At 45.2% G+C, this 72,089-nt stretch overlaps 1 protein-coding gene across 2 annotated transcripts; it reads right to left on the bottom strand.

Moving 5' to 3' along the window:
- Window positions 1-30,637: 30,637 nt before the first annotated feature.
- LOC134983281 (zinc finger protein 345-like) lies at window positions 30,638-70,453 on the bottom strand. 2 transcript variants are annotated; one of them, XM_063949000.1, is made up of 4 exons: window positions 70,377-70,453; window positions 70,161-70,258; window positions 69,294-70,029; window positions 30,638-34,011 (listed from the first exon to the last, which is right to left on the bottom strand). In XM_063949000.1, exons 1-4 carry the CDS (start codon window positions 70,408-70,410, stop codon window positions 32,357-32,359), a joined length of 2,523 nt encoding a protein of 840 aa, XP_063805070.1. In that variant the 5' UTR covers window positions 70,411-70,453; the 3' UTR covers window positions 30,638-32,356. The 2 variants fall into 2 exon arrangements, with proteins under 2 accessions (XP_063805070.1, XP_063805071.1); XM_063949001.1 differs by having other exon boundaries at window positions 30,638-34,008.
- Window positions 70,454-72,089: the final 1,636 nt, after the last annotated feature.

Raw genomic sequence — 72,089 nt, 5'->3', positions numbered from 1 at the left:
TTGCATGGTAATAGTTTTTAATATCTGGGAGTTGAAATCCACCTTTTTTGGGCGGGCGAGTCAGGACTGATCTACCAATTTTGGACCTCTTACGGAGCCAAATAAATTGTTGGATCAAGGATCTTACGGTCTGGAACCAGGAATCCGGGATTCGGATTGGTAAGGTCTGGAGGAGATAGAGCAATTTGGGTAATGTGGTCATCTTTACAACATTAATTCTGCCTAGCCATGAAAGATTATGGTGTTGCCATCTGCAGTAGTCATTTCTAATGGTTTGGAGAATAGGGTAGAAGTTCAGGGACAGCAGACGTGATAAATCGCTGGGAAGCTGAACTCCTAGGTACGTGATGTGACAAATGATGAAACAAAGAACAAAAATCAGGGGGGACAAGGGACAGCCTTGTCTCGTTCCATTACTTAGAGTAAAGTTGTCAGAAAGAATCCCATTAACCCGCACTCGAGCCAATGACCGTGTATAGAGGGATAATATCCTGTGGAGGGCTTGTGGACCCAACCCAATGTGCTCCAGTACCGCCCTCATAAAGTCCCAATTGACTCTGTCAAAGGCCTTTTCGGCATCTGTAGACAGCAACACAGTAGGTGTGCTGCTGTTAGAGGCCTGATGTATAAGGTTGAGGATCTTTGTCGTATTATCTTTCGCTTCACGGGCCGGGACAAAGCAGACCTAATCACTGTGAATAAGTGATGGGAGAAACTTGTTCAACCTAAGAGCCATCAATTTCGCAAAAAGTTTGAGATCCACATTAAGCAAAGAAATGGGCCTGTAACTGGAACACACTGAGGGGTCCGTCCCTTGTTTAGGAATCACATTAATTTGAGCCTCCAGGGACTGACGTGAGAAATGTGTATCAGCTGAGATGGAGTTAAAGGCCTGTAATAATCTGGGGGCGAGAGTCTCTTTAAACGTCTTATAATAAATGGCGGTAAAACCATCCGGGCCCGGACTTTTACGTAAGGGGGTGGAGGTTATAACTTGTTCAACCTCAGTTAAGGTAAAGGGTGCTTCCAGGGAGTCACAGTCAGAGAGTGACAACTGGAGCGCCACTTTAGCTAAGTATTTCCTGGATCTCAACATATTAGAAAGGGGATCGTGGGTCGGAGAGGGATCACCTAGATTATATAAGGTGTTATAATAATTTTTAAAGCACGCTGCTATCTCAGGTGTTTTTAAAGCATACAGAGCCCGCGCTATTTTTCATAGAGGGGATAAAAGAGGCCATTCTCTGGGATCTAAGTGCCTGTGCTAACAAGCGTCCTGGCTCATTTCCCCATTTATAGTATTTGCTGTTACATTTACGCAGAGAGGCCTGGGTTTTGTCATTGAGGATTTTCCGGAGGTGCTTCCGGGCTTCGGACAGATCCACCAAATCAGAGGGAGACAGGGAGAATTTATGGCGGGCTTCCAAAGAATGGATTTTATGCAACAATGCGGTGGTTAAGGCTAGTCTATTTTTCTTCACAAAAGAGCCTAATTGGATCAATTTACCCCGTATAACACATTTGTGGGCCTTCCAGACCGTAATTTTGGATAATTCCCCTGTATCGTTACAGATAATGCCTTATCTAGTTCAGATTTGCAATACTCATCATATAGGAGGGATTCATTAAGGCGCCAGGTCCAAGGGCCGGGGGATCGGGAGGGGACTGAGAGAGACAAGAATACCGGGGCATGGTCTGACCAAGTAATTGAGCCAATGGAGGCTTCCACTATTAAAGGGAGGTGTTTATGGCTCAGAAACAAGTAGTCTAGACGTGAGTAAACCTGATGTGGGTGCAAGAAGAATGAGAAGTTTCTGTCAGCGGGGTGTGTGACCCTCCAAGAGTCAGCAAGTTGAAATTTGTGGAAGACCTTCCTAACCTGTCTATGTTTTCATTTAGAATTTAGGGGCTGGTGGGGAGGTGTCAATGGAGGTATCCATGGATCAGTTTAAGTCGCCTCCCAAAACAACAATACCTGTCATGAGGGCTTCAAGCCGGGGAAGTTGGGAATGGAAAAAGGACAGTTGGCCCTGATTTGGAGCATAGAAGGCTATGAGAGTGTACGCCTGAGAAAATATATTGCATTGGACCACCAACAATCTCCCAGGAACTAATTTATGGACGGAGACATCAGTCACTTGTAGGGCTTTAGAAAAAAGTATAGCGACTCCCTTGGATTTACTTTCGGGGTTGTTGGAGTAGCAAACGAGGGGGAATCTATGATTTACTAAAGAGGGCCTGCGGGCAGAGATCTTAAAGTGTGTCTCCTGTATCAGAGCCACATCTACTCCGTCCGACCGCAGTGTCCGAAATAAATGGGACCTCTTCTCAGGGATGTTAAAACCTTTGGCATTGATAGAGGCAAATTTAAGTGTACCCGGGGCAGACATCAAATCGTATCACAGTACAGGATAGCAGGAGACTCGGACAGGTCACAAAAGAAAGTGAGAGACAATACAGAAGAGAAAGAAAGGAAAAAGAGCAGGTCACAGAGAATAGGAACATCAGGCGCAAAGAAATACCCGCAATGGGAGAGCTGGTAAGTATGTATACCAGCAACCCCATAGGGCACAACGGCCATGTGCGGGACTGGGCCAAGGGAGTCACCCCCTCAGGCACTATATCTACTATGATCATTTTAAGAAAAAGAACGAAGAAACAAAAGCAAAACATTAGCATTAACCGGAAGTAACAACTAACTGTCTACTAGTATAGTCTCAATACTAAGCTCCAGGTTTGAAGGTGAAGCCGGGGAGAACACGGTGAAACGGGGCAGAAGTGGCACGAGGCCGCATAGGATGTGTCTCACCCAGCATGCCACAGCCGGAACATTCAACCCTCCTGCAGAAAACAAGAAGGTCCAGTTTGCAGGGCAGTAAAGAACAATGTCGTCAGGTAGCGGAGGAGTCCTGGCACACGGGGAGGGTTTTTGAAGCTTTCTTCTGAGAGCTACATACAACTTGCCATGACGCTCCACTCCCCGCAGGTTGAGGTGGGTGCAAATTCGGGAGGATGAAGTCCCAATCCGGAATCTTCAGGGTTGGGAGACCGAGACCGGAGCAGAAAGTGGGGAGGTCGGAGGGAGTATGTAGGGTGTGTATCTTTCCCGAAGCGGAGACCTGTAGGCTGAAAGGGAAACCCCATCGGTATTTCAGTTGTGGTTTGCGGAGTTCCTCCGTAAAGGGACGGAGGGGTCTTTCTTTCTTGAAGCGTATGCCAGGAGAGGTCCTGGATGATGGAAATTGGGTTGCGATTAAAGTCCAGGCCATCCAGGCGGCGCACTCTGCTCATAATTTCCTCTTTCTGAGAGTAGTAATGCAATCGACATATGACGTCCCGAGGTCGGTCGGAGGAGAGCCCTCTCGGTTTGAGGGCACGGTGAGCTCTGTCAAAGATTATGGCGTTAGCCGGGTCCTTACCCAGAACTGCATTGAATATTTTCGTCAGGGCATCTACTAGGCCTATCTGGGGGACATCTTCGGGAATACCTCTCACCCGGACATTGTTTCTCCTACCTCTATTGTCCAAATCCAACACACGGGTCCACAGCGACCGGATTTCATCTGATTGAGCTTTTGATAACATCCGTTAGGGACCCCATAAAGACATCAGTGGAGTCATGATGGTCCTCCAGTGCTGTTACCCTATCCAAGAGCTGCGAGATATCATGTTTGATAGATGCCAACTCTCTATGCATGGTGTCTTGGAGGTCCTGCTTAGTTGGAAGCGTTTTCATAAACTTCAAGATGTCTTGAAGAGCAGTATCACTGTGAGCGTGGGGGGCGGGTTGCTCCATCGCTAAAGGGGAGGCAGGAGAGGCGGAATGACAGGAAGAGGGGCTTGAGGGAGAGAGATCTCCAGAAAGCGTTGCGGGAGTGGGTTGTAGGAATGATCTCATTCCCGGCTGGGTCACGGTCTCCCTAGATTGCGTAGTATTACTTTTCTTTTTCCAGATCTGACCATGCTGAGAGGAGGACAGATGATTAAACGATAGCATGTGATAGCGAGACTATATGCACGGTGCTGCTCAATACGCTGTGAAGTGCCTACAGCATGGTGACTACCAGTGGAATGGCACTAGCATGCCATTAATCAGATTTCAGCCATTATGATAACAAGCACACAGTGGGCATCGGTTTCCGCATCCCCGGAAAGGAGAGGGCGGGTGCTGGACATCCGTGTCACCGGCTCCCAGTAGGCGACCCGAGGCACTTTGCAAATTCTGTCAGACAGGTATAAGGGCAGTAGAGTCACAGATGTAAGTCCAAGTATATGGGAGAGCCACTAGGGGGAGCTCCAACCCAATACATACACCTCATAAGGCAAATCCACTGTGTAATAGGAGCAGGACCAGCAGTAAATATTAAATGCACAGAAACAGTTCCAGATTCACTGGTGCAAAATATGAGAAAGAAAAAAGCCCTCCAATAGCCCTTCCCCAAGCTGTGGAGCAAAAGGGAAAGGGGGCAGCAGCAGCAGTGGGGTCAGTGAAAAAGGCTCACCCAGTCAGCGGCTCGGCTCCAGGCTGCAACAGGGTCCTCCAACTGCAGAGGTAAGATGGCCGTCTGGAGTGGATTCTGAGGAGGGCGGCTGTAGCTGGCCGTGTCCCCCGCATCTCCGAACACCCCAGGAGCAGGCAGGCCCTGGGGACAGCTGGGGATGGCCCCAGGATCGAGCGCCGGGACCCTTTGCCGGGTGCCGTAGCGGCGTCACGTGCCGCGTCCAGAGATCGGGGCCGCCGCCGGGCGAGGCCGTGCAGACAGGACGAGGGGGCGGTGGACGGCAGCAGCCACTGCAGAAGACGGTCCCTCAGTGGCTATGGAAGCGATAAGCTGCAGAAAGAGGTACAGGGTGGGAGAGGCGCCCGAGCCCACCGCGGGCGTCTCCAGCTGTATAGATGGGGAAATTGAGTCCCCGGTCCCCAGGTAGAGAACAGGCCGCAACCCGCAGAGGGGTAGGAGTCCCCCCCCCCCCTGGCACCGCGAACCCAGCTCCTGGGGCAGACGAAGTATGCAGGCACCAAGTGGGGTGGATATGGGGGCAGGATGTTGGGCTGGAGCTACTTTAAAGGGGTCTGCAAGGCTGGTTTGGCGGGAGCTCACCCAAAGCCTGTGTGCTCTCGATGGCAGCCAAGCCACGCCCCCCACCCCCATTTTTTAATTAGTGGTAACTCCCTGTTACCTTCAGAAAATCAAAAAGAGGGGGACAATCAATATATAAAGAATATATAAGGAACAATAACTAAAATAAAGGAATAAGGGACAATAAATAAAAATATAAATAAATGGATAGGATAAGGATACATTTAGTACAAAGACGGACTCAACAATAAAATGCAGTAATGGACAAAGGAAGACAATCAGTTATACAACACAGTGGGAAAAGCTAATAGGGAAAGTTAATACTTATCTGCTCCACTGATCTGTGCACAAAAGTTGTTCTCCCCGGCTGCAGGCTCCCTTCCCCACCGGCTGCTGGCTCCCTCCGGCCGCTGCTTCCTCCTGGCCGCTGGCTCTCCCCGGCCGTTGGCTGCTGGCTTCCCCCTTGCTGCCGGTTTCTGGCTCCTTCGGCTTGCGGCTCTAGCACATTGCCGCTCCGTCCTTGTGTGCGCCCTTGTGTGTGCGCGCCCAATGTCACTTCCGGTTCCAGACGCTCGATGCTCTTTCTCAGTAATAGGTTTCTACTACATACTTGAAATGTATTTGTAGTTGATTATGTGCTCATATTGATTATTATACTAATGTATAAACTGTGACTGCTGAATTTACTATAAATCTGTCAGTTATTTCCTGTCTATTCTGATCTTCAATGCTTGTGCAAAGCAGGGTAGGGTCGGATTTTATGTCACTCTAACAAAATTTAAAGTGATTACAGTCACATATTGTGTAGTACACTGGGCAAGTGTCTGATTATTTATCATGTCTAAGAGTGGCAAGGGTGAGGAAAATACACTCACAGCAGCACCAATATTCATCATGTTTGCCAAAGCTGGGTTAACCTCTCAGGATCTGGTTCAAAAAAATGGTTTTAGCTTTCATCAAAGTCTCTTGAAAAATCCAAGGAGGACACAGGGGCAAGTTGAACCACCATGGGCTACCTTTGTACAGACATTATCCAGTATAGCTCAGTGGATAATTCCAACTTCTGTACCAGGGATAGGTTACACGATTAACCCTTACATGCAGCATTCCTCCTGAGGTTTATCAGCAGGGGAAGCAGCAGCCTCTCAACAAAAACAGGCTGAAAGGCCAGTGGTAAGTAAAGCACATAGACATGAAACAACATCTTCACAGTCTACACATGCTTCAGATGAGGATTCGTTGGAGAATGAAGACTCATTACACTCTGGTTCTGCATACGAAGATGAGAAAGGAAGGTCTCAGCTCAGTGGACATATCTGAGTAAATTAATGTGATGAAAGCCATTCTGTCCTTAGAATAATCAGCAGAGCCTGTGTTAAAATCCAAGACATCTGTGTTTAAATGTCCCAATACAGTCAGGACTGAGTTTCCTGGGTCAGAACAGCTGAAGGAAATTATGGAAGAGGCTTGGGCTACTCCCAGTAAGAAATTCAGAATTCCAAGGAAATGGAATTCCAATTATCCTCCTCCCCTACAACCACTTTCTGCAACATCACAATGGGATCCCAAAGGGCCTTCAGGCCTTTGGTATGAGACACTTTGAGACAAATATTCGAGGTGGGGATATAGATAGCAATCTCCTTAGGTTTGAGAGCCAAATGATATTCCTAATGGGATGTCAACATCCAAGAGGTCTGAATGAAAACAACAGTTACTTACCTTTTTAGTGAGATTGAACGTACATCAGGAGAAAACTTGATCCTGTTGTATACCATTATGAGATCCAGTGTGTATCCAGGAGTTTTCCCTTTTGAGTAAATGATTACCTGTCGGATACGTCCACCTACTCACAAGTTCAAGTGATGATCCCCTGGGATTTGAGAGATCAAATGTAAATGACAGCTACCTATCTTTTTTATAATTGGGGAACTATGATTCTGATATATAACATCATATGACTTATTGTTTTTTTTTGCCTTTCTAGGATTCTCTCTCTTGAGAAATTGATTACTTACTTGTTGTGTCCATATATATCCATGGACTCAGTTGAGGGTATTTTGAGGTCACATTCATTATTATATATTAATAGACATATGTCTATTTCATATATATTTAGGGGATGATTTGTACTTATAAATCCATTGTAGGGGCTAGATTCCTGTACATGTCCCACATTTTATGCATATTATCAATACCTGTATTGCTAACTTCAGATCTGATCCATATAGGAGGAGTATACAGTAACATAGTCATTATTAGATGTGGTGTTTTAGGGAAGAGCCCTGGATATACTTTAACATAGAATTTATTCACCTATGCAGGGAATACATGAGTATGTAACCTATTTGAGGCTAGCATTCAAATAAGTCCACACAGACCATTAGGCATTGGGTAGTAGACACTTTGAGATGAACATCCGAGGTGGGGACACAGATGGAGATCTTCTCAGGTTTGAAGGTCAATGGCATCCTTAATGGGATACCAGTATCCAAAAGGGCTAAAGGAAAATAATAGTCACTTACCTTATTTTTGAAGATTGAACATACATTAGGTAAAAATGTGATTTTGATGCATACCATCATGTGACCCACTGTGTACCCGGAATTCTCCCTTCTGAGAAACAGACTACTTACCTGTTACACTCATTTATTCACAAATCCAAGTGATGATACCCTGAGATTTAAGAGATAAAATATAACAATAGCCACTTACCTTTCAATGATGGGGAATTAAGATCTCGATGCACACCATGATACATTTTATTGATTGATAGCTCTCATGGGATTCCCTTATTTGAGAAATTGATCACTTACCCGATGTGCCCACACATTTATGGATTCAATTGAGGGTACTGTGGGACCAAATTTACTATATGTCGGCAGATATCTGTCTAATTCTATACATATCTAGTAGATGACATACGTTCATTAGATTTTTTTTCTTGCAGAGGTCAAAATCTTACTTGTATGTCTTATATGTTACAAATACTATTAATAACCATATTGATAAAGAAGGACTCAAATCTTTAGATGAGATCTATATAGAAGGAGCATACAGCAATATACAATTCACCAGACGTGGTAATTTAGAGAAGATTTTTGCATATACCTTATCATAAATTCATCCATTTTTGTAGGGAATTTATTGGAAAATGATTAATCTGAGAATACCATCATATTGAGTCCTCACAATCGGTTTAAATACTCTAATATAAATAAATATATATATATATATATATATATATACACACACACAATATTATTTTCACCTTCACGTTTCTGCACGTTTATTTTATATAGCTTTTACTTCATTAATTTCACATGATTTGTTTATTTATTTTATTTTTTCTCACATCTGCACATTCACATTCATTTTTATAATAATTCTCACCACTCAATTTTGATAATTAATTTAATTAACACGTAAAAATGTATACACTCTAAGGTCATTGACCAATATTTTGTTTTGCACCTATCACGGTCATAATTCTTAAATCACCATCACTCATACACATATAATATAAGCATTAAACCGCAGGACCATTAATATATTCATGCTCAGCATTAGCTAGTAAATCCCAACACCAGAATTACCAGTCTAGGATTTCTATCAATGTATGATCCCCCTTCCCTCTAAACTTATCTTATGATGGAGAGATATTATCCTAGAGATCATAATATGCAATTAAGCATTCAATAATATATGTAATTATACCCCAAAAAATCTGTTTATGTAGTACAAATTCTCTAAGATTCGATTATGTATAGATTCTCATCTGCTGAATGTGTTATTTAATTTCTCCTTTTATTTAACTTATGTTGATCCCCGGGTTCTATTATGATCTGGGAATCATCTACCAAGATTGGACGTTTTAGACACATGACATGTGTGAGACAATCAGCGCTGCAGAAGTAAATAGGCGCCTTGGAGAGGACGATGTGATGCGTGATCACATGCTCACACACCCGTCCGCGATTGGCTCCCCTTTCCTTTATAGTCATTCTAGGTAGGGCAATCGGGTTTGTCCTGACGAAGCTGGTGTGAAACATGCACGTTGGGTGGCGTTTCAAAGTGGCATTGATATGCCTGCTTAATTCACTGTGAATTTTTTTTACATTTAATCTAATGATATAAAGAATTGTGTAACAATACGACCAGAAATATCCAAATGAGTGACAACCAATCTAGTTTATCTATGGGATGTATAGTGAGACAATACTTGAAGATAGGTTAGCACATACGCACCTCAGGTTATCCGTTATATATAGTAAACTTCATGTGGTGCAATGCCTGAATGGAACTAGCACAGCATATCTGTGATTTAATGGCTCCTAGAGAACATTTCCTATGATAGGCTTTCTCAGAAATACGGAGTCTCACATATGAGTGTAATTGAATCAATGTAATACGTGATATCAGGGCCGTAGCTAGGTGTGTGCGGAGGGGGCACCACACATAGCGCTGCAGGGTAGGGGGTGCTGTTGGTGGCACTTGTCAATTATCTACTTTAATTACTTTCACTTGCAGCTTCCCCTCTTTTTGAAGTCCAGCATCTCCTGACTGCACCTGTCTCCTACCTTGTCGCCTTCTGTCGCTAATACCTAAACAACATTCATAAACTCAACTTCAGATTTCTTTGTTATTCAGTCACACTATCCTTTATTACATTTCAAAATGCTGACATACCCGGAATTCAAACCCACTGCCTGTGGCACTGCAGTCAGACAGTTTATTCATTGAGCTATCTGCCCTTGCATAGAAAGGTAGATAATTCTAAGCTAGAGAATTCTATTTGAAGCTTACCTTGTACTTTGTGAAAAAATGATCAGCATTGCGGCTGAGCAGATCTATGTAGTGTGTGGCTGCAAGAGATTGCATGTGTGGCTGCACACTACATAGAACTGCTCAATTGCAATGCTGATTATGTTTTTATAATCTTACAGTAGCTTCGTATAGTGTACATAGTTTTTATGCAGGATCAAATAGCTCAATGAGTAGGGTGTTTGATTCAAATTCAACAGGTTATAGGTTTGAATCCTGGGTATGGCAGTATGTTGAAACGTGTTAATTAATAAAGGGTATTGTAACTAAATAACAACAAGCTTTCTCTCTCTATTATATATATAATGTGGAAAGGATGTCATAGCATTGTCATGCCCCTTTCCAACGAGTCATGCGCCTTATGTCCCAATTGGAAAAATGTAAGGGGGGGGAAATACCCAAATAAAAACAGTACACACACACCGTGAAAGTAAAACTTAATTACAAACATGCCGACACACACATACTTACCTATGTTCACACGAGGCTCGGTCCACTTCTCCAAGTAGAATCCAAGGTGTACCTGAAAATAAAATTATACTCCCCAAAATCCAGTGTAGCATCTCTCCTCTTTTTTGTAATCCACGTACTTGGCAAAAAAACAAACCGCATTTACCCGGACCACGAATTTACCCAGACCACGCGCTGACCGCGAGTAACCTCACCGCTGACCGCAAAGATCCCACCATTGGAGGTAATGGAGCGGCTGTGCTATGTGCCGTCTGACAGCTTAGACGCGCACAGCCAATCAGGAGAGTGCCACGACGTGGCGCTCCCTGATTGGCTGAAGGGACCCTCTGTGACAGGAGTCACGGCGGTCTCAGACATGGGACCCCTTTCAGTGCTGGTCCGGGTAAATGCAGTTTGTTTTTTTGCCAAGTACGTGGATTACAAAAATGAAGAGGAGAGATGCTACACTGGATTTTGGTGAGTATAATTTAATTTTCAGGTACACCTTGGATTCTACTTGGAGAAGTGGAATGAGCCTCGTGTGAACATAGGTAAGTATGTGTGTGTCGGCATGTATGTAATAAAGTTTTACTTTCACGTTGTGAGTGTACTGTTTTTATTTGGGTATTTTTTTTGTAGTAGAACTACAGGTACCAGCGGGCCCGTTTCCCCCCCGCATGCTGGTACTTGTGGTTCTCCAAGTACCAGCTTGCGGGGGAGGCTTGCTGGGACTTGTAGTTCTGCTACAAAAAACAATATTCTTTCTTTGTGTCAGTTGGCTATCAGCCTCCCATCCACAGCCCATGGATGGGGGGGGGGACAGCCTCGGGCTTCACCCCTGGCCCTTGGGTGGCTGGAGGGGGGACCCCTTTATTTAAGGGGTCCCCACTCCTTCAGGGTACCTTGGCCAGGGGTGACTAGTTGGGGATTTAATGCCACGGCCGCAGGGACCTATATAAAAGTGTCCCCCAGCTGTGTCATTATCTCTCCAGCTAGTGGAGCCCGGTGCTGGTGTTAAAAATACGGGGGACCCCTACATCTTTTGTCCCCCGTATTTTTTGCACCAGGACCGGACGCAGAGCCCGGTGCTGTTTCTAAAAATATGGGGGATCCCCTGTCAATTTCCCCCCCGTATTTTTACAACCAGGACCGATTCAAAGAGCCCAAAGCTGGTTATGCTTAGGAGGGGGGACCCCACGCATTTTTTTCTTGATTTTAACCCATTCCCACCCCTTCTCACTGAAAACCATGTGCTCTCTCTATTTTAGTCAGTTAAAAAAATATTCTTTTAAACAATATATAAATAATACTTGTGGCTCCTAATAGACAAAGCAGGTACATAATCCCTTCTAATATAAATAGATATGCTATTAGCAATAAAAAAACACACAAAAAAAACATGTTTTTACATTTTTTATTAGATTCCGCCAGCAAAGTGAGGCGGAATGAAATTGACGAAATTACTGTCGAACAGCACTCTTGTCGAATCGACATTCTTCAATTGAATTTTGGCGATAAGCCACATTTTTACCACTGCAGACATGTCGAATTTAACAACTGTCGAATTTCAAAAAGTCGAATCTGAAACGTCCGTTTTTTTGTCGAAAAGTGCTGTATTGCATTGTCGAATTTAAAATACCACGTTTTTCGACATTTGCGGCAATTCGACCGCAATTACATATACCCCATCATTACAGTACTGCCAGCAGGAGAACTGCATAGGAACACTGTAACAAATGTGTTACACCGCAGCCTGATCTCCCTGTGTGAAGGGAAGGATTTAAGACGTATCAGCTACAATCAATGTCAGAGTATGTAGCAATTGGATAAGCACCAATGTATAAAGAAATCTGCTACAGTGAGGTTCTTTTCAATCCACCTTTCAATAACAGGCTTTTACATGATATGTGCTTCTACGACTTCATTTATGTTTAAACTATCTCACGATTTGAGTCATCCACAAATTAAATGATATGTTAAGAATTACTTATGAGCTGTTTATTTAAACAGTTCAGACAACCAATTAGGTTGAGAACCCCATAATGAGAAATGGTAATATACCCCAATATTAGGAGACTATAGATAACTCCTTGGCTGGATTAATCACTCAATACTGTAAAACACCATACATGAATGTGACTGTCACCCCTTGGTATATATAAAAAAATGACCACAGATATACCACAAGGGACTAATGATATATTATAATCCAATCCTAAGGGAAGAGATATAACAGTAAATGTAATATTGTGACACATCCCATAATATTCTATTGCACATAGAACTGCATAGGTGGTACTACTTGTGTCAATTCATATAGTAAGTGTGGGATTGTGGGATCATTACTCAAGGGGTTTGGACTTACAGTACATTAATACGACTAGAGGTTATATAACAATGATTACAGACATACTGTAAGGGATTTAGGACATATTGTGGGATCCGAATAACTTGCTCAATATTGTGATCTATCCCACAGTAATGTGTTGGACCTAGAATTGTATAGGTGGTATTACCTGAGATAGTTGATATACTACGATTGGGGATGATTAACATTAAAAGTTATATTTTATACAAATTAATAATTTTCTCTCTATTTTAGTGCGCCAACAAAGAGACAATCTTCTCTTTCTTACCTTTCCCTACACCATGAGCCATAATGGCTTAAGGAAAATAACATAAACATATAGTATGTTCCCCACACTGACCATGGCATAGGAAGATATAATGACACTAGGAATATGTACAAAATGATGTTTTGATAAGATACTGATGAATATGTACTTGAGCAGAAGAAGAAATATATCACTTATCAATTGAGACACGCTTACCAAAAGTATCTATTTATATCTCGTGGTTATAGAGCTAAAATACTATGATTTACAATTAATTTACTATAAAAAATTCCCTTATTGATATGCTTTTTGGCTTGCTATATAGACTTGTGATAGACCTAGGAAGTTTTACTTTTATGGACTAGCTAAAAAATATAAAGGCTACAAGCACCTCTATAGGACTCATTAATGAAGAACTGAGAGACATTAGAGAAGGTATGATTCACAATCAAGTAGCCATCCATTAGTTACTGCTCAGAGAAGGTAGTGGATGGGAACAATTTAAAGGAATGTGTTTTAATATCTCAGATAATTACAATCCCATTGAACAGAAGGTTAAATTATACCCCTTTTACACTCGCACTCCCGGGATGCGTCCTTGGATGCCTTCCCGGGACTGACCCCTTTCACACTGCACTAAGACCTGGGATCGACCCGGGACAGCCCCATTTACACTGATCCCGGGATATCCCTGCAAATGCACATGTATGTCATTAGAAATGGCCTTTTCTGGCTCACATTGATGAGGTCACACTAGTCAACAAAGGGAGGGGTGGTGCCTGCTCACACCATTTCTGCAGTCATGGCCGACGGAGTACCAGTGTGTATGCCTGAGCTCATGATTCTTTCTGCTTTGCAGATGTTTCATACAGCTACTGACAGCATGATGCAGCTTGTCACACTGTGCAGTATACTGCACATATATTTTATGAGGAGGAGGGCGCAATTTATGCTGGATAGGGCTGCTAGTCGCCGCCAATATTTGCGCAGGAGGAGAGCCCTCATATCATCCAGGATGAGTGCCATACTGAGCGTGAGTATGGGCCCTAACCGCTCATTTTGGTCCAGAGATCGCCGTCACGAAGAAGCCTTTATGAGGACCGTGGAAGCTTACCAGGATGAGGAGTGGATGGCTAACTTCCGTGTGTCTCGTGCAACCTTTAACTACATCCTGGAATTACTTACCCCAGCACTTGACATGCAGACCACCAGGCTTAGGAGACCCATCGAGGCACGCAGGAGATTAGCTATTGCATTGTGGTGGTATGCTACCCCAGGAGAGTACCGCTCAGTCTCATGCTTGTTCGGTGTTGCAATCTCCACCTGCTGTGTCATGGTCCACCAGGTGACTAAAGCAATTGTATCTACCTTATACAAGCGCTTCATATCTCTACCACAAGGACAGCGCTTACAGGATACCATCATTGGATTTGTGAAGCGAGGCTATCCGCAGTGTGGAGGAGCGATTGATGGGACACACATCCCCATTATTGCCCCACGTGACAACCATGCTGACTATTTTAATAGGAAGGGCTGGCACTCCATCATATTACAGGCTGTTGTGGACCACAAATATTGGTAAGTGTTTATTTTTGGGGTGGTGGGATGAGTTGCATGTGTGAGGTTTACATTCTAATTTTTTTCAATTTTACTGTTCTTTAGTTTCCTAGATGTGTTTATTGGCTGGCCAGGCCGATCTCATGACTCCCGAGTTCTTGCCAATTCTGACCTGTACAACATCGTAGAGGAGAAGCAGGGAGGGCTGGCTGTACCCCAAAGAGTGTGCAAAGATTGTGAATGGGGTGGAGATCCCTGTCCACATCATCGGGGATGAACAGGTCCAGTTAACCCCAGAGCAACAAACCTATACTCACACCCTGAGTTCAGCAAGGATGGTGGTTGAGAACGCCTTTGGCAGGTTAAAAGGAAGATGGCGTTGTTTGATGAAGCGCAATGATGTGGACCTAAAGAATATGCCTAATGTAGTAGCTGCGTGCTGTATACTGCACAACATCTGTGAACTGAAAAATAAGCTATTCCTTCCTGAGTGGACTGTGCAGGACCCTGAGGTTATAAACCCACATGTGGAAGGTGCTTTGTTTGGGACTGCCTCCAACTTCGCTGCAGAACAAATCTGCCACACTATTACGTCCAACCTTGCAGCACTGGTACAATAGTGTTTAAGAATCAGCACAACATGTTTGGTGAATTACATTTTTTTTATTTTGTATTCCACCTTTGAACTTTGGTTTCAATATTTATGTTTTTCCCAAAAAACCACATTGCCACAAACTTTGTAGATATGCAGAAACAACGTAGAAAACACTGTAAACATGGTCTACTGTTACACACAAATGGGAATGTTATGCATAGATTTGCAAACAAGTTTTGATTGGCATAAAAAAAAAAAAACACTGGTAGGTTTGTAGATACAACACCATAAACCACAGTGTCCCTGCAGTATATTATTACTGTGTAAAAAATAAATAAAAAGTGCTTTAATGTAGACACTATACAAAACAGAACATAGAAAAAAAAATGAAAAAAGGCACAAACAGTTGTGCATAAACAATGACCACACTGTGGTTATTTAACAACTAATAACAACACAAAAAAGAAATTCACTGTGTTTCACGGCAAATTGCGCAATACAGTAAACTCTGGGCTTTGCGCACTAGATGGTGCAGTATTTGGGGCATAGTATGGACCAGGATTAAATGATGAAAAACCCTGCTCAGGGGGGTATTGTGAGTTGTGGTGTTGGATTGGTGCTCTTGAGGTATTGGTCATATGCTCATAGAACGCCATGTTCATTTGGTGCAATTCCCTATGGCGGTCATACTGCTCTCTACTCATGCGTTCCTGCATTGTCATGACTTGGGAAAGGAATGCATCATGCATTTGGCGTTCTGCCTCTAGAAACCTGTCGAGCCTAGCATCCTCCTGTGCGGACATTGTAGCGTCCATCTCTCGGAGTTGGTCGACAAGGACATTTGACATGGCTTTAGCCACTTGCTCCGCTCTGTTCAATTTCTTCCTTCTAGGCGGTACGGTGTAAACTGTGAAGAGAAGAAATACAAAATGAGCGTATATAAAAATAGCAGCGTTAGCAAACGTGTTTGTGGCATTAATCCACCTACACACTAGCTACTCTGCAACATTGAACTATTTATAAAAATGCAAATCCCCCCTGCGTGGGGGCAGAAAATGCAAAGTGTGCCACCGTGCCAGCAGCGTGCTGAGCGCAGTGATCCTGCAAGGGGCTCATTTGGGCTCGCCACACTGCAGCCACACTGGCCACTCATACTACACACAGAACCGGATGATTAACAATTGTGGATTTGTGCTATGAGTGTTAATTTTTTACTAAACATGTACTTACTGTTTTTCTGTAAAGTTGGGGTGACGGCACTTTGTACAGTCCCACTGTCACTGGTCTGAGCATCCACGACGTCTTCAATGGTTGCAGTTATGCTGTCGTCGTTTCTGGATGTGTTTATGGACGGCTGGGAGGATGTGTCGCTGTCCTCAGGTGTGTCGTCAATTAACAACGGTGATGATGGACAGACGTCACTGCTTGTCTGTGTCTCTTCTGGAGTGCCTTCTGTAGCAGTGTACTGTGAACTGGAAGACAGACTCACCGGACTGCATATAGCTGTGTTTCCTAAGATATTGGCGCACATGTCATAGTACTGCCAGTCGATATGGCCAACACCGCTCTTTTTCCTGTTGTTGTCATGCACCTTAAGGAACTGCTTTTTAAGAGTTTTCATTTTGTTTAGCACTTGCTGCTGTGTGCGGATGATTCCCCTGGCTTGCAGCATCTTGGAGATGTTTTTATAAATCACTGCATCTTTAACTGTGCCTGTGATCTGCCTCATTATTTCCTCCTCTCCCCTAATGCTCAGCAACTCTCTAACCTCCTGGTCTGTCCAGGTCGCCATGCTGCCTTCCTCACACGCATCAAGGACGCTCCCCAGGGCTCTGAAAGATGACATCTTTTCTGAGCCCATGAAAGCTCCAATCGGAGGCCTTTTAACAGTCCCGGGTAGTGAATCCCGGGACGGGCCCTTTCACACTACTTAGCTTCCCGGGACGGTCCCGGATTCAACCCTGCTTTTGACCTGGGATGAAATCCCAGGATGCTCGTCCCGGGAAATTGTCCCTGTACCCATTTACACTGAGAAGAATCCCGGGATGATGCGCGTCCACGTGCAATATCCCGGGATTTTTCTGCGAGTGTAAAAGGGGTATAACTACAAGATTTACAGGAACACATGAACCAATCGGCTGATTGGGATCTTTTTGGATGGATGGGAGCTAGTATTTCTAAGTGGCTATATCAAGTGTTACATTATGTCATGAAGATAATTCTTATAATTCTCATACTCTATGTAAGCATCAAATGTCTGCCGTCCCTTGGTCATCAGTGTGGCAAAATACTAACAACCCAAAGAAAGCCAAAAACTAATCTTATGGTGATGACCCCGGTCACCTACACTGCGGTGCTCAATGATATTGTATGAGACTTTGTGGCAGAACAAGAAGGACATATCATGGAATATCTGATGGACCTTCACTTTGGATAACAACACGTTATTATGAACAAGAATGACCTTTATGACAATGAAGCCTATTAGAGAACCTAATTGTTATGTATAGAAGATTCAAGATTCATGGACAAGTCTGCCATCTTATGGATAAAACCACTCTCTTCAATTAGCTAATCTGACCATATTTGGCATTTCCCCTTTTTGTTCATCAACCAATGTATCTCCATGATTTAATCTATATGTACGCCTTGTTTGTAAATAAGCCCTGAATAATTGTATAATGTTATGGTATAAATAATGTAAAGTCAGTGTTCTAAAGACACAGATTCATTGATGAATTCTGTCTTGGTCCAGGCTCCTCTGTGCAGAATATTGGGAGCGGTTCCCTCTTTGATAATAAATTCCGTATGCTGAATATCATCACAACGGAGAACTCTCATTTATTATTATTATAATTCGGCTTCAACACCAGACTTGTTGTATTGGGACTGTTTGCCATCTCCTTTTCTTTTTGTTTTCCCTTGAGGCAGAAAGGGCTGAAAAGCCAGAACTTTAGGCTTGAATTTGTATGTGGAAGGAAACTTCAAATTTTTGGAGTCTGCTTCTGTCTCCAAGATGCTGATTCATTCTTTACCAAAAAGAATATCTCCAGTAAAAGGTAAAGACTCCAAAAACCTTTTTGGATTCTGAATCAGCTTTCCATGTACGTAGCCAAACTGCTCTGCGAGCGGCTATTGCTGAAGCTGATGCCTGAGAGGCAATTGTACCCATATCCAAGGCTGCTACTTCCAAAAACATTGCAGCCTGTTTTATATGTGCTACATGAGATTTCTGCTCTCTAGATACAATGGAAAGATCCCCTTCCAATGCATCAGCCCAGGCAGCCACTGCTTTTGCCAGCCAGGCTGAATCCATGACTGGTCTTATGATTGCCCCAGACAGGGAAAAAATGTTTTTTTTTTTTTAGAAAACCATCAACTCTCCCATCCATGACATTTAATGATGTTGAAGGCAGAGGTAATATAGATATTCCCACTAATAGAATGACATGTGTATCTACTTTGAGGGCCACCTCCCTGTTAAACACTCCTCAGCCAGAAGAGGATAATTAGAATTCCATTTCTTTGGAATTCAAAATTTCTTACTGGGAGTAACCCAAGCCTCTTCCATAATTTCCTTCAGCTGTTCTGACCCAGGAAACTCGGTCCTGACTGTTTTGGGACATTTAAACACAGGTGACTTGGATTGTAACACAGGCACTGCTGATTCTTCTAAGGATAGAATCGCTTTCATTGCATTAAGTAACCCAGATATGTCAACAGAGCTGAGACCTCCTTCCTCATCTTCGTATGCAGAACCGGAGTGTAATGAGTCTTCATTCTCCAACGAATCCTCATCTGAAGCATGTGTAGACTGTGAAGATGTTGTTTCATGTCTATGTGCTTTACTTACCACTGGCCTCTCAGCCTGTTTTTGTTGAGAGGCTGCTGCTTCCCCTGCTGGATGTGATAAACCCCAGGTGGAATGCTGCATGTAAGGGTTAATAGTGTAACCTATCCCTGGTAAAGAAGTTGGAATTATCAACTCAGCTATACTGGATATGTCTGTACAAAGGTAGCCCATGGTGGTTCAACCTGCACCTGTGTCCTCCTTGGATTTTTCAAGAGACTTTGGTGAAAGCTAAAACAATTTTTCTGAACCAGATCCTGAGAGGTTAGCCCAGCTTTGACAAACATGATGAGTATTGGTGCTGCTGTGAGTGTATTTTCCTCACCCTTGCCGCTCTTAGACATGATAAATAATCACACACTTGCACAGTGCACTACATAATTTGGGACTGTAATCACTTTAAATTTTGTTAAAGTGACATAGAATCCAACCCTACCCTGCTTTGTACAAGCATTGAAGATCGGAATAGACAGAAAAAACGGACAGAATGATAGTAAATTCAGCAGTCACAGGTTATACATTAGTATAATAAATATGAGCACGTAATCAACTACAAATACATTTCAAGTATGTAGGAGAAACCTATTACTGAAAAAGAGCATTGAGCAACTGGAACCGGAAGTGACGTTGGGCGCACACACAAGGACGGAGCGGCAAGGTGCTAGAGCCACGAATCGGGGGAGCGAGAAGCCGGCAGCAAGGGGGAAGCCAGCAGCCAGGAAGAGCCAGGAGGAAGCAGAGGCCGGAGGGAGCCAGCAGCCGGTGGGTAAGGGAGCCTGCAGCTGGGGAGAACAACTTCTGTGCACAGATCAGTGGAGCAGATAAGTATTAATTTCCCTATTAGCTTTTCCCACTGTGTTGTATAACTGATTGTCTTCCTTTGTCCATTACTGCATTTTATTGTTGAGTCCCTGTATTTGTACTAAATGTACCCTTATCCTATCCATTTATTTATATTTTTATTTATTGTCCCTTATTCCTTTATGTTAGTTATTTTTCCTTATATATTCCTTATATATTGATTGTCCTCCTCTTTTTGATTTTCTGAAGGTAACAGGGAGTTACCACTAATTAAAAAATGGGTGTGGCAGAGATTGGGGAACTCACGCAATGCGTGTCGTGCATGATGTATGAGCACCTGACACAACAGTCCAAGTGCGGGTACATCTGTGCGAGATGTGAGCGTACGGCCGCCCTGGAAGCCCAGGTAACTGATCTAGAGCGGACCGTTACGCGACTAAGGACCATTCACAATCTTGAGCAAAGTTTAGAATGGTGGAGGAGTTGCAGGGGGATCACTGGTAGATGAGGAAGATCAGGTAGACAGCTGGGTCATGGTTAGAAGGAAGAAGAGGGGGAGGGGAAGACAGGACATCTCTGATCTGCCAAACCCCAATAAATTCACCTGATTGGATGAAGATTCTGAGGATGGCAGTGAGGAAATTATGGAAAAGGAGGAGACAGAGGAGCGGTCCCTACGATGCAGATGGGAAAAACATAGGGAGGTACCTAGTCAGATTGTGGTGGTAGGGGATTCTATTATCAGGAAGACAGGGCAATCTGCTACCGGGACTGTGATCGCCGTAGTCTGTTGTCTTCCGGGTGCTCGGGTACGGCACATCGCGGACAGGGTAGATAGTTTGTTGGGAAGGGCTGGTAAAGACCCGGCGGACTTGGTGACTGTTGGCACCAATGACAAAGTTAGTGGTAGGTGGGATGTGCTTAAGAAAGACTATAGGGACTTAGGCAAGAAACTTAAGGCAAGGACATCTAGGGTAATATTCTCTGAAATATTACCAGTGCCATGCGCTAACCCAGGGAGGCAGAGGGAGATCAGGGAGGTAAATGTGTGGCTTGGAGACTGGTGTAGGAAGGAGGGGTTTGTGTTCCTGGAACCCTGGGCGGTCTTCTCAGTCAGGTGCCATCTTTGTTGCGATGGATAGCAACTGAATGAGGAGGGGGCTGTGGTGCTGCATGGTCAGAAGGTCGGAGCTTTTAGACTAGGAGCCTGGGGGGAGGTTTTAGTTAGAAGCTGCGGGTTAATTAGGGAGGACAGTAAGGATGGGGGTAGTGAACAATTGGAGGGTGGAGAAGTGGGGAATGTAAGATCAGATGCAACGATATTTGCATGGGTATTGACACCGGAAATACTGACACAGGTATTGCCCAAGATATTCCCAATATATTACCTAAAATGACAAATATGGCTCAGCAATACGGTATATAGAAAATAATGTGCATAGCATAAGGGAGGATAATAACATCAGGGAGGGGGGTTTAGAAAGTCTTATAGGTCAGATAGAGATAGTAGAGAGGAAAGCTGTATTAAGCATGATGGGGTGGAAAGGGAGGGAGTAGAATAACAGTCAGTAAGGGTAAGTCTAGAAAGGCTCTTGTAAATATAGATAAGACACCACTAAAACAAACGGGCAATGGAGAGGCTAAGCTAAGATGTATGCTTGTGAACACAGGAAGCCTATCGGGTAAAATGGGGGAATTGGAATGGCTTGTATCAAAGTCTCAGTATGATATTAGAGGTATTACGGAAACATGGTGGGACGACTCTCACGACTGGGTTGCGAATTTGGAGGGATATTCTCTTTTCAGGAGGGACAGGGCTACCAAAAGGGGAGGAGGGGTATGTCTCTTTGTTAAACCATCTCTAAAACCAAACTTAATAGAGGGTATTTTCGGGGAGGCTGGAGATAATGTGGAGTCGCTATGGGTTGAGATCACAAGTGGGGGCATAGAGGCAAAGAAACTAGTCATTGGCACGTGCTACAAGCAACCAGATATTAGTGTACATGACGAGGAGCAACTCTTACACCAAATTGAAAAAGCTGCGGGAATGGGGGACATCCTAGTGTTAGGGGATTTTAACTATCCTGATATAAATTGGAGTAACGATTCATGTGTAAAAACTAGGAGCAGCAGGTTCTTAAATACATTAAAGGATCAATACTTAACTCAATTAGTCGAGGACCCAACTAGTGGTAAAACTATTCTGGACCTAGTTATTACCAATAATGTGGACATTATATCAAACACTAAAGTTGGGGAGACCTTGGGGAACAGTGACCACTATATGATCACATTCAACATCAGTTTCAAGAAACAGCTATAAGGGAACAACTAAACATTTAACTTTAGAAAAAGCTAATTTCAATATGCTGAGACAGGCACTAAACGAGATTGATTGGGAAGTTTTGTTTCATGGTAAAGACACAACGGAAATGTGGGATGCTTTAAAAGGGTTGCTTGATAGCAATATTCACAAATTCATTCCTATGAACAGTAAATGCAGGAGTGCTAAAAACAAACCAATGTGGCTTAATAAGGAGGTCAAAGAAGCAATGGCTAAAAAGAGGCGTGCTTTCAAAACATTTAAATCTATTGGAGGAGTCATTTCAGCATTACAAGGAATGCAATAAAAAATCCCAAAAAGTAATAATCGCAGCAAAAATTGTAAACGAAAAGCAAATCGCTACAGAGAGTAAAAGCAATCCTAAAAAGTTTTATAAATACATAAATAGTAAAAGGTTAAAGAAGGAGAACGTAGGCCCATTAAAAGATGAATTGGGAGCTTTGATAAACGATGATAAAATAAAAGCAGAAATACTGAACAATTTTTTTCCCTCAGTATTCACCAGGGAGGATCAGTCGGAGAAAGTAGTGTCTAAAGATAGTGAAGGTAATGGCTCTTGGATGGATACTTGTTGTCCTTGAGAGATTTAGCAAAATAAAGATTAATAAATCACCAGGCCCAGATGGTTTTCATCCGAGGGTTATTACAGAGCTTAGGTCATAGCTAGCAAGACCCCTTTACTTGATTTTCCACAGTTCAATCAGATCAGGCAAGGTACCTAAGGATTGGCGCATAGCGGAGGTAGTGCCTTTATTTAAAAAGGGAACTAAAAATAATTCTGGTAATTATAGACCAGTTATCTTAACCTCTATAGTGGGCAAATTATTGGAAAGTATCTTGAGGGATAGCATAGAGGATTATCTGCAGGTTAATAAGATTATTAGCAAAAGTCAGCATGGGATTGTAAGGGACAGATCATGTCAAACTAACTTAATTAGTTTCTACGAGGAAGTGAGGGAGAATCTTGATCAGCGAAAAGCCGTGGATGTGGTGTATTTAGATTTTGCAAAAGTCTTTGAAACAGTGCCTCACAGGAGACTGATCATCAAATTAAGGGAACTTGGTCTAGGATATACTATTTGTACATGGATAGGTAATTGGCTGGATAACAGAGTACAACAAGTAATGGTCAACGGGATGTTCTCCAGCTGGGCACCAGTAGTCAGTGGAATACCACAAGGGTCCGTACTTGGCCCGCTACTGATCAATAAATGTATCAACAATCTAGGAATAGTCCTGGAAAGCACAGTGTCAATCTTTGTGGATGATTCTAAGCTGTGTAAGGTAATTAATTCAGATAGCGATGTGGAGTCTCTACAAAATGACTTATTTAAACTTGAAGCCTGGGCGTCTAAATGGGTAATGAGGTTCAATATAGAAAAATGCTAAATTATGCATTTTGGGACAAAAAACACAATATTGTGTTCAATTTTGTAAATGCATTTAAAAACCGATTAGACAAATTTCTAACTATAAAGAGTATCCAGGGTTATAGCATTTAACACAGTGACATTAAACTGAGAGTGGTAATAATCATTGTTGTCAATTGGTACTAAGCCACTACATCAGCAGGTACATTATAATATGATCAGCTGATCACAGAATACAGGTTGAACCTGATGGGCATTTTGCCTCTTTTCAACCTCACTAATTATGTAACTATGTAACTATTACCTTATATAGGAGTTTAACCGTATTCAGACGCATAGCAAAAGAAACAACAGTAATAATTATTAGACTCATATGCATCCAACTATTCGTACTAAAAAGGTAGATAGAGACTTAGTGCTGTATTACCCGGCTCAGTAGATTGGGATACAGGGAGACTCGCCCCACATAACCAGATATTAGTGTGATGAGGAAAGCTGCGGGAATGGGGGACATCCTAGTGTTAGGGGATTTTAACTATCCTGATATAAATTGGTTCTTAAATACATTAAAGGATCAATACTTAACTCAATTAGTCGAGGACCCAACTAGAGGTAAAACTATTCTGGACCTAGTTATTACCAATAATGTGGACATTATATCAAACACTAAAGTTGGGGAGACTTTGGGAAACAGTGACCACTATATGATCACATTCGACATCAGTTTCAAGAAACATAGCTATAAGGGAACAACTAAAACATTTAACCTTAGAAAAGCTAATTTCAATATGCTGAGACAGGCACTAAACGAGATTGATTGGGAAGTTTTGTTTCATGGTAAAGACACATCGGAAATGTGGGATGCTTTAAAAGGGTTGCTTGATAGCAATATTCACAAATTCATTCCTATGAACAGTAAACGCAGGAGTACTAAAAACAAACCAATATGGCTTAATAAGGAGGTCAAAGAAGCAATGGCTAAAAAGAGGCGTGCTTTCAAAACATTTAAATCTAATGGAGGGGAGGAGTCATTCCAGCATTACAAGGAATGCAAAAAAAATGCAATAAAGTAATAATCGCAGCAAAAGTTGTAAACGAAAAGCAAATCGCTATAGAGTAAAAGCAATACTAAACAGTTTTATAAATACATAAGCAGTAAAAGGTTAAAGAATGAGAATGTAGGCCCGTTAAAAGATGAATTGGGAGCTTTGATAAACGATGATAAAATAAAAGCGGAAATACTGAACAATTTTTTTCCTCAGTATTCACCAGGGAGGATCAGTCGGAGAAAGTAGTGCATAAAGATAGTGATGGTAATGACTCTTGGCTGAATACTTGTTGTCCTTGAGAGACTAAGCAAAATAAAGATTAATAAATCACCAGGCCCAGATGGTTTTCATCAGAGGGTTATTACGGAGCTTAGGTCATAGCTAGCAAAACCCCTATACTTGATAATCCACAGTTCAAACAGATCAGGCAAGGTACCTAAGGATTGGTGCATAGTGGAGGTAGTGGCATTATTAAAAAAGGAAACTACAAATAATCCTTGTAACTATAGCCAAGTTAGCTTAACCTCTATAGTGGGCAAAATATTGGAAGGTTTCTTGAGGGATAGCATAAAGGATTATCTGCAGGTTAATAAGATTATTAGCAAAAGTCAGCATGGGTTTGTAAGGGACAGATCATGTCAAACTAACTTAATTAGCTTCTACGAGGAAGTGAGCGAGAATCTTGATCAGGGAAAAGCAGTGGATGTGGTGTATTTAGATTTTGCAAAAGCCTTCGATACAGTGCCTCACAGGAGACTGATCATCAAATTAAGGGAACTTGGTCTAGGATATACTATTTGTACATGGATAGGTAATTGGCTGGATAATAGAGTACAAAGAGAAATGGTCAACAGGATGTTCTCCAGCTGGGCACCAGTAGTTAGTGGATACCACAAGGGTCCGTACTTGGCGCGTAACTGTTCAATATATTTATCAACGATCTAGGAATACGCTTGGAAAGCACAGTGTCAATCTTTGTGGATGATACTAAGCTGTGTAAGGTAATTCACATAGCGATGTGGAGTCTCTACAAAATGACTTATTTATACTTGAAGCCTGGGCGTCTAAATGGGTAATTAGGTTCAATATAGAAAAATGCTAAATTATGCATTTTGGGACAAAAAAAAAAAAACATTGTACACTCTAAATGGGGAAATTATAGGGGTAACTGTGGTGGAAAAAGATTTGGGGGTGCTTTTCAGTACACAATGTCAAAATGCTGCAAAGATTTGGGGGCTTTTCAGTACACAATGTCAAAATGCTGCAAAAAAAGGCAAGTAAAGTGCTTGCATGCATAAAACGGGGCATTGAGACCAAGGACGAGGATGTAATCCTGCCACTGTACAAATCATTGGTACGTCTGTATCTGGCATATTGTGTTCAATTTTGGGCACCATATTATAAAAAAGATTTAGGAGAACTAGAAAGGGTTCAAAGGCGGGCTACTAAACTAAATAAAGGGTTAGAGACATTGGAGTATGAGTAAAGGCTTCCGTATACAGCGAAGAGAAGGGTTCTTCACGGTAAGGGCAATAAAAATGTGAATCACCCTGCCGGAGAAGATAGTAATGGCAGACTCTGTAAATGCATTTAAAAACCGATTAGACAAATTTCTAACTGGAAAGGGAATCCAGGGTTATAGCATTTACCACAGTGACATTAATCTGGGAGTGGTAAGAGTCATTGTTGTCAATTGGTACTAAGCATTACATCAGCAGGTACATTATAATATGATCAGCTGATCACAGATTACAGGTTGAACCCGATGGGCATTTTGCTTCTTTTCAACCTCACTAATTATGTAACTATGTGACTATTACCTTATATAGGAGTTTAGCCATATTCAGATGCATAGCAAAAGAAACAACAGTAAGAATTATTAGACTCGTATGCATTAGGCACATATCCAACTATTCATACTCAAAAGGTAGTTAGATACTTAGTGCTGTATTACCCAGCTCAGGAGAGTGGGATACGAGACTCACCTCACTTCCAGGAACGATCAATACGTTAGCGAACGCTGAGTGGATCCAGACACTAATAGTGTACACACTCGCCCCGTGAACCTACAGTGAACACAGATGCCCAAGTGAACAAAGCCGCACCAGTCACACAGCCGCCTATGCTGCGACTGGGTCCTTTTACATACACAGTGTCTCAGATGGAAGCCAGAAAATGGTTCATGGGAGGGGTGAGCAGGGGAGCGTCTGACTCCCCACAGCTGACATCAAGCCCAGGGACGGTGGCCTCATACTACCTCTGGAGCCTATGATCCTGAAGGCCTAGCACGGTGCACCCTAGGTGGCAGCTGCGTCAGTGACTGGTAGTCTCCTCCAAAACAGTGCAGCTGTGTCCATGTTCCCCCTCTAAGCAGAACCGATGCCTTACCTTCTCCCCATGCTCCGGTCACAGCCAGGTAACTTCTGCTGGACTTGCTAGTATATCCGATGCAGACTCCCGCCAAAACAGCACTGTACATGTGGGTAAGCGTTGTCATGACTCAGCGGGGCATTGTTGGAGCTACTCTTTCTAAGGTAGGTGTAAGACGCTTTTTAGAAAGATCACTCAAGAAAAAGACTATAAAAATAAAATAAGAAAGCTTATGCCACACCAAACAAAAAACTGATTTGCCTGAGCCAGGAGGTGGGGATATATGGACGGGCCCACTGCATGCTGGGAGGCCAAAAGCTTTGACCATTTGGTGCAAATCCACTGTCGCATCATCATATCCCAATGTTAACCTGTGGATAACCTGTGGACCCTGCAGGAGAAAAAACTGTTACAGCAGCTGGGAGAGTTACATGAAATGAGGAGCTGGTGCAGCTGGTTAATGAGCTAGAGGATATCACAGGAACTATACAGCAGCTGCAGCAAATAAAGAGTCAAAAGTTATCATAATGCTGATTCCATGGACCTGTCTGAGGCTGGCCAGGATGCTGATGCAAAGGAGATCCAAGCTGGTGGTGAAGGAAACCTGCAGAGTTCCAGCTTAGATGTGGAAAGCTGTGGAGGTGGCTCTCTAGGAGAAGGTAGATCTGATGGTGGGTGACAAAGTGCCAGATGTGGAAGCTTCTAGGTACACATTGTGGATCTGGTGGTGGCTGTGGTCTCTCAGGGTCTGGTCTAGGATTGGCCATCAACTATTGATGATCAGGAATCATTGATGGTTTATACCTGATGATAACTAGTTTTACCATCAAAGGCAGAGAGCCAGGTAGTTACCCGCCATCGATAGTAGCTGTGAAGATACTGGGTTCCAAATCACTCAGGCACAGTGGTAGATGAAAAACCAACAGTGGTTATTGAACAGAATGTATTATAAACAGCTCAGCACACCTCTGTAATCCAATTCCACATGACAATTCCCACCACAAACTCCTGACACAACATCACTTCTTAGTCAAGGAGCATAGAATCTCTTTCAGCTCTCTGGTTAGTCTACTTATATTCCTCAGAAGCTTCATATTACATGGGGTGTGTGTGACTTCTATGTCTAAGGATCTTACAGCATTGGAATACAATACATATTCTAATTAGTGATGAGCGGGTTCGGTTTTACTCGGCTCTCAAAACGGCATCTTATTGGCTCACGGATGTCACGTGTTTTGGATAGCCCATAAGGTTCTGTTTTGAGAACCGAGTAAAACCGAACCCGCTCATCACTAATTCTAATCAAGGTGATTACATCACCCAAAGAGCAACCATGTCTGGTCAGCTCACTGTTGGACATCTAAATCATCAACACAGGCATATTGTGGCATATTCTAATTTTTAATAATGTATTTCTCAATGTTATTTTTATTTTTTGTGTGTGTTTTTACATGTGGAATAACTGTGGTTTTTAATTCACTAAGCCTTTCGGATGTATAGTACCTATTAATCATACATGATCAGCCAGCGCTGGTAATTCTTTTCTTTTGCTGTATATTTATCCACCAGGGGGTTTACCACCCCTCTTACCAGCTGCTATTGACAGCGCTTCCCCTCTCTCTTCTTGGCAACTACCTGGTGGTTCTGTGGTCATCTCAGGCCATGAACCTCCCAGATAAACATGACATGGTCATGGAGATGGGCCTGGGCTCTGTGAAGTAGGTGGAACAAGCAAAGTTGTGTCCCTTCTGAAAGGGCAATGGTGGACATTGTGAATGGTGAAGGGAAGGTTTTTGTCAACAAAGAGTGTTATGCCATATATAGCAGAAGCATGGGTCCTCAGCCTATATGATGTGCCACCATTAATTTGGCTTCTGTCTTGTCCGACCAAGCTTGATTTATGGGCTTTGTCATTTTTTTAAGCAGGATAAAGGCTGATTTTTTTATTTCTGCAGTAGACTAGAATAAGCCCATAAAGTCCCACTTCCATTATACCACCGAAATGTGACGGACAGTGACCACCGTGCCACCACTTACCTGTATGCTTACACGAAACAGAATGATGGAAAACTTACACGGTTTCTTTACATCTTCTGGGGTCCACTCCGAGATTAGACATTATGGCGTAATTACTCAGACGGGAATATAAAACAGAATAAAAATAAAAGATTTAATGCAATAATTAGATGCAAACAAAAGCTTTTATTATGAAATACAGGAGAGTATCCGCACCATATAGATGTAACATACAACAAACCACCGCAGATGGAACCCGGGTGACTCTAATGCACATGGTAATGTCCAGGGTATATATGGATAGGATCTTGTATCTGAAAACACTCGACACTCCTTATCAAGATGAGTGTCTGCAACAAGTTAGGCAAACTAGAAGTGAAAACACGTTCCAATGGCCGCCATATTGTCATGCAACAATACAGATTGTGCAAACTGGTATTAGACATTCACATTTACACAAAGCACAAGATACAAAATAAACAGCAGAAAAAATACCTAAGCATTTGGGATGTATTATTTAGGACCTAAATATACAGACGGGTCCTCCGTTATCTTGGCTGGCTGAGGCATTAGTCGCGATCAGGCATACGCAGCGTACCTGGGCGCAAGGAGGCGCGCCTAGTCGTAGGAAGGCACACAGAGCGTTTGGCGTTACCTTTGAGTGTAATACCTAAGATCATCCACCAGATGTCGCTTTTTTAAATCACCAATGCGCAAGCGTGTGGTCTCCATTAAAATACAATACTGAACTACAGCGTAAGAACTACTTTACTGGTGCGTCTCATTACGCTACATTATGCTACAGTATGTCATAAAGTCTATAACAGTATATACAGTACAGGTGCAAATAGTACAGCATAAACAGATGCAAATGAACGTGTTACAGATACAGTATGGTCTATTGATGTTAGGGATATGCGAGTGTCCAAAGTATAATGGGGAGAGATAAAAGCTCCTCCCTAAGTTTCTGGAGGCCAAATCCCTGTGTGTATAGTTTATAAAGACGCAAATGAACGTGTTAAAACACTTGTGTATGCAGACACAACTAATGTAGCTCATTGACTTTACAGTATGTACTGTGCACGAAATGAGCGTCCGAGTCCCCTAACGGCATAAACAAACACCAATGGGGAGGAATCGCTCTTAGCAGTACTTTTACACATGAACTTGAGAATCTTCCATGCAGTGCTGTGGGCTAGCGATGAAGGCTCCGGTCTGCCACGCTGAAAGTACCGGGTTCGATTCCCAAAGTGTCAATTTTTTTTTGTGTTCCCGTGACATTCACTTTATTATTATTTTTTCTGTGTAATCCATTGTAAAACATTCAACAGAAGGGTGCACACAGGTTTCACACAAATCGGGATAAATCTGCAGGAGTGACTCATTCACTATCTAAAATACATAGTGGTAATGAGTACGTATAGACATACCTGTAAATATAAATTAGTGTATTCTGACGCAACTAACTGTTCGAGCAACACAGTACTGTAGGTCGTCGGCGTTAGAGAATCTGTGCTGTGGGAATCTGTGTTGTACATTATAAGCTGTTCGTGCTAATTAGTACTCTAATAGAAAAAACTGTACAGAGATACTAAGGACAGTGATTTGGCATCCAGGAACTTAGGGAGGAGCTTTTATTTCTCTCCATTATACATAGAAAGATTAAACTTGCCACTCTACGTTACAAGCTGTTCGTGCTATTTAGTACACTACTAGTGTACTAAATAGCACGAACCCCATCACAACAGTTGCCCAGATCAAGAACACTCTCCAGGAGATAGGTGTATATGTGTCAAAGTCAACAATCAAGAGAAGACTTCACAAGAGTGAATATAGAGGGTTCACCACAAGATGTAAACCATTGGTGAGCAATAAAACAGGAAGACCAGATTAGAGTTTGCAAACAACATCTCAAAAAGCCTTTACAGTTCTGGAACAACATCCTATGGACAGATGAGACAAATATCAACTTGTACAAGAGTGATGGGAAGAAAAGAGTATAGAGAAGGAAAGGAACTGCTCATGATCCAAAACATACCAGCTCATCAGTGAAGCATGGTGGTGGTAGTGTCATGGCGTGTGCATGTATGGATGCCAATGGAACTGGTTTCCTTGTATTTATTGATGTGACTGCTGATAAAAGCAGCAGGATCAATGCTGAAGTGTTTTGGGCAATTTTATCTGCTCATATTCAGTCAAATGCTTTGGAACTCACTGGAAGGCGCTTCACAGTGCAGATGGACAATGACCCGACGCATACTGCGAAAGCAACCAAAGCGTTTAAGGCAAATAAGTGGAATGTTATGCAATGGCCAAGTCAATCACCTGACCTGAATCCGATTGAGCATGCATTTCACTTGATGAAGACAAAACGGAAGAGAAAATGCCCCAAGAACAAGCAGAAACTGAAGACATTTGCAGTAGAGGCCTGGCATAGCATCACCAGGGATGAAACCCAGCGTCTGGTGATGTCTATGCGTTCCAGACTTCAGACTGTAACTGACAAAAGGATTTGCAACAAAGTATTAAAAAGTAAAAGTTTGATTTAGGATTCTGGAAACAAAGGAAGAAACAAGAGAGCGACTATGGTGTAGTATTTTTCAATCAGTTTTGTCTAGTGATGAGCGGATTCGGTTTTACTCGGATCTCAAAACAGAATCTTTTTGGCTATCCAAAACACATGACATCTGTAACCAATAAGATGCCGTTTTGAGAACAGAGTAAAACCGAATCCGCTCATCACTAGTTTTGTCACACGCAAGAATATTATAGCGTACAGATTACGGCTTGACACATGGCGTATCCGTCCCCCATTCTTTAGTCCAGGTTACTACTGGGATCTAAATGCTGCTAGGAGACACAAAGAATCGCTATATAGCGTAGTATATTTCCGTATGTGGGATTAAATTCAGTTATCACACAAAATTTATATGCGTACCAGATAAATAAATATTTGCATATCAGTATGGATATTGTATCCAGGTCTTCATCTAGGATATGGTAATCAGATCGCCCTTGGAAAATATGTGAAAGCTCAATTCACGAAACACTGATCCGGGCTGCGACCACATTAAGTAGTAAAGTACTTTTTGTTGAACTGGACGAGCGCACTGGTCTACTGATTTACAATATTTGATTTAGGATTGTTTAGTTTGTACCATTACTTTTGGTCACTTAAAAAGTGGGAGGCACATATAAAAACCATTTTAATTCCTACACCGTTCACCTGATTTTGATGTATATACCCTCAAATTAAAGCAGAAAGTCTGCAGTTAAAGCATATCTTGTTTGTTTAATTTCAAATCCATTGTGGTGGTGTATAGAGCCCAAAATATGAGAATTGTGTCGATGTCCCAATATATATGGACCAGACTGTATATTGCATGAAGCATAGGAGATAGGATTGACCCTTGAGGAACATTGCATGACAGTGATAATTATACTCCAGAAGATTTAAATGGTTTCGTGCTTGGATAATGTCTAATATGTTCAACAAGAGCGGATTTATTTCTCTCACAGCATGAAAATGGCTTCTCACCTGTGTGACTTCTCTGATGTGTAACAAGATGTGATTTCTGTCTAAAACATTTCCCACACTTAGAACAGGAATATGGCTTCTCACCTGTGTGACTTTTCTGATGTGTAACAAGAGCTGATTTCTGTGCAAAACATTTCCTACACTCAGAACAGGAATACGGCTTCTCACCTGTGTGACTTCTCTGATGTTTAACAAGATTTGATTTAGATGAAAAACATTTCCCACACTCAGAACAGGAATATGGCTTCTCACCTGTGTGACTTCTCTGATGTTTAACAAGATTTGATGTAGATAAAAAACATTTCCCACACTCAGAACAGGAATACGGCTTCTCACCTGTGTGACTTCTCTGATGTTTAACCAGATTTGGTTTCGATGCAAAACATTTCCCACACTCAGAACAGGAATACGGCTTCTCACCTGTGTGACTTCTCTGATGTTTAACCAGATTTGGTTTCGATAAAAAACATTTCTCACACTCAGAACAGGTATATGGCTTCTCACCTGTGTGAGTTCTCTTATGTGTAACAAGGGCTGATTTCTGTGTGAAACATTTCCCACACTCAGAACAGAAAAATGGCTTCTCACCTGTGTGACTTCTCTGATGTTTAAAAAGATCCGATTTCGATGCAAAACATTTCATACACTCAGAACAGGAATACTGCTTCTCACCTGTGTGACTTCTCTGATGTGTAACAAGATTTGATGAAGATGAAAAACATTTCCTACACTCAGAACAGGAATACGGCTTCTCACCTGTGTGACTTCTCTGATGTTTAAAAAGACTCGATTTCTGTGCAAAACATTTCCCACACTCAGAACAGGAATACGGCTTCTCACCTGTGTGACTTCTCTGATGTTTAACCAGATTTGGTTTCGATACAAAACATTTCTCACACTCAGAACAGGTATATGGCTTCTCACCTGTGTGACTTCTCTTATGTGTAACAAGGGCTGATTTCTGTGTGAAACATTTCCCACACTCAGAACAGGAAAATGGCTTCTCACCTGTGTGGCTTCTCTGATGTTTAAAAAGATCTGATTTCGATGCAAAACATTTCATACACTCAGAACAGGAATACTGCTTCTCACCTGTGTGACTTCTCTGATGTGTAACAAGATTTGATTTCGATGCAAAACATTTCCCACACTCAGAACAGGAATACGGCTTCTCACCTGTGTGACTTCTCTGATGTTTAAAAAGACTCAATTTCTTTGCAAAACATTTCCCACACTCAGAACATGGAAATGGCCTCTCACCTGCCTTAGCTGGCTGATGAGTAATACGGTTTGTGTTCTGTGTAAAACATTTGGCATCTGTAGAACAGGGAAACTCTGTATCTAATCTCAGAGCTGTAATAGATGCACCAATATCAGAGTGATCAGGAGAACATTTCCCAGGATCAGAGGGATCAGCTGATAGAGCTGGATGTATAATTGGGGTAATGGGATTATCTCCTGGAGAATCCTGTCTACTGTCATTATCTGTTATGTCACAATCCGGGGATAACATTAGATGTCCTTCTGAAATATTCCTGCTTGTGGGTCCATCTGCTGGAAATAAAATACATTAATATATAAAATGAGCAGACAAGACCCAGGATGTAACAGGATACAATATATAATTCTATAACTGCCATTTTTTTTTTACTTGTAATCAGTGCTTTTATGTTTATTAAAAAAACAAAAAAGCTAGGATGCTTAGACTGGAGCTTGATCAACACTGAAGGCTCAAGTGGGATTACTAGAGGTGACACGGACGCTCATATGGGATTACTAGAGGTGACATGGAAGCTCATGGGGGATTATTAGGCTGCAGGCTTAAATGCATCGGTCAATACGTGAACTAATGCTCCACTGTTTATTATTGTTAGTTAATATAGTGAGTGCAGAGCCCCAGTGATTTGATTTAAACAATGTGGTCGTATACTGTGTTGCACCCCAAATCTAGGAAAGGCGAGTGCTGTGGATTAGTATATTATGGGGTATATGCAATTGCGGTCGAATTTCCGGCTGGAATTCGACTGTTTTTTAATTCAACAGTCACACACCCTCCCGCGGGGACCCGAATTCGTCATATTCAATAAAAAACGGACTCGACAGTCCCGCTGTCGAAAAACGATAGTGTGCATCCTGGATTCGACTTCATGGACGGCACAAAGGTGTCTAAAAAACCCTGAAAAAAATTGCACGGGGTCCCCCCTCCCAAGCATAACCAGCCTCGGGCTCTTTGAGCCGGTCCCGATTGTAAAAATACGGGGGAAAATGACAGGGGATCCCCCGTATTTTAACCAGCAACGGGCTCTGCGTCTGGTCCTGGTGCAAAAAATACGCAGGACAAAGGACGTAGGGGTCCCCCGTATTTTTCACACCAGCATCGGGCTCCACTAGCTAGAGAGATAATGCCACAGCCGGGGGACACTTTTATACCGGTCGCCGCGACCGTGGCATTAAATCCCCAACTAGTCACCCCTGGCCGGGGTACCCTGGAGGAGTGGGGACCCCTTAAATCAAGAGGTCCACCCCCTCCAGCCATCCAAGAGCCAGGGGTGAAGCCCGAGGCTGTCCCCCCCATCCAAGGGCGTTGGATATTTAATGCCACAGCCGCAGGGCACTGTATAAAAGTGACCCCCGGCTGTGGCATTATCTGTCCAGCTAGTGGAGCCCGATGCTGGTGTGAAAAATACGGGGGACCCCTACTCTTTTTGTCCCCCGTATATTTTTTGCACCAGCACCAGACGCAGAACCCGGTGCTGGTTTTAAAAATACGGGGGATCCCCTGACAAATTTGTTCCCGCATTTTTAGAACCAGGACCAGCTCGAAGAGCCCGAGGCTGGTTATGCAATAAAATAAATAAATAAATAAATATATATATATATATTTTTAAAAATATATAAATAATACTTGTGCCTCCAAAAAAGACAAACCAAGTACCTAATCCCTTCTAATATAAATAGATATGCTATTCCCCCCCAAAAAAACACAAAAAAACCCACCAAAGTGTGGCGGATTAAAAATGACGAATTTACTGTCTAAAAGCACTGCTGTCGAATTTCCAAACTTGAATATGCTTTTGTCGAATTGAAGCACTTGTATCATTGCAGAAAAGTCGAATTTGCAAAAAGTCGAATTTGCAAAAAGTCGAATTTCAAAAAGTCGAATTTTGAAAGTGCGTTTTTTGACGGAAAGTACTGAATTGAATTGACGAATTTATTTATTTTTTGGCGAAAATGTCCCGAAATTCGACAATTTTGGGAATTCGACCGCAATTGCATATACCCCTCAGTGCGGCCCTCAAAGCGGGACCCGCCGCAGCGTGCGTCCTTCTGAGCCTCCCTGGAGCACAGCCTGCATGCAGAGCTGTGCTCCTACCCTTGTGCCGCCATTCCCACCAGCGACCTGCTAACCCGGGACGCCGGCGCTGTACTCACCACTCTTCTGTCTTCAGGCTCTGTTAGGGGGTGGCGGTGTGCTGCGGGAGGGTACGCTGTGCCGTGGTGTGGCTTGCGAATGGCTCCCTCAGGAGCTCAGGGTCCTGTCAGCTGAGAAACGGGACCATTAACTCTCTAGGAATTTGGGCCGTTCTCCCCCCTAAGTGCCACAAAGAAGTCAGTTTGCTGCCTAAACAGACCTGACTGGAAAATACAAACATTAAATAAAAAAAATGGAAAACTCTTCAGGAGCTCTCCAAAGCATGACCGGCTCCTCCAGGCACATTTTCTAAACTGAGTCCGATAGGAGGGGCATAGAGGGAGGAGCCAGCCCACACTATTAATTTCTTAAAATGCCCATGGCTACTAGTGGACCCATCTATACCCCCATGATACTAATGTGGACCCCAGCATCCTCTAGGACATAAGAGAAAAGTGTTTCCCCAAGACAGGTGTGTCTTGGTGGGCGCCCTCTGGATCCTATGGACCTTAAAGAAAAAGAGTTCACCATGGTAAGTCTAACATAACTCTTGTTTTCTTCATCAGGATCCATAGTGATCCACAGTCCTTACATTGGGGATGTCCTAAAGCAGTTTCCCCTAAGGGTGGGGACACTCCTGAGTAGACAGGAGAATCCAACGCCCTAAGGAAGCTTCCTGGGAGGTAAAGGTATCAAAAGGCATAAAGACCTCAGGAACGTGTTAATAGAAGACAACGTAGCTGCCTTGCAGAGTTGTTCAGCAGTAGCACCTCAGAGAGCCACCCATGAGGGACCTGCTGAACGTATCGAATGAGCAGAGACCGGAACAGGAAGATCAGCTCGAATGTAAGCCTCTGCAATAGTCATGCAAAGCCACCTGGACAGCGTTTGTTTACTAGCTGGCCAACCTTGCTTATAGAATCCATACAGGACAGATAGAGAATCTGTTTTCCTGATCACTCTGGTACTTTCCACACAAATCCTTAGTGCACGAACCACATCCAATAAGGCCACACCAATAACAGGACTATAAGGCTGGAACCAATATCTCTGAATTTAGATGAAACTTGGACACCACCTTAGGAAGGTGACCCCCCTTGGTCCGGAGAACTGCCCTATCTTGATGGAAGGTCAGAAACGAAGGAGGACAGGAAAGCACTCCTAAATCAGACACTCTTCTCGCAGAGGCAATAGCCAGGAGAAATAACACCTTTACAGGCAGCCACTTAAGATCCACTGACTCTAAAGGCTCAAATGGGGAAGACTTAAGAGCTTGCAGGACTAGGGATATATCCCAGGAGCCACTGGATGTACAAAGTGAGGCTGGATATGGAGTATTCCTTGAAAAAAGGTACGCCCATCTTGCAGTGGAGCAATCTTTCATTGAAACTACACTGATAGTGCAGAAACGTGTTCTTTCAGGAATGCTAGGCAAAGACCAAGGTCTAACCCTGCTTGTAGAAAGTCCAGTATCCTGGAGACCCTAAAAAGGTAGAAGGGTCATAGTGCCTAGGCGCACACCACTGAAAATCAGCGTGCCAAATCTGGTAATAGATGCGGGTTGAAGACACAGATTTTCTATATCACTGCATCCGAGAACCCCTTCGCTCTAAAAACTGATGACTCAAGAGCAAAGCCGTCAAAGACAGTGGAGCCAGGTTCCAATGCAGACAGGGACCCCGAGACAACACGTCTGCTCGCTGTGGCAGTAGGAATGGCATGTCTATGGATAGATTTTGGAGATCGGCGAACCAATGGTGCCTGGGCCATACAGAGTAATCAGTATAATGGGGCCTCCTTCCTCTTTAAACTTGCAAAGAAATCTGGGTAACAGCGATACTGGAGAAAACAGGTATCTCTGAAGGAAGGTCCACTGTACTGCTAAAATGTAGACGAAAGCTGCATGCGGATCTTTGGTCCTGGATCTATAGATTGGGACCTTGTGATAGTGACGCGAGTTCATCAGGTCTACATCCGGCAGACCCCATCTGTTTACCAGGTTCTGGAACACTTCAGGGTGCAGAGCCCATTCGCAGCTGTGGACATCCTGCCGACTGAGGAAGTCTGCTCCCCAGTTGAGGATTCCTGGTAGAAACACAGCTGAGATGGCCGGAAGATGAGTCTCAGGCCACTGGAGTGTGCACTCCACCTTTGCCATAGCCAGATGGCTGAGAGTGCCCCCTTGGTGGTTTAGATAGGCAACTGCAGTGACATTGTCGGACTGAATCTGAACAGGCCTGCCTTGGAGGAGATCCTGAGCCTGAAAGAAAGCACCTGTAGACTGCCCGAAGTTCCAGGACGTTGATTGGGAAGCAACTTTCGTCTGGAGTCCACCGACCTTGAAGATGTGAGGACAACCCAATCCAGAATCCAAAAAAGGATGTCCTTTGTCCAAGTGTGACATCTGTAGCCACCAGGTGAGAGACAGATGTACCTCCAGAGATAGTACCATCTTCTCAGCCCTGATCCAATGATACTGCCTGTTCCACCTGGAAAGAATCATATGTTGTAGGGGCCTGGAGTGAAACTGGGCATACTCCACCATATTGAAGGTAGAGACCAAGGACCCCAGAACCTGCATGGCGGAATGTATGGATACCCGGAGATTATGCAGTAAGTTGTGGACCATTGACTGCAGTTTGGTAACTTTATCCACTGGCAGGAAGAGCCTCTGTTCCCACAAATCCAGGAGAGCCCCTAGATGCAACATCTGTTGTGAAGGGACAAGGAAGGGATTTTCCCAACTGATCAGCCACCGGAGGGTCTGTAGAAAGGAAATGGTTATTTGAACTTCCTGAGATTGTGCCAGGAGCAACAAGTCATCCAAATATGGGAGCACACTGATCCCTTGACGACGCAGCTGAGCACCAATCACCGCCATCGCCTTGGTAAATACCCATGGAGTCGTAGCCAGCCCAAAGGGTAGTGCCTGAAACTGGTAATACTGTGGCAGAACAGCAAAGCGGAGGAATCTCTGATGAGTAGGTTCTATAAGAACATGTAGGTAGGCATCCCGAGTATCCAGGGATACCATAAAGTCCTCTGGCTCTGACGCCAGAGCAATAGGCTGTCTTGTTTAAATACAGAATCTGGGCACCCGCAAAAACTTGTTAAGAGATTTCAGATTGAGGATAGGCCGATAGGTCCCATTGGGTTACTGAATCAGGAAAAGGGGGTAGTAAAAATCCTTCCTCTATTGTTCTTGAGGAACAGGGATATTAACCTCTACGTTCAGTAAAAAATTAACAGGTCCTTGGAGCGCCATGGCTGCGCCTTGATCCAATGGAGGAGTGGTGCAAAAAAACTGCTGGGGTGGCGGTCTCACAAATGAGAGGGGATACCCGTGAGGCCACTTCTCGCACCCAGGCGTCTATAGTTGACTGGAGCTATGAGACTGCGAATCGCAGAAGTATGCCTGCCACCCTGGGTTCCAACAGGAGTAGGCCCGCCTCGTCAGGTGGAGGGCTTATCCCTCTGCTTGGGGGTCAGGCATCTGACCGTCCAGGTTTGCTTAGTCGACTTAACCGACTTGCTGGAGAAAACCTGTATGGAAAAGCCTGCCCTTTCACTTTGCCTTGAAACCGAAAATTCCAAAAGAAAGACGTCCCAGCCTTCTGGTCAGATGCTGATGGCAAAAAAGCAGATTTAGAAGCTGCCAGTGTAGCCACAATATTATCCAATTCTGCACACAGTGAGCTACCACTGAAGTAGTCGAGGCCCTGGAAGCCAACAGACTCGTATCTCAGGATGCTGATTGCTTGATGTTAGCAATAAGAGACAGCTGGTCTATGGAACCATCTAACTTCAGACTGTTCTCTAGTGCATCAGCCCAATTAATGTGGAGGAGTGCACCAGGCGTGCCACATGAACATCCACACGAGAGGGAATTTCCCAATTAGCACACTCTCCTTGTGGTAAAGGGTAACGAGATGCTCTTAGGCACCAGGACCTTCGTACTAGGAGCATTCCAAGCTTCCTGAAGGAGTTCAGCATGATACTCAGTGAGGGAACTCAGCCTTAACCACCTTCTGACGCTTAAAGATGATCCTCCTCACCCGACAGAGAGCCAGAGAGAAAGAGGTGTCCAACTCTTCCTCTGAGGACTCCAGAGTCTGACCACTGTGTAGACTGTAAGGATAACAGAGAGCGCTATGTGCCAAACTCATCTGAGGACGGTCTGCCTGCAACAACTGCTGAGAGGTGGCCGACGTGTGGTCTGAGTAGGTCAATAAGTTCATCCATGGAGGATACCCCGGGGAATGCAATACATGGGGCAATTGCTGCAGAACATACTAGGCAGCAAAGCAGGAGGCACCAATCGCTCCCCCCAGGGTGGTTCCTGCGCAGGACCTGGTTGGAGCAGCCGTTGTAGGTTTGGCACATAGCATTTATCACAAATGGTCCTGCACAAGGTCCTGTGGAGATAATGCTGCCGCACAGGCCTTACATGGACCCAGCACAGGTGCATTATCCTCTCTCTTATACTTTGGAAGACCAGAAGCTAAGCACACACAATGTCCAGCTCTAGCAACTGCAGATGTGACGGCCTTCACAAACCACAAAGTCATTGTGAAGTACCACAGCCCGGAACACCTGTACTCACATGTAAGGGATAGATACAATGTAGTCACACAGCCCGGAACACCTGCACTCACATGTAAGGGAGAGATACAATGCAGTCACACAGCCCGGAACACCTGCACTCACATGTAAGGGATAGATACAATGCAGTCACACAGCCCAGAACACCTGCACTCACATGTAAGGGATAGATACAATGCAGTCACACAGCCCGGAACACCTGCACTCACATGTAAGGGATAGATACAATGCAGTCACACAGCCCGGAACACCTGCACTCACATGTAAGGGATAGATACAATGCAGTCACACAGCCCGGAACACCTGCACTCACATGTAAGGGGCAGATACAATGCACTCACACAGCCCGGAACACCTGCAGTCACATGTAAGGGATAGATACAATGCAGTCACACAGCCCGGAACACCTGCACTCACATGTAAGGGATAGATACAATGCAGTCACACAGCCCGGAACACCTGCACTCACATGTAAGGGATAGATACAATGCAGTCACACAGCCCGGAACACCTGCAGTCACATGTAAGGGATAGATACAATGCAGTCACACAGCCCGGAACACCTGCAGTCACAAGTAAGGGATAGATACAATGCAGTCACACAGCACGGAACACCCGCACTCACATGTAAGGGATAGATACAATGCAGTCACACAGCCCGGAACACCCGCACTCACATGTAAGGGATAGATACAATGCAGTCACACAGCTCGGAACACCTGCACTCACATGTAAGGGGCAGATACAATGCAGTCACACAGCCCGGAACACCTGTACTCACAAGTAAGGGGTAGATACAATGCAGTCACACAGCCCGGAACACCTGTACTCACATGTAAGGGATAGATACAATGCAGTCACACAGCCCGGAACAACTGCAGTCACATAGCCCGGAACACCTGCACTCACATGTAAGGGATAGATACAATGCAGTCACACAGCCCGGAACACCTGCAGTCACATGTAAGGGATAGATACAATGCAGTCACACAGCCCGGAACACCTGCACTCACATGTAAGGGATAGATACAATGCAGTCACACAGCCCGGAACACCTGCACTCACATGTAAGGGATAGATACAATGCAGTCACACAGCCCGGAACACCTGCACTCACATGTAAGGGATAGATACAATGCAGTCACACAGCCCGGAACACCTGCACTCACATGTAAGGGATAGATACAATGCAGTCACACAGCCCGGAACACCTGTACTCACATGTAAGAGACAGATACAATGCAGTCACACAGCCCGGAACACCTGCACTCACATGTAAGGGACAGATACAATGCAGTCACACAGCCCGAAACACCTGTACTCACATGTAAGGGACAGATACAATGCAGTCAAACAGCCTTGTACTCACGTGTAAGGGGCAGATACAATGCAGTCACACAGCACGGAACACCAGTACTCACGTGTAAGGGGCAGATGCAATGCAGTCACACAGCCCGGAACACCTGTACTCACATGTAAGGGATAGATGCAATGCAGTCACACAGCCCGGAACACCTATACTCACATGTAAGGGATAGATACAATGCAGTCACACAGCCCGGAACACCTGCACTCACATGTAAGGGATAGATACAATGCAGTCACACAGCCCGGAACACCTGCACTCACATGTAAGGGATAGATACAATGCAGTCACACAGCCCGGAACACCTGCACTCACATGTAAGGGACAGATACAATGCAGTCACACAGCCCGGAACACCTGCACTCACATGTAAGGGATAGATACAATGCAGTCACACAGCACGGAACACCTGCACTCTCATGTAAGGGGCAGATACAATGCAGTCACACAGCCCGGAACACCTGCAGTCACATGTAAGGGGCAGATACAATGCACTCACACAGCCCGGAACACCTGCACTCACATGTAAGGGATAGATACAATGCAGTCACACAGCCCGGAACACCTGCACTCACATGTAAGGGATAGATACAATGCAGTCACACAGCCCGGAACACCTGCACTCACATGTAAGGGATAGATACAATGCAGTCACACAGCCCAAACACCTGTACTCACATGTAAGGGATAGATACAATGCAGTCACACAGCCCGGAACACCTGTACTCACATGTAAGGGGCAGATACAATGCAGTCACACAGCCCGGAACACCTGTACTCACGTGTAAGGGGCAGATACAATGCACTCACACAGCCCGGAACACCTGCAGTCACATGTAAGGGATAGATACAATGCAGTCACACAGCCCGGAACACCTGCAGTCACATGTAAGGGATGGATACAATGCAGTCACACAGCCCGGAACACCCGCAGTCACATGTAAGGGATAGATACAATGCAGTCACACAGCCCGGAACACCCGCACTCACATGTAAGGGATAGATACAATGCAGTCACACAGCCCGGAACACCCGCACTCACAAGTAAGGGATAGATACAATGCAGTCACACAGCCCGGAACACCTGCACTCACATGTAAGGGATAGATACAATGCAGTCACACAGCCCGGAACACCTGCACTTACATGTAAGGGATAGATACAATGCAGTCACGCAGCCCGGAACACCTGCACTCACCTGTAAGGGATAGATACAATGCAGTCACACAGCCCGGAACACCTGCACTCATATGTAAGGGATAGATACAATGCAGTCACACAGCCCGGAACACCTGTACTCACATGTAAGGGACAGATACAATGCAGTCACACAGCCCGGAACACCTGCACTCACATGTAAGGGATAGATACAATGCAGTCACACAGCCCGGAACACCTGCACTCACATGAAAGGGACAGATACAATGCAGTCACACAGCCCGGAACACCTGCACTCACATGTAAGGGATAGATACAATGCAGTCACACAGCCCGGAACACCTGTACTCACATGTAAGGGATAGATACAATGCAGTCACACAGCCCGGAACACCTGCACTCACATGTAAGGGATAGATATAATGCAGTCACACAGCCCGGAACACCTGCACTCACATGTAAGGGATAGATACAATGCAGTCACACAGCCCAGAACACCTGCACTCACATGTAAGGGATAGATACAATGCACTCACACAGCCCGGAACACCTGCACTCACATGTAAGGGGCAGATACAATGCAGTCACACAGCCCGGAACACCTGTACTCACATGTAAGGGATAGATACAATGCAGTTACACAGCCCGGAACACCTGTACTCACATGTAAGGGACAGATACAATGCAGTCACACAGCCCGGAACACCTGTACTCACATGTAAGGGACAGATACAATGCAGTCACACACCTGTACTCACATGTAAGGGACAGATACAATGCAGTCACACAGCCCGGAACACCCGTACTCACATGTAAGGGATAGATACAATGCAGTCACACAGCCCGGAACACCCGCACTCACATGTAAGGGATAGATACAATGCAATCACACAGCCCAGAACACCTGTACTCACATGTAAGTGATAGATACAATGCAGTCACACAGCCCGGAACACCTGCACTCACATGTAAGGGATAGATACAATGCAGTCACACAGCCCGGAACACCTGCACTCACATGTAAGGGACAGATACAATGCAGTCACACAGCCCGGAACACCTGCACTCACATGTAAGGGATAGATACAATGCAGTCACACAGCCCGGAACACCTGCACTCACATGTAAGGGACAGATACAATGCAGTCACACAGCCCGGAACACCTGTACTCACATGTAAGGGATAGATACAATGCAGTCACACAGCCCGGAACACCCGCACTCACATGTAAGGGACAGATACAATGCAGTCACACAGCCCGGAACACCTGTACTCACGTGTAAGGGATAGATACAATGCAGTCACACAGCCCAGAACACCTGCACTCACATGTAAGGGATAGATACAATGCAGTCACACAGCCCGGAACACCTGTACTCACATGTAAGGGATAGATGCAATGCAGTCACACAGCCCGGAACACCTGTACTCACATGTAAGGGATAGATACAATGCAGTTACACAGCCCGGAACACCAGCACTCACATGTAAGGGATAGATACAATGCAGTCACACAGCCCGGAACACCTGCACTCACATGTAAGGGACAGATACAACGCAGTCACACAGCCCGGAACACCTGCACTCACATGTAAGGGATAGATACAATGCAGTCACACAGCCCGGAACACCTGCACTCTCATGTAAGGGGCAGATACAATGCACTCACACAGCCCGGAACACCTGCAGTCACATGTAAGGGGCAGATACAATGCACTCACACAGCCCGGAACACCTGCAGTCACATGTAAGGGGCAGATACAATGCACTCACACAGCCCGGAACACCTGCACTCACATGTAAGGGATAGATACAATGCAGTCACACAGCCCGGAACACCCGCACTCACAAGTAAGGGATAGATACAATGCAGTCACACAGCCCGGAACACCTGCACTCACATGTAAGGGATAGATACAATGCAGTCACACAGCCCGGAACACCTGCACTTACATGTAAGGGATAGATACAATGCAGTCACGCAGCCCGGAACACCTGCACTCACCTGTAAGGGATAGATACAGTGCAGTCACACAGCCCGGAACACCTGTACTCACATGTAAGGGATAGATACAATGCAGTCACACAGCCCGGAACACCTGTACTCACATGTAAGGGATAGATACAATGCAGTCACACAGCCCGGAACACCTGCACTCACATGTAAGGGATAGATACAATGCAGTCACACAGCCCGGAACACCTGCACTCACATGTAAGGGACAGATACAATGCAGTCACACAGCCCGGAACACCTGTACTCACATGTAAGGGATAGATACAATGCAGTTACACAGCCCGGAACACCTGCACTCACATGTAAGGGATAGATACAATGCAGTTACACAGCCCGGAACACCTGTACTCACATGTAAGGGACAGATACAATGCAGTAACACAGCCCGGAACACCTGTACTCACATGTAAGGGACAGATACAATGCAGTCACACAGCCCGGAACACCTGTACCACATGTAAGGGATAGATACAATGCAGTCACACAGCCCGGAACACCTGCACTCACATGTAAGGGACAGATACAATGCAGTAACACAGCCCGGAACACCTGTACTCACATGTAAGGGACAGATACAATGCAGTCACACACCTGTACTCACATGTAAGGGACAGATACAATGCAGTCACACAGCCCGGAACACCCGTACTCACATGTAAGGGATAGATACAATGCAGTCACACAGCCCGGAACACCCGCACTCACATGTAAAGGATAGATACAATGCAGTCACACAGCCCGGAACACCTGCACTCACATGTAAGGGACAGATACAATGCAGTCACACAGCCCGGAACACCTGTACCACATGTAAGGGATAGATACAATGCAGTCACACAGCCCGGAACACCTGCACTCACATGTAAGGGACAGATACAATGCAGTCACACAGCCCGGAACACCTGCACTCACATGTAAGGGATAGATACAATGCAGTCACACAGCCCGGAACACCTGTACTCACATGTAAGGGATAGATACAATGCAGTCACACAGCCCGGAACACCTGCACTCACATGTAAGGGATAGATACAATGCTGTCACACAGCCCGGAACACCTGCACTTACATGTAAGGGACAGATACAATGCAGTCACACAGCCCGGAACACCTGTACTCACATGTAAGGGATAGATACAATGCAGTCACACAGCCCGGAACACCCGCACTCACATGTAAGGGACAGATACAATGCAGTCACACAGCCCGGAACACCTGTACTCACATGTAAGGGATAGATACAATGCAGTCACACAGCCCGGAACACCTGCACTCACATGTAAGGGACAGATACAATGCAGTCACACAGCCCGGAACACCTGTACTCACATGTAAGGGATAGATACAATGCAGTCACACAACACGGAACACCTGCACTCACATGTAAGAGATAGATACAATGCAGACACACAGCCAGAACACCTGCACTCACATGTAAGGGATAGATACAATGCAGTCACACAGCCCGGAACACCTGTACTCACATGTAAGAGACAGATACAATGCAGTCACACAGCCCGGAATACCTGCACTCACATGTAAGAGACAGATACAATGCAGTCACACAGCCCGGAACACCTGCACTCACATGTAAGGGATAGATACAATGCAGTCACACAGCCCGGAACACCTGCACTCACATGTAAGGGATAGATACAATGCAGTCACACAGCCCGGAACACCTGCACTCACATGTAAGGGACAGATACAATGCAGTCACACAGCCCGGAACACCTGTACCACATGTAAGGGATAGATATAATGCAGTCACACAGCCCGGAACACCTGCACTCACATGTAAGGGACAGATACAATGCAGTCACACAGCCCGGAACACCTGTACTCACATGTAAGGGATAGATACAATGCAGTCACACAGCCCGGAAAACCTGCACTCACATGTAAGAGACAGATACAATGCAGTCACACAGCCCGGAACACCTGCACTCACATGTAAGGGATAGATACAATGCAGTCACACAGCCCGGAACACCTGCACTCACATGTAAGGGATAGATACAATGCAGTCACACAGCCTGGAACACCTGCACTCACATGTAAGGGATAGATACAATGCAGTCACACAGCCCGGAACACCTGCACTCACATGTAAGGGATAGATACAATGCAGTCACACAGCCCGGAACACCTGTACTCACATGTAAGGGACAGATACAATGCAGTCACACAGCCCGGAACACCTGCACTCACATGTAAGGGATAGATACAATGCAGTCACACAGCCCGGAACACCTGCACTCACATGTAAGGGACAGATACAATGCAGTCACACAGCCCGGAACACCTGCACTCACATGTAAGGGATAGATACAATGCAGTCACACAGCCTGGAACACCTGCACTCACATGTAAGGGATAGATACAATGCAGTCACACAGCCCGGAACACCTGCACTCACATGTAAGGGATAGATACAATGCAGTCACACAGCCCGGAACACCTGCACTCACATGTAAGGGACAGATACAATGCAGTCACACAGCCCGGAACACCTGCACTCACATGTAAGAGACAGATACAATGCAGTCACACAGCCCGGAACACCTGCACTCACATGTAAGGGATAGATACAATGCAGTCACACAGCCCGGAACACCTGTACTCACGTGTAAGGGATAGATGCAATGCAGTCACACAGCCCGGAACACCTGTACTCACGTGTAAGGGATAGATACAATGCAGTCACACAGCACGGAACACCTGCACTCACATGTAAGGGATAGATACAATGCAGTCACACAGCCCGGAACACCTGCACTCACATGTAAGGGACAGATACAATGCAGTCACACAGCCCGGAACACCTGCACTCACATGTAAGGGATAGATACAATGCAGTCACACAGCCCGGAACACCTGCACTCTCATGTAAGGGGCAGATACAATGCAGTCACACAGCCCGGAACACCTGTACTCACATGTAAGGGATAGATACAATGCAGTCACACAGCCCGGAACACCCGCACTCACATGTAAGGGACAGATACAATGCAGTCACACAGCCCGGAACACCTGTACTCACATGTAAGGGATAGATACAATGCAGTCACACAGCCCGGAACACCCGCACTCACATGTAAGGGACAGATACAATGCAGTCACACAGCCCGGAACACCTGCACTCTCATGTAAGGGGCAGATACAATGCAGTCACACAGCCCGGAACACCTGTACTCACATGTAAGGGATAGATACAATGCAGTCACACAGCCCGGAACACCCGCACTCACATGTAAGGGACAGATACAATGCAGTCACACAGCCCGGAACACCTGTACTCACATGTAAGGGATAGATACAATGCAGTCACACACCTGTACTCACATGTAAGGGACAGATACAATGCAGTCACACAGCCCGGAACACCCGTACTCACATGTAAGGGATAGATACAATGCAGTCACACAGCCCGGAACACCTGTACTCACATGTAAGGGATAGATACAATGCAGTCACACAGCCCGGAACACCTGTACTCATATGTAAGGGATAGATACAATGCAGTCACACACCTGTACTCACATGTAAGGGATAGATACAATGCAGTCACACAGCCCGGAACACCTGCACTCACATGTAAGGGATAGATACAATGCAGTCACACAGCCCGGAACACCTGCACTCACATGTAAGGGATAGATACAATGCAGTCACACAGCCCGGAACACCTGCACTCACATGTAAGGGATAGATACAATGCAGTCACACAGCCCGGAACACCCGCACTCACATGTAAGAGATAGATACAATGCAGTCACACAGCCCGGAACACCCGCACTCACATGTAAGGGATAGATACAATGCAGTCACACAGCCCGGAACACCTGCACTCACATTTAAGGGACAGATACAATGCAGTCACACAGCCCGGAACACCTGCACTCACATGTAAGGGACAGATACAATGCAGTCACACAGCCCGGAACACCTGTACCACATGTAAGGGATAGATATAATGCAGTCACACAGCCCGGAACACCTGCACTCACATGTAAGGGACAGATACAATGCAGTCACACAGCCCGGAACACCTGTACTCACATGTAAGGGATAGATACAATGCAGTCACACAGCCCGGAACACCTGCACTCACATGTAAGAGACAGATACAATGCAGTCACACAGCCCGGAACACCTGCAGTCACATGTAAGGGGCAGATACAATGCACTCACACAGCCCGGAACACCTGCAGTCACATGTAAGGGGCAGATACAATGCACTCACATAGCCCGGAACACCTGCACTCACATGTAAGGGATAGATACAATGCAGTCACACAGCCCGGAACACCTGCACTCACATGTAAGGGATAGATACAATGCAGTCACACAGCCCGGAACACCTGTACTCCCATGTAAGGAATAGATACAATGCAGTCACACAGCCCGGAACACCTGCACTCACATGTAAGGGATAGATACAATGCAGTCACACAGCCTGGAACACCTGCACTCACATGTAAGGGATAGATATAATGCAGTCACACAGCCCGGAACACCTGCACTCACATGTAAGGGATAGATACAATGCAGTCTGACAATGCTAAATTCCTTTGTCGTATAAACAACCCTTATGAAGCTAAGAACACTGTACGCTGTTTACTTAAGAAGTACCGTAATGGTACGCTAACTGCGTAGCGATCGCTCAGCCGTAGGCGAGACGCTCAAGCGTCACGTTCGCTCACGGCCCAGTGATCACAGGACACGTTATTGGTTATGTCTAGGGGAATGATTCGCTGTAGCGTAGCGTACGCTCGAGACCACGAGGAGGTCACCAGCGGTGCAGACGCTCACAGCACAATACCTTTATATTTAAACCTTTTAACAATGTAATGCGCTATATATCTTAATGTGAATACAGGGTGTAAGTGCAACCTTGTGTAACCTGACTAACTACAAAGCTGATTGAGCGTCACCGACGCTCAAGTGAACACTTAACACTATAGAAAATACACAGATACTGGTTTAGGGTTCCAAAGCCTATTATCTGTATTATATCTAGTATACTTGTAAAAGAGTAACACAGTACAAATGATACACTACAATATAACAAAGACTTCCTAACCAAACACCTAACTAAGGGATAAACTACAATACTATCCTGGTCTAACACAATACAATACAATACTATAACAGTTTAGTCTAGGGGAGATATGAGAGAAAAGAGAAAATAGAGAGAGAGAAATAGACACAGAGGGAGAGAGAGAAATTGGCTCACGGAAAGACAATGATTACGGAGAGAACTTACGCACAAGGGTAACGATCGCATGCGCCTCGATATCCAGCTCCCGGTTATCAGCAGTGATAACAGTTTGAAGAGAGAAGTGAAGTTGGATATGGTCGGCCTGCCTATTTATGCCCCACACACAATGCAATCTCCTAGTCCCTACAATCCTACAGTTTATTGGACACAGGAATTCGGCCCTGTACTGTAACCAAAGGTCATAGGTTGATTCATACAGGTGGGCTGTGCCGAGTTCAAACAGCTCAGGTGGGTGGGAAACTGGGTTTCCCGCCGCATACCCGAGTATGGGTAAATAATAGAAATGGACATAAACTTCTTATGTCCATAACTATTCGCACGAGCGATTAATACGCTCCAAACCAACACCGGAATATTGCTAATTAAATACTCTTCCGATGGGTACCAAACACTGCTGTATGACTCCTGTTAGACCCTTCGTGCAATACAAAGGGGGATTCCTCCGCTCAGGGACATTCTATCTAAACCAAACTTACAGAAACTATTGAGGGGAACATGATCTATAAACTACATTAATTGTGAACTTTTGTAACGAATGAGTCGCACGCTACGATCACATAAACTCTACCGTAAATGCGCATACTGCGCGTGCGAGTGCACGCTATTGCGGGTATGCGCTTCCACGGGAGAGCGTACGCATGCGCAGCACGGACCAGTGTGCGGTGCAAATATGGCAGTGTGCATTAAGACATTTTTCTGACTTTGACAGTCCACCCTTTGGCAGTCAATAATAACTGCCACAAAATATTTAAGGAGAAAAATGTAAGTCAGGGGTTAATTGATTTCCATGGTGGGGAAAAGAAGAGGAATGGAGTAGATGTGAAGAGGGTATGACCTAGTGAGAAAGCAGGAGCATGTGTGTATGAGTCCATGTTTGGGGGGTCATGTATCATCGTGCCGTACGTGTGGTAAATCAAGCTTCGAGGTATTGCGAAGTATACATTTGAATTCCTTCTTATCCCGTACTAAGGGTCTGTGGATGGGCTGTCAAACTCTACCGAGCTCATTTCGGCTTACAGTTGTAACAAAATGGGGATGCACATTTTAGTTGATGATACATGAATGGGGGAGGTATGTGGTTGCTGATATCTGTGCCTGTATTCCCTATCGACTATGTGTGTCATTACCTGAGGGTTGTAGAGCTGAAGATAAAGAACACTTATGGAAAATGCAATGATATTCTATGTCAGGGAAATGTACATCTGTCGATTGAGGTCTTGATTGGTGTCGGTTGATTGGAGTCTTCTTCTTTGTGCTTTTGCTCATAAATCGTGAGTAAAGCAAACAACGTCCATGGATTTACAAAAACAAATGTTGGGCTAGCGTGATTTTAAAGTTCCTAGGGAAACTGGGGTACCCATGGCATTGTCCATCAAAATCTTGTATATCAGGTCGTCTGCTCTTCTTCTTTCCATCTTTCCGTTGTCGGCCCCTTGGCTCATCAAATCCTTCGTCTAAGTGGGTCTTTGTACCTCGGAGGAAAACATAGAAATGGGTGAAAGACGGACCGTATACTCATTACATCATCACGTCATGGTTTCTAGCATTGGGTCATAAATCAAATCCAGGTTAATTACGGTTTCCTCACTCCTCAAGCTCATCACTTTTGTACTTTGTTTGCACCTCATCAAAGCCTGCCCGCATCTAAATATCAATCCAATCGATATAATGACACCCAAGATACATAGTAGAAACTTTCCAACATCCATTATGACTCCTTGAGCCCACTCTCCCAAACCGGAGAACCAATTTTGCGGGTTCAACCATGACACCCAACCAGTCAGCTCATTACCTACAGCAGCAAGGGTGAGATTGTGTTTCCGACGAAATTCCCACTTTAATTGCAGAATATCATCCATCTTTTGGTCTATGACCTCTACCGGATCCTCGGTACTATTTGTGATGTACGTGCAACACTTTATGCCGTACTGTGTTGCCAATGTAACACAATATCCGCCTGTTACTGCTGTAAGGTAATTAAGAACCATCCTATGCTGAACTAGTTCTGTTTTATAAGCTTGGAGTTCCCTTCCAGTGTATCTAAACGTGTCATCATACATTTCAGTGATATTATCTAACAAATTGGCGAGTGCGGAAATGTATCTATAATTCATCACTCCTCGAGCGGTACGAGTGAAATCTAACGCTACCAGAACCTGAATCCCGGTGGATTCATGGATAAGATCAGAGGCCGGATGCTCTAACCTTTCTGACAGTTGTCTTTTAACTCGGTGCTCGTAATAAGTGTGAGTATAAGGAGCTTGGGCACCACGGTGTATGTCCTTCATTTTGTCATGTGTAACAGTCATCACTTCAGGCAATACTTTTCCAATATAACACAATCCTTCAGAGTTTGGGGCAAGCCACTTGTACGCCTTTCTCCCGCATATGAAATATGCATCATCGGGGAGAACATAAGGGACGGAGAAGGACATGACCATGTTACAAACCTTCCAGGTGAAATCCCCTGACCCTAATTCTTCCATCTGCTTAATGCACGTATCGGTTTGTACGATATGTGCACAGTATCCTGGTGATACCTCTCCAACTTTAGTAATCCTATTTCCTAAGGTATATCGATACCGGAAAGATTTTCCTCTACTGGCTATGTGGCGTACGAGCTCTGTATCTGTAGGCATTCTATCTGCTCTATGTGAAAAGGTCATGGTTTGGTTGCTCCATGACACTTCCCAATTTCCCGGTTTTCTAGGATTGGAGATGTTAAAACATATGAGGGACCTATCCACATGGTATTGGTGGAGCTTCAAACTAGGAGGGCTGGAGATATTAAACCTCCGGTCCACCGGTCTCCCACCACTTAGCCCAAGTACCTCCCCTAACGTTAAAGGAAATGGTACTAGCCCTGATTTGCTGTGACCCTGAGGTACTTGAGAGCATACCCAACAATCGGTCTTGTTTAATACGTTACCCACTAGAGAGTGATAGTCACTCAATGGATGCCGGTCCATATGGATATTAAAACTAGATTGGCATTTCTTTGTTATAGGGCCTACAGATACAACTTTCTTTTTTTTTTGAACTAACATTCCTTCACAGTTGTTTACAAATAACATGGTTGTTAGATCGTGCCCGGTACTCGCCTTTGCTTGGTGATTGGGTTGCTATTGGAAATTTACACCTCCGTCTCAGTCATCAGGACCTTTCTGGATCCTTTCTCGACCTCACTGGTACTCTCACCGAAACAGACTGCTCTGGTCAACATCATGGTTAACGGGAAAAATCCATATCACAGTCTCTTGGGGCAAGTCCATCTTACAGGAGGAGAAAAGAAGAAATTTGTAAATGGGGTATAGAAAAATCAGTTTGAGGGGGAGAGAACTCGTTACGATAATAAGTTCTCTCGTCTTGTTGTTCTTCTTGTTCTGCTGTCCTCTCAAAGGTGTTGTCTCTCAGTCTTCAAAAACGATCATTCTGGTGATGCAATATTCCTTCCTAACCGACGATCTTTCTGTAAGGAGCAAAAAATCTGGCATTACCATTGGTCCAACTGAGGGGTGACATGGCATCTTTAAACCATGGAAACATGAGTGAGAAGAGAGAGAAAATAAAAAAAAACAAAAGAGATAGAGAACAATTCATGTGCATATATACCTTACATAACCCGACAATAACCACCAATACGAGAAGAGAAACAAAGCATTTTTAAACATTGTAAGAGAACATTGTTAACATTAGAAAAACAGTGTCAGACTATCAGGCTGTCGTATCTACGTGTCTAATGGTCTCCTTGAGCAGTCCCTCCCCACCAGCACTTGCATTATTCCACTGTCTGTATCTGGCCAGAATACATTGTGGTGGATAGGTCATGCTGGGGTTTGGTAGACTTCTACAAGGACCAGGCGAATATGCAATGTTTGAATTCTTACCAATAATCGTCAGAGATGGGGATAGAGAGAGAAAGAAAAAAAACATTTTTCACAAATACCTTTACAACTTTTCACCTGGTCATTCCTGTGTCTTTCGGTGAATGACCTCCCACTTCATTACCCGTTACCTCAGGCTTGCCTCCATTCCTAATAATCACCTTTACTGCCTATGTGATCCTTGATTGTAATGGTGTGTATTGTAATTTTGCTCATTTCTTGGTCTAGGGGGTCTAACTTTATGTGTGTTATTACAGTTGTGGGCATAATGCCCTTCTCTCCTACAATGATAACAAATCCTGGGCTCCCTCCACGTGTTAATGGCTTGAGGTTTTGGTTGATTTGATGCCTCCTCAAACGCTCGGATGCTCATCATCATCAATTGTTTCCCCTGTACTTCCCTGGTTCCTTGGATTTTATGATTATGGTGTTGTCTTTCTCGTGATCTACAATCTCTTGCAATGTGTCCCTTTCTATGACAATGGTAACAGACTACCATATCTGGGTTTCTCGCAGGGGTGTGGGGCTTTTGTTGGGGTGGTCTTGTGGTTTGGGCCTGTATTTTTGCTGCCATTAACTTATCTCTTTGTGACTCTCTGTATCTGGTGATATTCTGATCCTGGTTGATGACGGCCTCTCTTAGTGCGGTCACCGAGATATCTCTCCAGTTTGGGTTGGTGGTCTGTACCCTTGTTTTTAATTCATCTTTTAAACCCTGCATCAATACCTTAACCGCTATTCCTTTATGTTGTGCATTTGTCTTGATGTCTGTGATCCCAGTGTTCTTAGCCATTATTTGCAGTGCTCGATTGAAATAATTAGAAACATTTTCCCTTTCGTTTTGCCTTATGGAGAAAATTTCATTCCACTTGACAGCAGCTGGGAAATATATTCCTAACTGTCGGTTAATCTGCCTAATACATTCCTGATTGTGTTCCTCCGTACAAGGTACCTCTGTGTTTAATTTACAATCAGCAATGAACTTTTCAGGGTCAACCCTGGAGGGCAAACATGCCCTCAGCACTGTCCGCCACTCTTTGTTAGTGGGTTCTGTGGCGTTTCCTAGTTCTTTTATAAACCTTTGACATTTGGCTAGATTTTTCCTAGGATCAGGAAATTCAGACATAATTGATCTCAATTCGGTCCGGGACAAGAGACAGCGCATTGCACTGTCCTTGACGGGAATGATTCCCTGATCGTCAGTCTTCCCATTGGGGACTGAGATCACCCTGGCCAGATCGAGCTCAGTTACATCATCTTGTGTTGGTCTTACAATATGGGGTACATCTGTTTGTGCGTGATATGAAACATTGTACGTACCTGTGGACACGACCTCACCTGACCCTCCGTTAGGGGGTTCGATTATTGCCTTTACCCATTTGGTCGTGTCCACCTGGATGGCTTCTGTGATGGTTGTTGGAAGAGGTGCTGACATCGTTCTGGGCTCACTTTCTTGTTTGTATTCCTGAGGGAGGTTTGACATGGGGTGCAACTTGCACAGGTTAATAGTTGTACATTCAACAGTATTACAATAATCATTGTTACAGTTATTACACTTATTCTTATAATCTATATTACAGTTGCTAAGAGCGTTTTTATTGTTCCACCTTTGTGCTTTTCTCTCCGCAATCAACTCCTCTCCCGATGCCATGTCTCTCCTCTCAAGATAAGAGTCAGAAAAGTCAATAGACTCTCTTTGTAATTCACTTTCCTGTTGCCATAACTGTAAATATTCATAATGTTTATTTTGTCTCTTCGTTGGTTCAATGAGACTTATCCTCCTCCTTAAATTTTGTAACACCTCTGGACTGAAGCTACCTATTCTTGGGAACTTGTCCCTGTCTTGTACAGTCATTCTCTCCCATTCATCACAAAAAACTTCAGCGTGATTTCCATATTTCTTACACATCACATATCGTGCCGACCCGATGGATCGGTTCTCAGAATCAACCTGAACCTGGGTTGATCGCCCCCTACCGGAACAAATGGCCCCCATAATCTGCAGGCGTTGCTTATTCCTCCTTGAATATCAAGGCTTTCAGCGCACCCTTACAAACAAACCAAGATGTCCTTGGGCAGGCCGGCGGTGGTGGTTTATCAAGTACCCCACTTACTTCTCGCCCACGTTGGCCTGTGCCGCAATCACTGTAACCAGAGCTGTGGTACCCAACCCAGGGCCCCTGTGAACCTTTATTTACTGGGGCGTGCTGGACCTACCAGTCCCCAGCAAGTATCGGTTGTTGGATAGTTCCTGAGTGACCAACGAACTTCCCTTCCCAAAAAAATAAAAAATTACACAAATCACGTCAGAGTGTACAAATAGCGTTTGTGACCAGTTTACTCTAATGGTATTAGGTCAGGTTACTAACTACTGCACACAATTACGTGCGGTCCAATCGTTCAGTTCACGAACACTACTTGTCATGTACTGAAAGATTAATGGAATCGATGTTTCCGGCCGCGATTCCTTCAGCCAGAGCTTATGGCCTATATGGGTTCTGCACCAACACCCCAGGCGTTGTGCCACTGGACTTTTATAGCGGACCTCTTTGTACCTTTTACCTGTTACCTTATGACCTCCTGGTCTTGTTACCTTATGACCTCCTGGTCTGTTACCTTATGGTCCGCTATACTCTAATGCTCAAATATTATTTTAACCAGGGATGCCTCCCTAGCCACCGTATATGTCACTTACACGTATGTTCCTCGACGAGTACCCGACTTTCCTTTTGGTTCCACCTTAAAGTTATATAAACTTTTGTATACAAAACACACTCACTCAACACATGTACACTTTTGTTTCTATATCTATTTCTGCGCAGAAATTGTCTTCAGGCCAAAAGTGTTACCAATTAGGAGCAGGATCTGTTAAACTAAATTTCAGATTTTCCAAAAATAGATTTGCGTTATTTACCGCGTCGCGTTATCTACCGCTGTGCGTTACTTATTGCCTTTGCGCTAATTATCGCTTTGCGCTAAAATCCACTTTATCACAACTTGAGCTACGTGGGCGTAACCAGACGCTACGTTGCGTAGTGTACGCTGCGTGCGTCTGCCTTTTGGATTGCGTACGCTAGTCTTTGTTAGCGACACGTGTACGCAATGCAAAGGATCCACCGTAACACAATATATTTATTTATCAATGTAGATGATCCCTGATCATCTACCGCAATCCACACTGGCTGCCTCGTCTCTCGGACAAGCCGTGTGTTGTTCTATACTTTAACTATCACCTTTACTATGCAATAACAGCAAATCTCTTTTTAGCCCTTTCTATCAACTATAAAATTTTGGCAAACAGGAATAGTGATATACGAAAAATGAAACAGAAATGCAGATATATATGCGTGCGTGTATACGCAAGACAGAAGAGAAATAAAACAGTTTTAAAAAGACACAAGCGTTTTGTTCTTACTTCCGGTTACCGGGTTCCTTCAGCACTCTTTATCTAAGTGAAGCAGACGCTTATCCCGTCAGCAACTGCGAGACAACCTCCCACCCTTTGCTGGGGGATAATGTCTGCTGATCTACCTAGTGCAGATGTGAAAAGGACCGGACGAGCCCGCAATTGACAATGCTAAATTCCTTTGTCGTATAAACAACCCTTATGAAGCTAAGAACACTGTACGCTGTTTACTTAAGAAGTACCGTAATGGTACGCTAACTGCGTAGCGATCGCTCAGCCGTAGGCGAGACGCTCAAGCGTCACGTTCGCTCACGGCCCAGTGATCACAGGACACGTTATTGGTTATGTCTAGGGGAATGATTCGCTGTAGCGTAGCGTACGCTCGAGACCACGAGGAGGTCACCAGCGGTGCAGACGCTCACAGCACAATACCTTTATATTTAAACCTTTTAACAATGTAATGCGCTATATATTAATGTGAATACAGGGTGTAAGTGCAACCTTGTGTAACCTGACTAACTACAAAGCTGATTGAGCGTCACCGACGCTCAAGTGAACACTTAACACTATAGAAAATACACAGATACTGGTTTAGGGTTCCAAAGCCTATTATCTGTATTATATCTAGTATACTTGTAAAAGAGTAACACAGTACAAATGATACACTACAATATAACAAAGACTTCCTAACCAAACACCTAACTAAGGGATAAACTACAATACTATCCTGGTCTAACACAATACAATACAATACTATAACAGTTTAGTCTAGGGGAGATATGAGAGAAAAGAGAAAATAGAGAGAGAGAAATAGACACAGAGGGAGAGAGAGAAATTGGCTCACGGAAAGACAATGATTACGGAGAGAACTTACGCACAAGGGTAACGATCGCATGCGCCTCGATATCCAGCTCCCGGTTATCAGCAGTGATAACAGTTTGAAGAGAGAAGTGAAGTTGGATATGGTCGGCCTGCCTATTTATGCCCCACACACAATGCAATCTCCTAGTCCCTACAATCCTACAGTTTATTGGACACAGGAATTCGGCCCTGTACTGTAACCAAAGGTCATAGGTTGATTCATACAGGTGGGCTGTGCCGAGTTCAAACAGCTCAGGTGGGTGGGAAACTGGGTTTCCCGCCGCATACCCGAGTATGGGTAAATAATAGAAATGGACATAAACTTCTTATGTCCATAACTATTCGCACGAGCGATTAATACGCTCCAAACCAACACCGGAATATTGCTAATTAAATACTCTTCCGATGGGTACCAAACACTGCTGTATGACTCCTGTTAGACCCTTCGTGCAATACAAAGGGGGATTCCTCCGCTCAGGGACATTCTATCTAAACCAAACTTACAGAAACTATTGAGGGGAACATGATCTATAAACTACATTAATTGTGAACTTTTGTAACGAATGAGTCGCACGCTACGATCACATAAACTCTACCGTAAATGCGCATACTGCGCGTGCGAGTGCACGCTATTGCGGGTATGCGCTTCCACGGGAGAGCGTACGCATGCGCAGCACGGACCAGTGTGCGGTGCAAATATGGCAGTGTGCATTAAGACATTTTTCTGACTTTGACAAGTCACACAGCCCGGAACACCTGTACTCACATGTAAGGGACAGATACAATGCAGTCACACAGCCCGGAACACCTGCACTCACATGTAAGGGACAGATACAATGCAGTCACACAGCCCGGAACACCTGCACTCACATGTAAGGGATAGATACAATGCAGTCACACAGCCCGGAACACCTGCACTCACATGTAAGGGACAGATACAATGCAGTCACACAGCCCGGAACACCTGCACTCACATGTAAGGGATAGATACAATGCAGTCACACAGCCCGGAACACCTGCACTCACATGTAAGGGATAGATACAATGCAGTCACACAGCCCGGAACACCTGCACTCACATGTAAGGGATAGATACAATGCAGTCACACAGCCCGGAACACCTGTACTCACATGTAAGGGACAGATACAATGCAGTCACACAGCCCGGAACACCTGCACTCACATGTAAGGGATAGATACAATGCAGTCACACAGCCCGGAACACCTGTACTCACATGTAAGGGATAGATACAATGCAGTCACACAGCCCGGAACACCTGTACTCACGTGTAAGGGATAGATGCAATGCAGTCACACAGCCCGGAACACCTGTACTCACATGTAAGGGACAGATACAATGCAGTCACACAGCCCGGAACACCTGCACTCACATGTAAGGGATAGCTACAATGCAGTCACACAGCCCGGAACACCTGCACTCACATGTAAGGGACAGATACAATGCAGTCACACAGCCCGGAACACCTGCACTCACATGTAAGGGACAGATACAATGCAGTCACACAGCCCGGAACACCTGCACTCACATGTAAGGGATAGATACAATGCAGTCACACAGCCCGGAACACCTGCACTCACATGTAAGGGATACAATGCAGTCACACAGCCCGGAACACCTGCACTCACATGTAAGGGATAGATACAATGCAGTCACACAGCCCGGAACACCTGCACTCTCATGTAAGGGGCAGATACAATGCACTCACACAGCCCGGAACACCTGCAGTCACATGTAAGGGGCAGATACAATGCACTCACACAGCCCGGAACACCTGCAGTCACATGTAAGGGGCAGATACAATGCACTCACACAGCCCGGAACACCTGCAGTCACATGTAAGGGGCAGATACAATGCACTCACACAGCCCGGAACACCTGCAGTCACATGTAAGGGACAGATACAATGCACTCACACAGCCCGGAACACCTGCACTCACATGTAAGGGATAGATACAATGCAGTCACACAGCCCGGAACACCTGCACTCACATGTAAGGGATAGATACAATGCAGTCACACAGCCCGGAACACCTGTACTCACATGTAAGGGACAGATACAATGCAGTCACACAGCCCGTAACACCTGCACTCACATGTAAGGGATAGATACAATGCAGTCACACAGCCCGGAGCACCTGCACTCACATGTAAGGGATAGATACAATGCAGTCACACAGCCCGGAACACCTGCACTCACATGTAAGGGATAGATACAATGCAGTCACACAGCCCGGAACACCTGTACTCACATGTAAGGGATAGATACAATGCAGTCACACAGCCCGGAACACCTGCACTCACATGTAAGGGATAGATACAATGCAGTCACACAGCCCGGAACACCTGCACTCACATGTAAGGGATAGATACAATGCAGTCACACAGCCCGGAACACCTGTACTCACATGTAAGGGACAGATACAATGCAGTCACACAGCCCGGAACACCTGTACTCACATGTAAGGGACAGATACAATGCAGTCACACAGCCCGTAACACCTGCACTCACATGTAAGGGATAGATACAATGCAGTCACACAGCACGGAACACCTGCACTCACATGTAAGGGACAGATACAATGCAGTCACACAGCCCGGAACACCTGCACTCACATGTAAGGGATAGATACAATGCAGTCACACAGCACGGAACACCTGCACTCACATGTAAGGGATAGATACAATGCAGTCACACAGCCCGGAACACCTGCACTCACATGTAAGGGACAGATACAATGCAGTCACACAGCCCGGAACACCTGTACTCACATGTAAGGGATAGATACAATGCAGTCACACAGCCCGGAACACCTGTACTCACATGTAAGGGATAGATACAATGCAGTCACACAGCCCGGAACACCTGTACTCACATGTAAGGGATAGATACAATGCAGTCACACAGCCCGGAACACCTGTACTCACATGTAAGGGATAGATACAATGCAGTCACACAGCCCGGAACACCTGCACTCACATGTAAGGGATAGATACAATGCAGTCACACAGCCCGGAACACCTGCACTCACATGTAAGGGATAGATACAATGCAGTCACACAGCCCGGAATACCTGTACTCACATGTAAGGGATAGATACAATGCAGTCACACAGCCCGGAACACCTGCACTCACATGTAAGGGATAGATACAATGCAGTCACACAGCCCGGAACACCTGCACTCACATGTAAGGGATAGATACAATGCAGTCACACAGCCCGGAATACCTGTACTCACATGTAAGGGATAGATACAATGCAGTCACACAGCCCGGAACACCTGTACTCACATGTAAGGGATAGATACAATGCAGTCACACAGCCCGGAACACCTGCACTCACATGTAAGGGATAGATACAATGCAGTCACACAGCCCGGAATACCTGTACTCACATGTAAGGGATAGATATAATGCAGTCACACAGCCCGGAACACCTGCACTCACATGTAAGGGATAGATACAATGCAGTCACACAGCCCGGAACACCTGTACTCACATGTAAGGGATAGATACAATGCAGTCACACAGCCCGGAACACCTGCACTCACATGTAAGGGATAGATACAATGCAGTCACACAGCCCGGAACACCTGCACTCACATGTAAGGGATAGATACAATGCAGTCACACAGCCCGGAACACCTGCACTCACATGTAAGGGATAGATACAATGCAGTCACACAGCCCGGAACACCTGCACTCACATGTAAGGGATAGATACAATGCAGTCACACAGCCCGGAACACCTGCACTCACATGTAAGGGATAGATACAATGCAGTCACACAGCCCGGAACACCTGCAGTCACATGTAAGGGACAGATACAATGCAGTCACACAGCCCGGAACACCTGCAGTCACATGTAAGGGACAGATACAATGCAGTCACACAGCCCGGAACACCTGCAGTCACATGTAAGGGACAGATACAATGCAGTCACACAGCCCGGAACACCTGCACTCACATGTAAGGGACAGATACAATGCAGTCACACAGCAGAGCTAGCACCAGTCACACACAATGCAAGGAAATAACAATTGCAATGGGCACTGACGTCATCTCCTCACACCACATTGGTAGGTAGGACTAGGACATGTATAACCTGGCCACTTCTGGAGACAGAACCCAGCATTCCCAGAGCCTGGCATCACACTCATTCCCATTGGAATGTCACTCAGAGACTCTTATAAGGGAAGCATGTGGGGTAGGGGCAGCCGAGAGGGAATCCCAGCTGTGGAATCTGGCTCTGGGAGAGGACCTACCTCCCCTGGCTGACATCACCCACCAGGTACCCTGGCCTCCATTATCCTATATATGTATTATATGCATGCCCTGGTGGTCTAGTGTAACCCGTAGCAGCAGCCAGGGATCACATCAGAGCCTGCGGAAGCATGGACTACATGTATTGTGGGTCCCACGTGCCGGAGAATGCCTTACCTGTCCTCCGGCTGCAGTCCTGGGTCCTGGATACTGTACTAGCGCGGCGATCAGGAAGTAACCACGCCGGAATCATCAGTCTCTTAGCCTCACTGACGTTGCGGCACCAGCGGGGGATTGTTGGAGCAGCAGCGGCGGCGCTCAGAGAGACTCCCAGCGCTGCTCATTCATTCCTCTCCGCTGTGTGACCGGTGCTCCGGCTTCTGCCAGCACCAACACTAAAACTGCCCACTGGCCGGGGGCGGGGTACATGGGGAGGAGGTCCGGAGCATCCTGGGAAATAATAAGAATTTACTTACCGATAATTCTATTTCTCGTAGTCCGTAGAGGATGCTGGGAGCTCCGTAAGGACCATGGGGAATAGCGGCTCCGCAGGAGACTGGGCACAAAAGTAAAGCTTTAGGACTACCTGGTGTGCACTGGCTCCTCCCCCTATGACCCTCCTCCAAGCCTCAGTTAGGATACTGTGCCCGGACGAGCGTACACAATAAGGAAGGATTTATGAATCCCGGGTAAGACACATACCAGCCACACCAATCACACCGTATAACTTGTGATATGAACCCAGTTAACAGTATGATAACAGAGGAGCCTCTAGAAAAGATGGCTCACAACAACAATAACCCGATTTAGTTAACAATAACTATGTACAAGTATTGCAGACAATCCGCACTTTGGATGGGCGCCCAGCATCCACTACGGACTATGAGAAATAGAATTATCGGTAAGTAAATTCTTATTTTCTCTGACGTCCTAGTGGATGCTGAGAACTCCGTAAGGACCATGGGGATTATACCAAAGCTCCCAAACGGGCGGGAGAGTGCGGATGAATCTGCAGGACCGAATGAGAGAACTCCAGGTCCTCCTCAGCCAGGGTATCAAATTTGTAGAATTTAGCAAACGTGTTTGCCCCTGACCAAGTAGCTGCTCGGCAAAGTTGTAAAGCCGAGACCCCTCGGGCAGCCGCCCAAGATGAGCCCCCTTCCTTGTGGAATGGGCTTTTACAGATTTTGGCTGTGGCAGGCTTGCCACAGAATGTGCAAGCTGAATTGTACTACAAATCCAACGAGCAATAGTCTGTTTAGAAGCAGGAGCACCCAGCTTGTTGCGTGTATACAGGATAAACAGCGAGTCAGATTTTCTGACTCCAGCCGTCCTGGAAACATATATTTTCAGGGCCTTGACTACGTCCAGCAACTTGGAGTCCTCCAAGTCCCTAGTAGCCGCAGGCACCACAATAGGCTGGTTCAGGTGAAACGCTGACACCACCTTAGGGAGAAGCTGAGGACGAGTCCTCAATTCCGCCCTGTCCGAATGGAAAATCAGATAAGGGCTTTTACAGGATAAACCCGCCAATTCTGACAAGCGCCTGGCCGAAGCCAGGGCCAGCACATGACCACTTTCCACGTGAGATATTTCAAATCCACAGATTTAAATGGTTCAAACCAATGTGCTTTTAGGAACCCCAAAACTACATTGAGATCCACAGGTGCCACTGGAGGCACAAAAGGAGGCTGTATATGCAGCACCCCCTTGACAAACGTCTGAACTTCAGGAACTGAAGGCAGTTCTTTCTGGAAGAAAATCGACAGGGCCGAAATCTGAACCTTAATGGATCCTAATTTTAGGCCCATAGACACTCCTGTTTGCAGGAAATGCAGGAATCGACCCAGTTGAAATTCCTCCGTTGGGGCCTTCCTGGCCTCGCACCACGCAACATATTTCCGCCAAATGCGGTGATAATGCTTTGCGGTCACATCCTTCCTGGCTTTGATCAGGGTAGAAATGACTTCTTCCGGAATGCCTTTTTCCTTCAGGATCCGGCATTCAACCGCCATGCCGTCAAACGCAGGCGCGGTAAGTCTTGGAACAGACAGGGTCCTTGCTGGAGCAGGTCCCTTCTTAGAGGTAGAGGCCACGGGTCCTCTGTGAGCATCTCTTGAAGTTCCGGGTACCAAGTCCTTCTTGGCCAATCCGGAGCCACGAGTATAGTTCTTACTCCTCTCCGTCTTATAATTCTCAGTACCTTGGGTATGAGAGGCAGAGGAGGGAACACATACACTGACTGGAACACCCATGGTGTTACCAGAGCGTCCACAGCTATTGCCTGAGGGTCCCTCGACCTGGCGCAATACCTGTCCAATTTTTTTGTTGAGACGGGACGCCATCATGTCCACCTTTGGTTCTTTCCAACGGTTTACAATCATGTGGAAGACTTCTGGGTGAAGTCCCCACTCTCCCGGTGGAGGTCGTGCCTGCTGAGGAAGTCTGCTTCCCAGTTGTCCACTCCCGGAATGAATACTGCTGACAGTGCTATCACATGATTTTCCGCCCAGCGAAGAATCCTTGCAGCTTCTGCCATTGCCCTCCTGCTTCTTGTGCCACCCTGTCTGTTCACGTGGGCGACTGCGGTGATGTTGTCCGACTGGATCAGCACCGGCTGACCTTGAAGCAGAGGTCCTGCTTGGCTTAGGGCATTGTAAATGGCCCTCAGCTCCAGGATATTTATGTGAAGTGATGTCTCCAGGCTTGACCACAAGCCCTGGAAATTTCTTCCTTGTGTGACTGCTCCCCAGCCTCGCAGGCTGGCATCCGTGGTCACCAGAACCCAGTCCTGAATGCCGAATCTGCGGCCCTCTAGAAGATGAGCACTCTGCAACCACCACAGGAGAGAGACACCCTTGTCTTTGGTGACAGGGTTATCCGCTGATGCATCTGAAGATGCGATCCGGACCATTTGTCCAGCAGGTCCCACTGGAAAGTTCTTGCGTGGAATCTGCCGAATGGGATTGCTTCGTAGGAAGCCACCATTTTTCCCAGGACCCTTGTGCATTGATGCACTGACACTTGGCCTGGTTTTAGGAGGTTTCTGACTAGTTCGGATAACTCCCTGGATTTCTCCTCCAGGAGAAACACCTTTTTCTGGACTGTGTCCAGGATCATTCCTAGGAATAGAAGACGTGTCGTCGGGATCAGCTGCGATTTTGGAATATTGAGAATCCAACCGTGCTGCCGCAACACTACTTGAGATAGTGCTACCCCGACTACCAATTGTTCCCTGGATCTTGCCCTTATCAGGAGATCGTCCAAGTACGGGATAACTAAAACTCCCTTCCTTCGACGGAGTATCATCATTTCGGCCATTACCTTGGTAAGGACCCGGGGTGCCGTGGACAAACCAAACGGCAGCGTCTGAAACTGATAGTGACAGTTCTGTACCAAAAACCTGAGGTACCCTTGGTGAGAAGGGTAAATTGGGACATGGAGGTAAGCATCCTTGATGTCCAAAGACACCATATAATCCCCTTCTTCCAAGTTCGCAATCACCGCTCTGAGTGACTCCATCTTGAATTTGAACCTTTGTATGTAAGTGTTCAAGGATTTCAGATTTAAAATAGGTCTCACCGAGCCGTCCGGCTTCGGTACCACAAACAGCGTGGAATAATACCCCTTTCCCTGTTGCAGGAGGGGTACCTTGATTATCACCTGCTGGGAATACAGCTTGTGAATGGCTTCCAATACCGCCTCCCTGTCGGAGGGAGACATCAGTAAAGTAGACTTTAGGAAACGGCGAGGGGGAGTGCCTGAGTCCGCTTGTAAAGCCCCAGCGTCATGCTGAGGACTTGGCAGAAACGAGAGAGGGCTTCTGTTCCTGGAAACTGGCTGATTTGCTGCAGCCTTTTTCCTCTCCCTCTGCCACGGGGCAGAAATGAGGAGCCTTTTGCCCGCTTGCCCTTATGGGGCCGAAAGGACTGCGCCTGATAATACGGCGTCTTCTTATGTTGAGAGGCTACCTGGGGTAAAAATGTGGATTTCCCAGCAGTTGCCATGGCCACCAGGTCTGATAGACCTACTCCAAATAATTTCTCCCATTTATAAGGCAATACTTCCATATGCCTTTTGGAATCCGCATCACCTGACCACTGCCTCGTCCATAACCCTCTTCTGGCAGAAATGGACAGCGCACTTACTCTTGATGCTAGTCGGCAAATATCCCTCTGTGCATCACGCATATATAGAAATGCATCTTTCAAAGGCTCTATAGTCAGTAATATACTGTCCCTATCTAGGGTATCAATATTGTCAGTCAGGGAATCCGACCAAGCCACCCCAGCACTGCACATCCAGGCTGAGGCGATTGTTGGTCGCAGTATAACACCCGTGTGAGTGTATATACATTTTAGGATATTCTCCTGCTTTCTGTCAGCAGGTTCCTTAAGGGCGGCCGTATCAGGAGACGGTAGTGCCACCTGTTTAGACAAACGTGTGAGCGCTTTATCCACCTTAGGGGGTGTTTCCCAACGTGCCCTATCCTCTGGCGGGAAGGGGTATGATGCTAATAACCTTTTAGGAATTATCAGTTTTTTATCGGGGGAAACCCACGCATCATCACACCCTTCATTTAATTCCTCAGATGCAGGAAAAACTACAGGCAGTTTTTTCTCACCAACATAATACCCTTTTAGTGGTACTTGTATTATCAGAAATATGTAAAACATTTTTCATAGCATCAATCCTGTAACGTGTGGCCCTACTGGAAGTCACATTCGTCTCTTCATCGTCGACACTGGAGTCAGTATCCGTGTCGGCGTCTGTATCTGCCATCTGAGGTAACGGGCGTTTTAGAGCCCCTGATGGCTTTTGAGACACCTGGACAGGCACAGGCTGAGTAGCCGGCTGTCTCATGTCATCTACTGTCTTTTGTAAAGAGCTGACACTGTCACATAATTCCTTCCAACAGTTCATCCACTCAGGTGTCGACTCCCTAGGGGGTGACATCTCCATTACAGGCAATTGCTCCGCCTCCACACCATTTTCCTCCTCATACATGTCGACACAATCGTACCGACACACAGCACACACACAGGGAATGATCTGACAGAGGACAGGACCCCACTAGCCCTTTGGGGAGACAGAGGGAGAGTATGCCAGCACACACCAGAGCGCTATATATATACAGGGATAACCTTATAGAAGTGTTTTTCCCCTTATAGCTGCTGTTTTATTTATACTGCGCCTAATTAGTGCCCCCCTCTCTTTTTAACCCTTTTCTGTAGTGCAGGACTGCAGGGGAGAGTCAGGGAGACGTCCTTCCAGCGGGGCTGTGAGGGAAAATGGCGCCAGTGTGCTGAGGAGATAGGCTACACCCCCTTCTCGGCGTACTTTTCTCCCGCTTTTATCTGTAATCTGGCAGGGGTTAATATACATCCATATAGCCCTGGAGCTATATGTGATGTCATTTTAGCCCGCCAAGGTGTTTTTATTGTTTCTCAGGGCGCCCCCCCCCCCAGCGCCCTGCACCCTCAGTGACCGGAGTGTGAAGTGTGTATGAGGAGCAATGGCGCACAGCTGCAGTGCTGTGCGCTACCTTGGTGAAGACTGATGTCTTCTGCCGCCGATTTTCCGGACCTCTTCTTGCTTCTGGCTCTGTAAGGGGGCCGGCGGCGCGGCTCTGGGACCGGACTCCGAGGCTGGGCCTGTGATCGATCCCTCTGGAGCTAATGGTGTCCAGTAGCCTAAGAAGCCCAATCCACTCTGCACGCAGGTGAGTTCGCTTCTTCTCCCCTTAGTCCCTCGATGCAGTGAGCCTGTTGCCAGCAGGTCTCACTGAAAATAAAAAACCTAAAACTAAACTTTTACTAAGAAACTCAGGAGAGCCTCCTAGAATGCACCCTTCTCAGCCAGGCACAACAATCTAACTGAGGCTTGGAGGAGGGTCATAGGCGGAGGAGCCAGTGCACACCAGGTAGTCCTAAAGCTTTACTTTTGTGCCCAGTCTCCTGCGGAGCCGCTATTCCCCATGGTCCTTACGGAGTTCCCAGCATCCACTAGGACGTCAGAGAAAAAAGCTTAACTGTGTGATGCCCGGTCGTCTCCTACCACCTACACCCCGATGTAAGGACTGTGGATCACTATGGACCCTAAAGAAGAAAACGCCTTTAACAGAAAACACCCCTGATTCAAATATTGCTGCCGACGGACGCAATATTAGCATTTCAGATCACCCCTTCCCCCCGGGGGAGGCAAGCTGAAATGCGCAAAACTTTTTGTGATCGCGCCCATGACGGTAGTTGGGTTAAGTAGCTTTACAAAGCTAATCCAGACTGCTAGGGGCGCGACATGACCAAACATGGGGACAATTGAATATTGCCCCGCAAACTCCTGTCACTGTAGACGTGAGATCGGGTGTGATATTACAATTGAATATCGTCCCTTGTGTTATAAACACCCAACAGAGAACAGGGCTGATGGTCCTAGACTACACCACTGGGCAGATACATTTCCATCATTAGTCTGTACTGACAGAGGAGGGTGTAGGATAAGAGATTACTGTAGTGACTGAGAAAGGAGAATATGTGACTTCTGTAATAAGTGTTTATTACTCACCTGTGCTGATATCTGTAGGGATCTCCTCCTCATTACACTGCTGATCACCCCTCACATACGTCTCTTCTTCTCCCTCTGTATCTTCTGCCTTCATATCAGTCACATACGTCTCTTCTACTCCATCTATATCTTCTGCCTTTATATCAGTCACATACGTCTCTTCTTCTCCCTCTATTTCTTCTGCCTTTATATCAATCACATACGTCTCTTCTTCTCCCTCTGTATCTTCTGCCTTTATATCAGTCACATACGTCTCTTCTTCTCCCTCTATATCTTCTGCCTTTATATCAGTCACATACGTCTCTTCTTCTCCCTCTATATCTTCTGCCTTTATAACAGTCACATACGTCTCTTCTTCTCCCTCTGTATCTTCTGCCGTTATATCAGTCACATACGTCTCTTCTTCTCCTTCTATATCTTCTGCCTTTATATCAGTCACATACGTCTCTTCTTCTCCTTCTATATCTTCTGCCTTTATATCAGTCACATACGTCTCTTCTTCTCCCTCTGTATCTTCTGTCTTTATATCAGTCACATACGTCTCTTCTTCTCCCTCTATATCTTCTGCCTTTATATCAGTCACATACGTCTCTTCTTCTCCCTCTATATTTTCTGCCTTTATATCAGTCACATGCGTCTCTTCTTCTCCCTCTATATCTTCTCCCTTCATATCAGTCACATACGTCTCTTCTTCTCCCTCTATATCTTCTGCCTTTATATCAGTCAGACAGTCATCCTAAATAGCCCACAAAACAATATACATTAAAAATGTCTGATTTCAGATAGTGTAATATCAGTGTATATCTCTACACATTATATAGTGACAGTCACTTTGGTATATTGGGCGACACCCTAAATCCCACCTACCTGATCCTCCTGTGGGATCCTGTGATTCTCCTCTGTACAATCCTGGGTATACAGAGGACGGGGACATCTCTCTGGGGTATCTCTGTTACTGGGTCCATCTGTAAGAGACACACAGTGACTGAGTACAGTGTATATATGTGATTATCAGATGATGTGTGTATATAGGGGCCCCCATACCTGCTCTCCCCTGTACAATACATGACAGTCTCCTCTTACCCAGTGATGTGAGGGGCCGGTGATTCTCCATCATCACGTCCTTGTACAGACCTCTGTGTTCCTCTATATATTCCCTCTCCTGCATGGAAAAATATAGACAGTGACATCCTGACACCTTATAGGAACCTGACACACACAGTGATACAGTCATCACCCAGACACGTCCCCTGGTGTTACTGTATAATGTCCCATTCCCAGCAGTCACCTCTCCAGTCATCACCCAGACACATCCCCTGGTGTTACTGTATAATGTCCCATTCCCAGCAGTCACCTCTCCAGTCATCACCCAGACACGTCCCCTGGTGTTACTGTATAATGTCCCATTCCCAGCAGTCACCTTTCCAGTCATCACCCAGACACATTCCCTGGTGTTACTGTATAATGTCCCATTCCCAGCAGTCACCTCTCCAGTCACCACCCAGACACATCCCCTGGTGTTACTGTATAATGTCCCATTCCCAGCAGTCACCTCTCCAGTCATCACCCAGACACATCCCCCGGTGTTACTGTATAATGTCCCATACCCAGCAGTCACCTCTCCAGTCATCACCAGACACATCCCCTGGTGTTACTGTATAATGTTCCATTCCCAGCAGTCACCTCTCCAGTCATCACCCAGACACATCCCCCGATGTTACTGTATAATGTCCCATTCCCAGAAGTCACCTCTCCAGTCATCACCCAGACATATCCCCTGGTGTTACTGTATAATGTCCCATTCTCAGCAGTCACCTCTCCAGTCATCACCCGGACACATCCCCTGGTGTTACTGTATAATGCCCCATTCCCAGCAGTCACCTCTCCAGTCATCACCCAGACACATCCCCGGTGTTACTGTATAATGTCCCATTCCCAGCAGTCACCTCTCCAGTATTCACAAAGACACATCCCCTGGTGTTACTGTATAATGTCCCATTCCCAGCAGTCACCTCTCCAGTCATCAACCAGACACATCCCCTGGTGTTACTGTATAATGTCCCATTCCCAGCAGTCACCTCTCCAGTCATCACCCAGACACGTCCCCTGGTGTTACTGTATAATGCCCCATTCCCAGCAGTCACCTCTCCAGTCATAACCCAGACACATCCCCTGGTGTTACTGTATAATACCCCATTCCCAGCAGTCACCACCCAGACACATCCCCTGGTGTTACTGTATAATGTCCCATTCCCAGCAGTCACCTCTCCAGTCATCACCCAGACACGTCCTCTGGTGTTACTGTATAATGTCCCATTCCCAGCAGTCACCTCTCCAGTCATCACCCAGACACATCCCCTGGTGTTACTGTATAATGTCCCATTACCAGCAGTCACCTCTCCAGTCATCACCCAGACACGTCCTCTGGTGTTACTGTATAATGTCCCATTCCCAGCAGTCACCTCTCCAGTCATCACCCAGACACATCCCCTGGTGTTACTGTATAATGTCCCATTACCAGCTGTCACCTCTCCAGTCATCACCCAGACACATCCCCTGGTGTTACTGTATAATGTCAAGGGGTCAGCTTGCTGGGGGGAGCTTGCATGGAATTTAACAAGTGTGGAATTAAGAAGTGTGTTATCCGAACAGTTAAAAAAACAGCTGAACATACATTGAGCACCATCAAGGAAAGGTAACTTACTTAAACAACTTATTCCTACACCACGTAACCCAAAATGATCTCACAAACGACCACAGCATGTTCATCAAACTACTGTTTCTTATTTCAATTCA

The sequence above is a fragment of the Pseudophryne corroboree genome, assembly GCF_028390025.1.
Source record: "Pseudophryne corroboree isolate aPseCor3 chromosome 3 unlocalized genomic scaffold, aPseCor3.hap2 SUPER_3_unloc_11, whole genome shotgun sequence".
Taxonomy (NCBI): Eukaryota; Metazoa; Chordata; class Amphibia; order Anura; family Myobatrachidae; genus Pseudophryne; species Pseudophryne corroboree.
Note: the sequence above shows the minus strand (reverse complement) of the source record. Positions and strands in the feature narration are given on the sequence as shown.

Excerpts from the sequence above, each read along its gene's own strand:
- LOC134983281 (XM_063949000.1), bottom strand. The coding sequence starts at position 70,410 with ATGATGGAGAATCACCGGCCCCTCACATCACTGG. Across the intron at positions 70,259-70,376 it reads CCGGCCCCTCACATCACTGG|ATGGACCCAGTAACAGAGAT; the intron begins GTAAGAGGAGAC and ends TGTCTCTTACAG. Across the intron at positions 70,030-70,160 it reads GGATCCCACAGGAGGATCAG|GATGACTGTCTGACTGATAT; the intron begins GTAGGTGGGATT and ends TGGGCTATTTAG.